We start from the raw sequence: 72,089 nt of genomic DNA, 5'->3' as shown, positions 1-72,089 counted from the left end.
ATATTTCATGCATTTTAAAGTTATGTATTTTATTAATAATAACAATAACAATAATAATAATAATAATTTTAAAGAAGGCAAGAAATATATATGAAATATAAAAAAAATATAAAAAAATAATTTTTAGAAGAACTATAAAAACAAACTTGCTTTGAAAGTCTGCCTAGATATTAAAGATTTTTAGAAAAGTTCATAAATTTTTAAATTTACCCAAAACTCTAAACTCATTTTAAATTTATAAGGATTTGCTTGAAAATCTTTTATGAAGTAATTTGTTTTTGAATACTGCATAGACATTAGGCTATTTAGGAAATTATATCCCATTAAGAATTTTTATACATTTCCGTAACTTAACATAAATTTGTTTTGTTAAAACCATATTATAAATATATAAAATAATAAAAATAATAAGAAGAGATTTTAAATATAAAAGTCACCCAAACTCTGCTTAAATGTTGGAGAGTCCAAGTGGTCTCTTTATATTTGAAAACTTGATTTTTAAATTTGTATTTTATCATCATCTGTATATAAGTCATTTTTAGAATAATGTGTACATTCATAATTCATATATAGGTTTTTGATGATATATTATATTATTCATCTTTTTACTGCATAAAAAATCTTCTTAAAAATTTTTAGTTTTGAACAAGTAACATTAAAATAGCACTACGTGAAATTAGTATTCTACCTAAATGTTGGAGAGTCATCAATGATTATCATTTATAAAAAGTGTTATTTTATTATTTTTGAAGAAATGTTGTGATAAATCTTAAGTGAAAAAAGTTATTTTAAATTTTGCTTAGATGTCAGAGAATTTGGAAGTAATTCTTTAACTTAAAGATTTATTCAATATTCCTAAATAAAAAACTTTAATAAAATTGTTTTTTTAAATAATAAACGAAATTATTATTAAATTTCAAATCAAAACTATTTTATCCAACATCGAAAATAATGCATGATTAATTGGTACCAATTTATTAATGTTGTGGAGTTGTTAATCCTTCCTTAAAAGTAATCGACTCCCAAACCCGATCTATTTTTGTAAAAAAAATTATCTTTTCAATAAAACTTTAAATCCATTTTATTGTTTTATTAAAAGATAATTTTTTTGGATAGCCAATCACTTCCTAAAAAAGATTGGGGATGACTTTTTCGTGTCTTTTCACAATTTTTAAAATTTTTACATTTAGTGATTGATTCTCTGGACTGATTTATTATGACACTTGGTCACTCCTGGCCGACAAGCCATGGAAAGGCAACCAAGCTGTGAAAAGGTATAAGCCTCTTCAACCTCTAGGGAAGAAAAACATGATATTCTAGCCGTTCACCACTACCCAAGTCATAACTCAACAAATGCCTCAACCCAAAAATGAAAACAAATCAACTTGGAACCCCAGCCAAACAAAGACCTGAAAGCTTGGATGCAAGCCATTGAGAAAAAGCTAAAAACGAAGAAGATAGCTTTTGAGGATAAACTTAAATTTTTGGAAACCTCACCCTTCCCTAGAGAAATTGACAGAGCCATACCTCCAAAAGGGTTCAAAATACTGACCTTAGAAACTTATGATAATACTTTTGATCCCTTTGATCATCTAAAACTTTATAAGACTAATATGATGATGTAAAATGTAGATGAAGCTCTAACGTGTAAAGGCCTTGCTACATCCTAAAAGGTGTAGTTTGGTCCTAGTATAACAGCCTAAAATTAAGATCAATTACGATGCTTAAAGAGCTTAGCCATTCTTTTTTGTTTCGATTTGTGAATAGCCAAAGAATGAAGAAGACAACATTAAGCCTGATGCTGATTTATCAAGGCCAAAATGAATCTTTGAAAAATTACATAGCACGTTTTAACGCGAAAGCCATGCAGGTTAAAAACTTGGAACAAATGGTTGTGGTAGCTACCCTAATAAATGGACTTAATAACAGAGAATACCACTTTAAGCTGACCTTATCTTTAGAGTTGTCCAAGACTTAAGCCACCATCTTACTTGTAGCTAAAAAATATATAAATGCTCAAGCTATAATGAGAAATAACTAAGGTGAAAGAGGCCCATCCCTCCTCTTTGATTGTTAAAAGAGTAAGAATTTCTACGATCCTCCCCTAAGAGGGAGAAAACATATGGCTAAGAGAACGGAGAAAGAAACCACACTGCAATGAATACCTCTCGAGAGAGGATTTTGATGCAAATTGAAAGAATTTTAGAGCTCAGATGACCGAAGCCACTAAGGTAAAACATAAGGAGAAATCTAACAAAAAAATGTACCTTTCATAGAGACATAGGTTAAAACATTAAAAACTGTGGATAATAAAAGATCCTACAAAGGATAGGAAAAGCAATCTAGAGAAAAATAAAAAAAGAGAAGTTCAGAAGGATAAACAATGATAGGAAAATGGTCAAGCTGTGGATAATAAACCAATTGCTAGGATAATGAATGTGATCACCAGGGGAAGTTCTACTTCAACCAAAATAAATTTTGACTAAGGTATGATCATGGCTATTAGTTTCTTAGTTTCTTAACAAAATAAGAGAAAGACTGAAGGGATGAACCAATCTCATTCAATTTTGAGGACTTGAAAAGAATCCAATACCCTCACGATAATGCTATAATGGTCATGGCCAAGGATCTTATTCGATAATGGAATCTCAATCGATGTCTTGTATCACGCCACCATGAAAAAGATGAGAATTAAGGAAGACTAGCTATAGCTGATCACCATAACTTTGATCAGATTTGAAAATGAATAGGTAATAGTTAAAGGGACTATCAAATTATTAATCTCTTTGGGGATAAAACTAAGGACGGTCATGTCAGCCATAGAATTTATAGTTGTAGATTTCCATCTACTTATAACATAATATTAGGTCGACCTAGTCAATTTGTTATATAGCTTATAGGCTTAGCTCACTATTTGAAAGTAAAGTTTTCAATGCCTCATAAGATTGGAAAAGTAAAGGGAGACCAGTCCATGGCACCGCAATGCTATGTTACAATAATGAAAAGAAGGACTGAGAAGCAAACTGGTAGTTTGATTGAGGTTGAGAAAGTTAAAGAAGAGAAGCAAGCAACAGAAATAAAAAAAAAGTAAAAAAAATAGAAGTAAGCAACTGACATGATAAAAGCACGTCTTAAGCTACTTTAAGCTCTTAAGCTCTATTCTAATAAAAGATACACTCAATAATTTTTTGCCATTTTTGAATAGATCTTGAAAGTGACCCAGCTCTTAAGCTGACATGAACATTCATGTGTTAATGGGACCAAGCTAACGTGTTTGCCAAAAAAAATTTAAAAATTTAAAATAAAATATTAATACATTTTGTTCGGTTATACATTTTGATCATTTTATCAATAATATATTAATTGTCATATTGGAATTTGTCTCTACAAGAAGCAATCCTAACCTAGCTGAACAGAAAAAAAAATTGATCAAAGACCCAAGGTAGATAGGAACCAACTTGAATCAGCAGAATACCTTGTATCCATCATATTTTGAGAGAACACCCGTAAAAAATATATGTAAATTGGAATTAAACATAAACATAAAGAACAGTTAATCTAACTTTTGAAGAATAATGTCAAACTATTCACCTAGACACTGTCTAACATGCTTGGTATTAACACCAAGGTAATGTTCCATAGGTTGTGCACCAACCCGGTTATGAAACTAGTTTAGTCAAAGAAGAAGATCTTTGCCCTAAAAAGGTAAAAGGCTATTAAAAAAAAAGTTGGTAAACTACTACAAGCAAGTTTCATTAAGGAGGTCTACTACCTCAAATGGATAGCCAATGTGGTTATGATCAAGAAACACATCAAAAAATGAAAGATGTGCATTGACTTTATCGACTTCAATAAAGAATACCCAAAAAAATATTTTTCTCTCCCTAGCATAGATTGACTAGCGGACAATAGTGTCGAGCATGGCCTTTTTAGTTTTATGGATGCCTACTCTGGCTATAACTAAATTAAAATGTTGAAAGAACATAAGGAAAAAATCAATTTTATCACTTAAAAGGGTCTTTACTCTTACAAAGTGATGCCTTTTGGTTTAAAAAATGTAGAAGCGACCTACCATAGATTAGTCAACAAGGTTTTCAAAAATTAGATTGACCTGAATATAGAGGTATATGTGAATTACATGAAAGTAAAAAGCAAGATCTTGGTTAAGCCCTTGAAAGACCTAGAAGAGACCTTTAACACTTTGAAAAAATACAACATGAATTTTAACCTGAGCAAGTGAGCCTTTAGAGTCACGTCAGGTAAATTCCTCATATATATGACCAACAAGGAAGGAATAAAGGCAAACTTAAAGAAAGTTCAGGCAATCTTGGACATGAAAGCATCGACTTAGGTAAAAAAAAAACAAAGGTTAACTACAATAATAGTCACACTAAATAGGTTTATGTTCAGGTTGACAGAACAATATCTAGCATTTTTCAAAATCTTTAAAAACATATCTAATTTTAAATAGACCCCTCAATGTAAAAAAGCATTTGATGAACTTAAAAAGTTTCTATCCTCTCCACCTATCATTTCCAATTCAAGGTCCAATGAGACTTTGTACCTATATCTAGCCATCACTGATCAAGACATCAACTCGATCTTAATCCATGCAAAAGAAAAAAGGCAAAGGCTAGTTTACTTTGTGAGCAAGGTATTGACAGGGTCTGAGATAAACTACACCAAGAGAGAAAAGTTAGCCTATGCAATTGTTATGTCGACCAAAAAACTCAAGCCATATTTTCAAACTCACACAATTCATATATTTATTGACTAACCACTTAGGTAGGTCTTACAAAAGCCAAAACTATCAGGAAGACTAATCAAATGGGTGGTAAAGCTTAGTGAATTTGACCTATATATACTATCACATTGGTTTTGAGATCCCAAGTGTTGATAGATTTCATTGTAGAGCTCACATCGACTCATCCTAATAAATAACTAAGAAAAATGAGAAAGTTACAAAAAAAGAAAAGTGAAAACTTTTTATTGATGGATCAGCCAATAACCACAATAGTAGAGCTGGCCTCATTTTGATCAGTTTAAAATGCTTGTAATATTAGTATGCCTTGAAATATAGATTCAAGACATATAACAATGAAGCCGAGTATGAAGCATCGATAATCAGTATAAGATAAGTAACCAAACTAAATGTTAAGTATATAATCACATATAACAAATCTCAATTAGTAGTCGGTTAGATAAATGGTGAGTTTGGAGTTCGAGATGAAGAAATTCAAAGATATTTACACAAAATGCTGAACCTTGTCACTGTTTCTAAAAAGTCAAGGTAAAACAAATACTTAGCTCCAAAAACTCACTAGCAGACTCCTTATTCAAACTGGCTTCAAAGATAATAATAAAAAACTCGAGCCAAGTTCTAGTGGAAGAATTGACATAAAAGCATTGAGGAGAAACTGGTTGGACAAATCAAGAAAAAAGAAACTTGGATGTCCTCAATCAGGACATACCTTATTATGGAAGAGTTGCCTAAAGATAAGGTTCGAACCAAAACCTTAATGAAGAAGGGTCCTTGGTATATTATGATCAATGAAAAATTGCATTCCTTAACTAAGATGTGTGGATGACAAAAAAGTGAATCATATCCTGAGGAAAATTCATGAAAGGATATCTGAAAATCACTTCGAACCTCGACGTTTGCTAACAAAGTACTTAGGCAGGGCTATTATTGGCCATCATTAGAAGAGTAGAAGATATGCGATTGACCTAATGAAAATATATGACAAATGCCAGAGGTTCACCCATTTATAGCATTTCATATCAACCGAGCTCATCCTATCATAAATCTTTAGCCCTTCATACAGTGAGAGATGGATGTCCTCAGATCGTTCACCTTAACCACAGGTTAAAAAAGATTTGTCTAAATAGCGGTAGACTACTTCATGAAGTGGCTTGAAGTTGATGAGGCCCAAGTTAATAAATTTGTTTGAAAAAACATAGTCTGCAGGTTCAACTTACCTCTGTCCATAGTAACAGATAATGACAAACAATTTAAAAATCCAAGATTCAAAAAATAATGTTCAAACCTCTACATTGATCTAAGATTCATGTCGGTTGCCTACCCTTAATCCAATAGACAAACAAAGGTTGCATATAAGATAATATTGAAGGTCCTAAAAAAGAGGTCAAATGAGGCAAAGGGAAAGTGGGTCAATGAACTCCTCAGAGTACTATAAGCCCTGAGGATAACCACAAAGGTCCCCACAAGAGAAACCTCTTTTCCACCTAGCATTTGGAATAAATGCCATAATGCTTATTGAGATTGATCTCTCGAGCTTAAGAGTCAAACTAGGGTTAGAAGAAAGAAATAAAAAGGCCCTAAAGGTCGAGCTAGATTTACTTAAAGAGAAAAGAGACATGGCCTTAACCAAAATAGCAATTTATCAACAAAGGGTATCCAACTATTACAATAAGAGAGTCTAATGTAAAAATATTAAGAAGGGTGACTTAGTACTTAAGAAGATTGAAGCCTTAAGAATTAACGGCCAAAGTGGCAAACTAGCTCCAACTTAGGAATGACCTTATGTGGTTGAAGACATTGTCCATGACACTACTTATAAATTACAAGACATGAATGGTAATATCTTGCCAAGGGCATGGAAGGCTAACAATTTAAAAGTGTATTATTAATAGCTCAAACTAAGCCAAGCTCATACTTGTAATCCAAAAATCAATAAAGCAATAATGATTATGTTCACTTGATAATGATCATATTCACTACTAGTCCTAAAACAGTGTCGTCGACCTGATATTTTTTACCTAAAACTTAAAGTCAAAATATGATAATGTTTGTTTTAATCTTTGGTCTCAGTCTTCAACCAACCTAATGCAATCCCACCTAAGATTTAACTTTGGATTATTTTGAATCAAATCAAATATGGATTTTCAAGTTAATTTGAGATATTCTTGAACACTTAAGTGAATTTTAAGTTCACTTGAACCGAGCAAAAACTTAATTTTGGATTATTTTAATCAAATCAACTATTAGCTAAGTAATTTTGAATCATCTAAGCTAAGTCCACAAAACTTAAGCCACAAGGTTATCCTATGAATAGTTAACTAAGCTTAAACTTGAAATTTAAATTAAACAAGCAAAGGGAAAGCAAAACAAGACTAAAACTTGAAATAAACAATTCAATTTTCCATTAGTATCAATAGGTCAATACAAAAATTATCAATTGATAGAAGTTTTGTAAAGTGACTTAATCCAAGGTCATAATAAAAAACCTGCACTCATCTTTAAGCAGAAATTTACAAAAATTAACAAAAAAAAAAAAAAAGCTTTAAGCATTAGTAACCCCAATAGCAGTAGCAACATCAGCTGGTCTTTTCTTATCTTTAGGGGCTAGCGTAACTTTGAGCTTGGCATCTAGTGCTTCATCTTTTTCCTCTTATTTTCTTTCTTTTTCATTGGAATGGTATAGAAATGGCCTCGATATGATGTTGTTTAGGTCAATATCAGAAAGGTTGAAGTTGAGGTTGGTAAATTTAAACTACACCTCATTTTTTGCTAACTCAAATGTATTGAGGACATTATCTCTAGAGAATTCCACTTAGAGCCTAAAGAATTTTGCAAAGGCTTTAAACTCTTCGATGACTTTTTTTTAGCTCTTTTTTCTCTTTTTTTCTAGCCTCGAGCTCGGACCTCAACTTTGAAATTTTAGCTTAAGCATCACCAAGTTTTGGCTCAGCCTATTCCCTGATGGACTCTGCTAAGGCTTTCTTAATATGCATGCTCTCTCTTGGTTATTAGCTCATCAATTTTTTTTCTTTGCTCAACTTTTTTTTTGTGGGAAGCATTGAGGCTAGACTTCACACTATTCAAAACATCTAAGCTTTTCTTACATTCTGCAGCCAAGACAGTCATATCTTTTTTAACTTTAAACAAGTGAACCATAGCTAAATAGGCATGGTGGAAAACTTGGTTGGTGTTGTCAATGAGCTTAACATGGAGTTTTTGGTAAACTACATAAGATGACCTTAGACTTCGCAAAATAAAAAGCAAAGAGTAAAGGGAAAGCTAAGCTAAAGTTAAATAATACATACTGTTTGGAGAGACCACGACCTTGTAGAACCTTATGGCTACATCGAGTTTTTTTAGTAGGTTGTCACTAGAAATGTACTTTAAGCTAGTACAAACTTTCTCCAAACTAGGTCTTAAAACCCTGGACTTAAGATTTTTCAAGGTAGACGAAAAGGCTTCGATCTTCAATTTTTTTATGGAAAGGGAGCTGTTAAAGAGAACTCTCGGTATACAGTTGTTTTATATTCTTTGGTGGTAAGAGAATGTTGAGCTAAGTAGCTTGGTTGCTTATTTATTGTTGGATTGATGACTTTATTCCTTCTCAAAATGGGGTAACAAGTTGAATATTTTTACTTTAGACCTTCTTAAGTTTGGGCTCACGTTGAAAAAGAAAGAAGTCAAAGTTTTTGTTGGTAGACATCTCTATAAAACTGAGCTAAAAGTTAAAAAAAAAATTAGACAAAACAAAGATCCTATGAGGTTACCTCATACTTATCCTAGTACTTTTGTCTCATTTATTACTTTAAGAGATATCAGCTCATAGACATTTATGACGAGCTCCCTTTATAGATGTACTCCATTATTTTATCCTGATCTAAACGGTCCAAAAAAAAAATAGTAAACATATCTACAAAATTGCCAGGCTCATTTAGTACCTTTCAAGCCTCAACCTCAACCTTGATCTCATTATCTTTATTTTTTTTTTGTTTTTACAGACAGAGGAAAAGTAACTTTCAATTCTTGATTGAGCTCGGATAGTCGATGAATAGCTTTTCATTAGGTTGAGCTGTGATGTAAAACCACCTCTTATCACTAGGGTGCTTTTTAATATAAAAGAATTTCTTGAACAAATAAAGGTTGGAAATAATATATAAATGTTGACAAAGGATAATAAAACCTACTATGTACTGTATAAAGTTATGGGTGAGCCAAGTGATTGTTAAATTATAAGAATTGAAAATTGAAACAAATAAATAAAAAAGTGAGAACTTAAAATCGTGCACAAATAAATCTCAATATACCAAAGTCGATGTCATTCCAATTTATCTATGACATGATCTGAGGAGTTCGATATTAGTACACTATACCCTTCCTCAAAAAAGTGAAAGTTCATTCCCAGAGCACGGATATGATGAGTTGAACACATATTGGGGTAGTCCTCAGGATTGGCCTTGCCTTTTAGTTCTTTCATCATATCATTGGGGATCATACCTAGGTTGTAAAAGGTATATATAGGAACCTCGAGCAATTCATCTTGCTTCGAGAAACTCCATTCCTCGTCATCACCTTTTTCGGTAAAAGTATTCCCTTCATCCTATTCTTCCTCAAAACCATTCCCATCATCAGAGCCTTTACTGTCAGAAGACTCAAACTCCTGAGCAAGAGTAAGATTCTGAATTGGAGAATGACAAAAAGCACCATGACCTCATAAGAAGAAGAGGGAAGAAGAGACTCTTTAAGAGAATAGGTGATGTCAACAAAGGTTGACCGAAGAGGAATAAAAGAAATTATAAGAGCATTTGTTAGAAAGGGAGTAAAAGAAGAAAAAGCTTGATGAGGTTGGACCCTAAAAAGAGGGAACAACTGAAAATGAGAGAAGGTTAGTTATAAAAGACATACCAACCTAAGAAATAAGGAAATGGGGTGGATTTTCTAAATCAAAATCTATCTTAGCATAGTTTTTTCATGTTTAAAACTCACTTTTCTCTTATCTAAGCATTCTCATCAATCTATCATTACCCTTCTTTGGACATAAGGTTGAGCTAATAGGCTATCTTGTGATAGTCTCGACCTCCAATGATTGGTTGGACTAAATCATCCTCATCTTGCCTGAGTTGGCCTTTTTAGGCTCTACCGTGAAACTCTTAACTTTCCTAAAGCTAAAACTAGAAGACATGATAAAGAGAGAACGTACCAAAGAAAATAAAGAGAATGGATGAAAAGAAAAGAACAGTAAGGTCAAAAAAGATAGAAAGCTTTTGAAGTAAAAAAATTCAAGTTGAATAGAAAGTAAAAAAGCAAAATCATGAAAAATGAAGGCCCCAATAGCCCTTTATATAGCCACACTTGATATAAGATAAACAATCCAGATTGTGCCATATGTCAGAACATCATTAGAGGGTATCTTTCGCCTTTTTTGCTTTAAATTTTGTCATATAAACTATCTTTTTCCTCATATAATGCAACCTCAACCATTTAACCTGATTAGATTGGCTAGACCAAACAAGTCTCTAGGTCAAACTGATCTAATGATTTGGTACTCAATTCATCACCAAAGTTTAAACAAAGATTCAAGTTTAAGTTTTTGAAAAAACATTTAAGTCTCAAATCAACTAGACGAAATTTTTAACCCTTCTAAACCTCTCTTTCTAACCTCGAATCTTCCTAAATAAAAAAAAAAAAAAAACATCTCAACAACTTTCAAACCAGCCATACATTTAACCCAAAGCACACGCACAAGATCATAGTCACATCAGGTACATACATCATAGCACCTAAAGTCAAAGTAAACAATAAATAGTCACTTGATGCTGGCCTCCATACCGACCTCAACCATGGGAGATTGGATTCTTTGTGGCCCCCCTTTAAGCTGGCCAACCTGTGCAAAATGAATTAACCACACCCAATCGTCTGATACTCGGACTGCTTAGTGAAGGGACAGAATGTTGAGAGTATTTAGTGGTCTAAAGTGCATGAGTCTTTTTTCTCATTAGAGACTCCTAGCAGACAACTAAGGGCATTTTAAACATTTAAGCCAACCTAACATGTCAAGTTGGCCTGTTCAGTGCCATATCAGCTCGACCACATCATTATTATCCCTTATTGGTCCCATCTCTCATGTATAAATATAAATATCTAAGTATTATCATCCCAGGTTCCGTCTTGTCTCAATCATTTATTCTTCTCTCCTTCCGACCTCTTTCATTCTGATCTCTGACTTGCGCATCGAAGTGCAAACGCAGTGAACACTCCCTGCCTTTGCACCTAACCGCTCTATTCTCTTTCTTATCATTCTAGGAGTATCCTCACGTCGGAGCTCGGCATCAACAAGATTCATGCCTAATTAGAATTTTCATTCTCTTACCTTTACTTTTTTAAAAAAAATCTTTTTTATGTATTTTTTTATAATTTTTAATTAAAATTTTCTTTTTCTTTTTCTTTTAGGTTTTTAAAAAAATTTGAGACAAAATCCAAAGGTTAACCCCATATTTAGGAAGTTTTGAAAATATATATTAAACTTTTTATTCAAGTTTGAAAAAATAAAGCTTGTTTAAAATATGGATTGAATCTGAGGTCCAACATGACTGGAGCTTAACTTGATCTAATCTCTTTTTTATTATATAATATATATTATTATTTATATTTATATATTATATGTTACATAATTTATAATATATAGAAAGGATAAATGTGTAATATTAAATTATTCATATTTTTAATTTCAATAAAAAAGATAAAATTACTAAAAATTAAATAAAAAATTATAATTTTATTTTTTATTTAAAAAATTATTTGGATGAACATGAAGAAGTCTAAATTGTATCATTTAATAATTTGGGAGGAACTTAGATAAAATTTGAGACTCTAATTTTTTAGATCGGAATGTTGATCCCACTCAATGACTTCTTTACTAGGAATAACATGTTGACAACAATCAATTTGGTTATACATAAAATTTATAAAAGGCAAGTAAGATTATGTGATGCCATAAAACTATCCATGAATTCGGTAAGGCCTGGTTCACCCATGAAAATTTAAACTACGTTTATTATATTAAAATATTAAACAATATTTTCGTATTAATATTTTAATATTGTAAAATATATTTTATAATTAAATTTAAATAAAATATATTTAATTTCATATAATAATATCTTTGTCAGAGATCCCAACTTCACAATTTATGTTGAAAAATATATGTTCTAATTGAGTTTGTCCCGCATATTTGGCAAGTAGCTGGACCTATAAACATTTCTATATAACGTTAACAATTGTTATGTTTAAATAATTTGATCTTTAATTTCTATATATATATATATATATATATATATTAAACATTAAAAAAACTTAATTGGCTTTAATAACAACCAAAAAAAACCTAATACCGTATACAAGTTTAGTTATTAATAAATAAATAAATAAATAAATCTGCTCTTACGAATCAATCCCACCCTTTTAACCTAGAGCGTATAGCTCTTGGGACGTTCGGCAAGCCCCAAACAACTCCACATATGAGCCACAAAATGGGAAAGCTTTTGTTGATTTTGCCAACTCTCCCACTGTGTCGCCATACCGAATTTGCCATATTTACTCTAGATTTAGCTTTACGTGAAACATTTTGGAAAACTGCTTTCTTCAATTCTATTGGTTAAAGAAAATATAAAAATAAATTTACAAATAATTACACCAATAAAAAAATTATGAATTAATATATATTAAATATAGTATATATAGAGTCATGTCTATTTTATTTTTTTATTTAAAATTATTAGAGATTAAATTTTTGTTGTTAAAATGAATAATCTTTCTATCAAGACAAAATTTTTTTTAATAATGGGATTTGAACACTTTACCTCTTATAATTAGATTAATGAAAAATGATTCTAGCCTTGTAATTTTAACATTAAATTGGATTTTCTTGTATCGACCTACAACCATATTTTACCGTTCCTTTAGATATATTGAAATTAATTACTCAAAACCAAGTCAGTATTTCAAGGTTGGGCGCCCCAAGTCATAGCTCTTTCCCGGCCCTCTGAAACTATAAGGAGTACTTTCGTGTATAGGTTCATAAACAAATTATTTTTTAGAGAACTCATAAAGAAATTTTAAATTAAATTCTATGGTTTGGTTTGGGAACCCGTTGTCTACTATATAGGTCCAGCGTTAAAAAAGAAAAAATTGAGTCGGAGTTATGAATTAGTTCTTTTTCTTTTTTTTTTCTAATTTCTATCGAAATCAAACTAATGGATCTAGCTCTCATTTGTTAATTATACTTCCTTTCAATTAATTTGCAATAATACTTTATTAATTATACTTCTTGCTTAATTACTTTATAATAATTAAATTTGATAATTTGTATATACATATTATATCTCATATTGTATCTGACACATGTATATGTGTCATGTCTAGTGTTGTATCTGACACATATAATGACACCAATAATTAAAATACGATTACGATATGAATTATAAAACATATTTAAATATTAAATACGAAGATAATATATTTATTAAATATGTTATACGTAATACGATACATTAACATGTATATAATTAAAACCTTTTAAATATATCACAAATAACACAACATGACACGTATAAATACAATTAATACGAATATTTCATGTATTACATACGTTTAATCGTGTCAATAAGTGTAAGACATAAATAATGTCATGTCAAAATTTGAGTCAACATGAATAAATACGACACATTTATTTTAAAAAAATTTATATATAATTTTTTATGTTATTTTTATAAAAATATTATCATATCATATTTAAAATGATCAAATATAGCAATAATACTTTTAATCATCATTTAAATTTATTAGTTTCACAATTTATGATTACCTACGTTGATGATTGATATACTAAAAGGTAATGAACAAAAAAGTTCTTAGAGGAGGGGAGCTCAACCCATAATAGAAAATTTGAAATGAACTCCACAAAATGCGTAGAGCATAAACCCAACATTACCGAACTAACCTTTTGGTAATAGATTTGAGTCAAATTAATTTCACATAGTTTACTATATGGTGTTTCAAATGTGAGAATGAATTAATAAAATTAAAGTAATTGTATAGAAAATACAATCCACATTCAACATGGTACAAAAGAGGTTTTAATTTGAAAATAAAAAATTGAGATTTGAATTTTTAAACTTACTAAATGTTATTTATTAAAAATATATAGTGAGATTAAAAATATTGGTGGAGGTGAGATTGATTATTGTAACAGTGATATTTAAATTAGTGATAAGATATATATTTAGATAAAAAAACAATTGTGACGATAAGATAAATTATAATGAAAAAAATAACTATTCAACGTATTAGAATAAATTAATAAATAATTTAAAATAATAATAATAAATGTTATTTATTAATTTATTGTTTAATAAAAAATAAAAATAAAGTTTATTTATTATTTTATTATATAAAATAAATTTTATTTATTAATATTATTTAATAATAAAAAACAAAATAAAGAAATAAGTTTATTGTTTAAGGGATATTTTGGGGTTTTAGCTAAAAGTTGAGGGACAAAATTGGGAATAAAAAAATAAACTTGCGATCAACCACTAGACTAAAAAGATCCCATGGCTAATTACCATCCACCGCACCGCACCGGAGATCCATTTGGATCTTAATTGGTCGATCGACACTGAAAATGATGGTAACCAGATTCTTAACGAGGTTTGATTGCGTTCAATTGCATCCAATTGTAGTTTAAAAATAATTATATAAATTAATTAAGTTAAATTTCAAAAATTTTATCTAACACCTTTTAAACAAGGTTAAGTTCCCTCTCCCCTCTCCCTTGTATATTATTTTTTATATGTACATTTTTATCTCCATTTTATATGTGTAGAATTTTCAATTCACACGTATAAACAAAAAAATAATTGTAATGTGTTACCTCAATCTCATATTAGAATATTTTAAAGTTTTATTATAATATATAAATTAAAATTAAAATTTATATTTGTGAGATGCTTTTTGTAATACAAAATTATGAGATTTTTTATCAAAGTAAATAATATCTCATAAATTGAGTGTGAATTTTCATAAATTATAGTAAAGTAATCACCTGTAGAAATAAGTTAAGTGTTATATCATGATAATTAAGTGTTATATGATATAAGTTATTTTTAGAATCTCAATATTTGATGTAATCTTTTTTTTTTTTGTGATTTTAAATATTTTGTAATCTCCGTCAAACTTTAACAAAGGAAATTTGTAATTTTCTAATTCTATATCAAAATATTACAAAGATTTATTATGATATATAAATTAAAACTTAAATTTTTACTTGTGATCCCTTTTTATAAGATAAAATTGTGAAATTTTTACATGAAAACGGATAATATTTTATAAGTTGAATCCAAATCTTCACATATAAATATATTAAAAAATATTAGAAAAAAGAGTGATGGAGTTGATCTTAGTTAAAAGGTAAATTAAGAGTTGAAGTTGGAAGCAGTGCATAGCCACCTAGCATTAAGGTCTCCCTCTTAATTTTATTTATAGTTACCAAATGGTAGACTGGATCTCCATAATCTCTTCCATACAAATCAAAGCTATAGGAGGAGCTGGACTTTGACTTACAAATTCTGTTTCCATAACTAACTCATGATTTTCCCGAATAAAATATCTGGCACATGTTCCTTACAACTCAATTTGTTTTTCTTTCACCCCTATATAAAGTCCTTTTTGGTCTGTATCCTCCAAGCCATCTCCCCTCCTCCTTCTCACCTTTTTCTTTTTAAAATTCTCCTATTTCTTCAATGGGGTTTGATAGGCTTCTTCAGTCATGGTGGCTGCTGTCTATATCATTATTGGTACCCTTAAACTTGCAAAACTGGGCGAATGCAGAATCCCAACTGCCCTGCTACTTTATTTTTGGGGACTCATTATCCGATAATGGGAACAATAATAACCTCTTAACGTTGGCCAAAGTGAACTATCCGCCATACGGGATTGACTTCCCGAAAGGACCAACGGGAAGGTTTAGCAATGGCCGAAATATGCAGGATGTTATTGGTTTGCCTCTCTTCCCATCTGCATTCAAACTCTTTTTATTTTCAAGCTTAATTAAATATTTTTCTCTTTGGAAAGATGAATGGACTAAGAAAGAATTATATATATATATATATATATTCATCACACTGCATGCCTTTATTCTTTGTAAGGTGGATATGTAACATTGTCCACTAATATTCTTTGAATAATGTTTTTTTTTTTTTTTATATACATGATAAAAGTTGAACTTCTGGGTTTCAAAGATTCTATGCCTCCCTTTGTCAAAGCGAAAGGGGTAAACATTCTCAAAGGTGTGAATTATGCCTCTGGTTCCGCAGGAATTCGTGATGAAAGTGGAAGGCAACTGGTAAATTTCATAAGCAATATTCATCGTTGCCATAATGTTTATCTATTCTTTTCATTGACTTTGAGAAAAAACAAACCTTAGTAGCACTATGGGTTCCTTGTTGAGCTAACGTGTCAGCTATAGGCAGATCCATGCACCCTCAAAAATTGGAAAATAAAAAAAATTAAAGGAAAATTTTTCCATGATTACTGTTAAATTTTTTTACAGACATCTTTTTTTTTTAATAAAATTAATATCGTCATAGTTTTATATATATTATAAGTAGATATTTTCAAAAAAAAAAAAAAAAAACTTGAATCTGCTGGTGACATCAGCCCAGATATTTGCCTCCTTGTAAGGATGGGTGACTTTGAAATCTTCAAACCTCCCAGCAGCATCCTGCACTCCATAACAATGGGAGAAAGAAAACGGTTACTATTGTTTTTCCAACAAATAAGGGACTTAACAGCTGATGCATCAACTTCAAGTTCCATTTTCTGATAGCCTAATTGAACTGCTAGATTTCGCTCAAAGAATAAATTTGCCAATTGCATATCTCAATAATTTATTTAGACCGTATCGAGCCTCCTGACTCAAAATTGGCCGATTGATAGAAAATTATAAGATTATTTGAAAAATTCTCTTCATTTTTGGCCATAAATTAAATTAGTTTATCTTTTCAATAATTTGGCTTCACGTTGCTTCATATATATTCATACAAGAATTACAATATCCATGATATTTAAAATATTATTATATTCCTCTGATCATTTGCAGGGTGCTCGAATATCCCTGAACGAGCAGATAAAAAATCACGGAATTATAATCAAAAGAATCACTAGGATATTAGGGAATGATTCATCAACAAAGAAGCTTCTAAGTCGATGCATTTATTCGGTTCAAATTGGCAGCAATGACTACATTAACAATTATTTCAAGCCGGAGTTCTACAACACCAGCCGCCAGTACACTCCTGAGCAATTTGCTGCGGTGCTCGTTCAACAATACTCACAGCAAATAAAGGTTAGTATTTATTTTCTACCATATGAAACCATTAATCATTCCCTTAAGAAAAGAAAATAAGAGTTTTGTTAACTGATGTTTACTACCAGATTTTGTACGACAATGGAGGAAGGAAGTTTGGCTTGTATGGACTGGGGCTGCTTGGTTGCACTCCAAATGCAATTGCAACGTACGGAACCAATGGCTCTCTCTGCGTAGACAAGTTAAACAATGCTGCCACCCTTTTCAATGACAGACTTTTGCCACTTGTTAAGGAACTTAATACGAATCTAACCGATGCTAAATTTAGCTATCTAAATCCTGCTCCAGATCCAGTTGTTCTTACAAAATTTGGTAAATAACTTGATAACATTATTATAATGTTGCTTTTCTTTTTTATTGAATGATCAAGAAACTTAAAGGGCTCTTCCTTAATTATTTTTTCTTATGTTTCACAGTGACGAATGGTTCATGCTGCACAGCTGGGGGCGGTGGCGGAGAGCTCTGTATTCCTCATTCAAAGCCATGTAATGATCGAAACCGATTTGTGTTTTGGGACGGAGTCCATCCTACTGATGCTTTTAATGAGGCCTTAGCCAAAAGTGCTTACGGGACTAATTCCTCCACCCAAGCTTACCCATTTAACATTCAGAAATTGACAGAGCACTAAGCCTATATCAAATCATGGTCTATAAGATCATGTTCTTAATGAGATTTAGGAGATGGGAAAAATAAACACACGCACACAACTAGTGCATGTACCTTTTACTTTGTTTTATCCAAAATTTAAAAAAAAAATAAAACAAAAACAAAAACGAATGTTAAAAGATACAAAGGAAGTCTCTAATAATGAAAAAAGATGTTTTCTTGTGTATCATGACCAGTTGATAGCCTACCCACTGAGCAAAGTTGTCCTAACGTCGTGTTAACTCAAATAATTGATGGCCCAGTCGCAAAGCTATTATCTGCTTGGCTGCCCCAGCAATAATTTAGGAGTAAAATTTAAGAGTAAAAATTTAAATACAAAGGGGACATATATATATATATATAAATATATAAGGTTTAAAATTTTAATAATTATATATATTTAATAAAATTAAAAATATTTATTTATTTTTATATTAATATAAATTATAATATATAATATAAATATATAAATTTTAATATTTATATAAAAAAATATATGAATTGTCAAATCCCATCGGCCTTCACTTGACGTTGACACCTTCTCATTCTACACCTATCAATGATCCGTACGTCTCATATCATATCACTCTTGCCCTATTTGCCCAAGGTTGGGCATAATCCATTCTGAAAGCTTTTGTGGTTGCAAGTTATTGAAGTTCTAACGCTAAAATTTCGATAAAGTTTTTGGGTTTAGGATGTAGTTTTACATGATGAAAAAGAATTATTTTTTATCAAAAGTAAAAATGAATTAAATATTTAACAAATTAGTTATAAATAAATTATTTATTTATTAAATTTAATAAATAATTACGAATAATTTTTAAATTTTATTAATTAAATAAATAAATTACAAATATACAATAACGTAATAAAAAAATTTTAATGGATTAATATTATTTGTATAATAATTTATATTAACACAATGAATCTAATAAAAAAAACCCACATTTATTTAAATTGATTTAGGATTTATTTGGATAGATAGTGAGATTATTTTTAATGAAATTAAAAATAACGATAATAATAAATTTAATTATTATGATGATAAAATTAAAATTTGTAATAAAATATATATTTAAATGTAAACGTAATGATGATATTAAAGTAAATTATAATGAGAAAAAAATTATCATTAAAAATATTAGATTAAAATTTATATATAATAAAAATTTAAATTATTTGATATTTATAAAATTAATAAATGATTAAAAATTATTTTTATGTCAAATAATATATTTTTTAAAAATTGATAATAATATATTTATATAAATTAAAACTGAATAAAATAATATTAAACAGGTAAAATATAAAAATTAATTACTTTAAATATAAATAAAAAAACGATGGTATTATAGTAAATAGTCCAGTTCAGTCGCTCAGTAGACTATTTTTTACCGGTAGAGAATTATTGCTCGATTGCAGTGGAGGATCTTAATCACACTGCACTGATGGACATCCAAACGGAGTACAATGGTACGATTACACCAAAAAGACAAAAATTTTCCTCGCACCGATGCTGCACGTGAATTTAAATGGAGCCTTGGTCTCTATCATTCGATAGTGAAAATGGGCAATAAGTGGGTTTCTCGATGAGCGGGTGTTTAGGGGCACTTGTGTATGCGATTAAGGATATAAATAATATATTAATGTTTATAATATATTTAAATTTATTTAATCATTGTTGAGTTAAATTAAAATTTAAATAATTTAATTTATTAAACGAATTAAATTTAAATATTATAATACATATTTTAAGTAACTTATAAATTTAATCAAATTTTTATATTTTAATTATTTTAATTAAAATTATTATTTTATCATATTATATATATATCAATTCAAGTTTGAGTTAAAACACAGATAATCGAGTTTAAAGTCAAGCATAGGAATCAAGCTTTTTTCTTATTTGATAAATGAGTATAATCAAGTAAATCAATTTTTATCTCAAGTATAATTCAAACTTAAAAATTAAAATTTGATCGAGCTTGAATCAAATTTCGAGTAATAAATTTTGAATTGAGTTTTTTATTGTATCGATTGCACCTCTATATATGACTACCTATAGTATTACTCTTGATCTTTTATTAGATATAATAATTCGTATATTTATGTCATGTAAAATATTAATAATTCATGTATTCATATAGTGTTTTACATTAAAATTATATATCACAATTCATATCAACATGAAAATATGAAATATATTTTTTTAATTTTATTAAATTTATTATGATTTTTATTAAAATTTTAAATCGTGTTACTTCATGTCTTTTATTCATATTATTTTTGTATTGTATTATATTTTAAATTATTAGATCTACTTTTTAGATATAGTATTTTAGTCCTACTTCAGTGCAGGGTTTTATGTTTTTATATTTATTTTCTTAGCAAAACTTAAAAAATTAAAATACATGGAACTCTTTTATATTAATTGAAAACGAATTCTAATGTATTTATTAATTTTGTTAACGGGAATGATAATTAGGGTAAATTTTCGAGATATGAAAAAAAAATTTTAATTTTCATATTTTTTAATCTTTGGAGATATCTATAAAGACCTTGGTTTAACATAATCCGCCTTTGATTGATAGTAGATATATCTAATACTAATATTTTAATAGTACAATGTACAGATTATTTTTACTTATTTAAATGTATTTAGATATGTAATTAATGCTATTTAATCACTTAGATGTTCAATATATATATAAACTACAAATAATATAATTAAGATATCAAAACATAATAAAATTAAAATTTTTAATTAAAGAATTAAAAAATTAAAAATATATAATAATATTTGAAGAAAAAATATCTAAAAAATTTATATATAAACAGTGTTATTGAGTACCCCCAATAAAATGTTAGATTGAAAACTAAGAGTTGGACCACTTTAAATTAATTTTCTTCTATTTGTGTCATTTTCATGTTATGCAAACATTTGTATACACTTGCAAATTTATATAATTTTAAGATAAGTTTTATTTATTTGGAAAAAATAATAATTTTAAATGTTTAAATAACATGCATTATAATTTCTTGCATGTATTTTTTTTGCATGAATTTTAATAATTTCTTGATTTTTAACATTTATAAGATTTATCAAATTAATTTTTTTACTTGTTTTAAACTTTACATTTGATACAAAATTGTTTTACTGTAAAAACTAAAATAAAATAGTTTTAAAATTTTAAACAATTATTTTAAAAATTTGTTGTAAAAAAATTTTAATGAGAAAGTGTTAATTTCCATTCATAGAATTTTATAATCAATGTCAAAAGTTTTAAAAAACTTTCTTTTTGCTTTTGCTAATTATGTTTCACTTCGACGAAAAAAAACCAACAATACTATAAAATAATTAAATTATAAAAACTTAATTTCAAATAAATAAACATGATTTTACTTTTATATAAAATAATTATGTTAAAATTAGTACTACATTTTAATAATTTGGCTTTACTTATATATTTAAATAAATAAATAAAAGAAAAACACAACAAAATTAACGATTAAAATAAATTTTTACAATCTTTTCTAAATAAATAAATAAATAAAATCAACAAACAATGCCTCAATAATTAAATCAATATTTTTTTACCTTCAATCATCAAAATACTTCAAAATAATTGTTATTGTGTTAAATCGATCTTCTTCCTCCACTCCAACATCCATGAATTATCAAAGAATTTCTATAAGATCCATGTATACACTTTGAAACAAATAAAATATTTAAAGTTTTCATAAAAATTAAAAAGACAAAAAAAAAACATTAATTTTAACTTTTTAATATATGAATGCATATATTACAAAAAAATAATAATAAAAATTTTACATCTCATATATAAAATGGTTATAAAAATATAATAAAAAATTTTGTATATCTCATAGGTTAAAAAACCATTTCTTTTTAAGTATGAAGGCTGGAAAAAAGCTAGTACGTCTATAGTTTAACACATTTCCTTCTGGCTAAAGCTTATGTACGTTGTTTCTGCCCTGTTCCTTGCCTCAACTAACTTTCTTCCTTGTTCCTACCTTTCATCTCTCTCACCTCTTTATATTTCCTTTATCTTCTGCTTCATTGTTGATCTATCTTTCAAGTTTCGTCTCCTCAATGGCTAATTTGGCATCTAAGTGTCAGCCATGGTTGCTTCTGCTCGTTTCCTTCTTGTTAGTCTCAAATATTCAGAACTGTTCCGATGCAGAACCTCAGGTGCCCTGCTACTTCATCTTCGGGGACTCATTGTCGGATGACGGAAACAACAACAACCTTGCGACGACAGCCAAAGTAAATTATTCGCCTTAGGGGATCGATTTTCCTAAAGGACCCACCGGAAGGTTTACTAATGGCCGAACCATGCAGGATATCATTGGTTTGCCCTTTCTTCCCTCTGTATGCAAAATATACAGCAATTATTTGGTATCGCATTACTATTTACTATCTATATATTAATATGTATAATGACAGTTCAACTAGTGGATTTACAAGAATTTATTCCTCCTTTTGCCACTTCAAGAGGCAAAGAGATTCTCAAAGGTGTGAATTATGCATCTGGTTCGGCAGGAATTCTCAATGAAACTGGAGAACAACTGGTAATTATCCTGCATCGCAGCATTTATATTTCACACTTCACAACAAATAACAATAAAATTGCACCTGTTCATGTGTCAACAGTGTGTTTATCACTATATTATAAAAGCAAAAATGAAAAAACAAAAAGTCGGCAGCTAAATGGAGTATTATTTCAACGTTTAAAAATTGAAAATTCTTTTCCTATATTTATACTGGGCAGGGTGATAGAATAAGCATGAACATGCAGTTAAGCAACCACCAAATTATAATCTCAACAATTGCTGAGATACTGGGAAAATGTTCAGCTTCAAGGCTTCTAAGCAAATGCATATATGCGGTTCAAATCGGCAGCAATGACTACATTAACAACTATTTCATGCCAGAGTTCTACAACACCAGCCGCCTATACACTCCAGAGCAATATGCTGCATATCTCATTGAACAATATGCAATGCAAATAAAGGTTGAAATAATAGGGAAAAAATGGGCTTAGATTGTGATATTGAGAAAAGAAATCCCAGGCTTGACAGTGTTTTTTTTTTTTTTTTCTTATCACCAGACTCTATACAATAATGGAGCAAGGATGCTTGCCCTGTTCGGAATTGGTTCGATAGGTTGTACTCCAAATGCAATAGCTGTGTACGGAACAAATGGCTCGGCTTGCGTAGAAAAATTGAACAATGCTGCTCAACTTTTCAATGAGAGGCTTATATCACTTGTTGATGAACTCAATAGCAATCTAACCAATGCTAAATTTACCTATTTAAATCCTTCTGGAACTAGCTTTGCAAACTCACTCGGTAATGTTACTGCTTTTCTTTAAAAAGATAATATTGGAACTTCATTAATATATAGAATGAAAAACTTAAAAAGGTTTATTCCTTTATTTCTTTTTCGTGTTTCCAGGTTTTAAAGTGACAAATGCTAGCTGCTGCGAAATAGCGAGTGATGGAGAGCTTTGCGTCCCTGATTCAGATCCTTGTGCTGACCGAAGTCAGTACGTGTTTTGGGACGCTGTCCATACTACGGAAGCATGGAATTTGGTCATCGCAACAGAGGCTTACAGTACTCAATCTAGTACCGAAGCTTATCCCCTTAATATTCAGAATATGGCACAGCTGCAGAGCAACAATGAAGGAGATACAATTTGTCAATGGAGTGTCCTGCGAGAAAATTCTCGTAAGACAACGTAATCTGATTCAGTCTAATCTGTTAGTTTGAATCATTGTAACATGTCTAATCCCAGTCCCCCGTCTTAGAAATAAAGAACCATGTTTCAATAATTGCTTCATTTTATCTGAATGAATCTGAAAGTCAAGGATAAACAAAGTTTACAAGATGTGCATGAGAATGAGAAATGATAGAGTAGAGAGCCCATCTGAAACTGTGGCGCATTCTGAATATAGGAGGGCAGATTTCCTGGTGAAGCAACAGGGAAGTCTCCCGAGTGGTCCTGCAGTAATTGTAAAAACAAAAAAAAAAAAAAAAAATTCATGACCAGAAGCTTCTCTCAGCATAGAAGGGAAGTTGCAACTTTTCCCAAACTTGAATAATTTATCGTCTAAAGCGACAAGGAATAACACTGTTATGAGTTCATTTTTCACCTAGTTCTTGAGAGGAAAGGTAGAGAACTTCTTAAATAGATAATGAGAATTAAAAGCCAATTCCCCCAACTTGAGCTAACCATTAAATCCAAATACAAACCATACATGCCGTTAATTCACTGATTTTATAAAATGCCCTGTCAGATAATTAAGCATCTTTAAATAAAACAAATATGGAACCTGCTTTTCTCAAAACTACCACATAGATGTTACAACCAAGTATCTAGCACAAGAGTGTTCTATATGGTAAGTTTTCTACAACCCATACATGATGAGAAAGCTCATGTATACGACTAGTCTTCTAAATCACATACAGGATGAGAAAGCTCGTTGCTACCCTCACAGATCAAGTATCAAAACCAGAATAGATGCCACTGTCCCGGAGCAACCTCTTCTCTTCTTCAACATAATTCTTCCCCCTACTACCCTGACCAAGTTCTCTTTTCCGCTTCTCCTTCTGTGAAAAAGAAACATTCTGTTTCTCTTTCCGTGTTTGTACATTAGCCAGCTCCTCAGCATCCAATATTGCAGCTCTTGTTTTCTGTCTGTCTTCAAAAGATTCTTTAACCTCCCTGGTTTCACGACTTTCTTTGCCAGTTGACCACGACCAGTCTGGCTTCTCTTTTGGAGGAGGTACATTTAGGACAGATAACCCTCCCTTATAGCCATGTTGCTTCAATGCTTCAAAATCCAAAGCAGCACTCTTTTTTTTACCAGACTTTGCTGCACATATGTATTTAAAGAAGGTAAACCAGGAATGCCTTTTCTTTGGTCAGAAATACAAAGAAATATATTTCAAGAGAAAGAACACTAAGGAATATTCTGCAATCAATAATCATATTTCAGTTGATATGACTCAAACCTCACCAGGACACTGTTCATGCCAATTTTAGAGAAAAAAAAGTTTATAATGCTCAGACTCAGGTGTTATTGCCGGGTGTGGATATGTATTGAAGCATTCAGTGAGATTTTTGTTTAGTAGGCACAAGAGAGAACGTCAAGTAAACAAGCAGTATTTCCTTCTCTTATGATAAAATCAATATGGCTAGAGGCATCCTATTGTACCTTTGTTGCACAAACTTTTAATGGAAACAGCAGCAGTACCCTCTAGCAAGCAAAATTCATGATTCTGCTATTTCCAACAACCACGCTTTCTATTCTGGCAAAAAGTACATGCATACATACATACATACATTATCATAATAAATATAAGCATTCTTCAACTTCATGATGCCACTACTAATAAACACAATCATTCTTCTTTTTAATCCTGATTTCAGTATCTACAAGTGAAGGCAGATATCCATTCCATTCAATTCAATAAAGTTTTCGATAGAATAAAAAGTACTACCTTGGAATGATTTCTTAGACTTGGTGTTGGGAGGTCCATCTTCAGCTTCAGCTTCGGAGTCGGAATTTGAACATGAAGATTCATCAGAAGATGATGCCTCGTCATCATTCCATGGCATTGCCCTCTTCATCGCATCAAACTTTCAGAATCCAAAAAAGAAAATTGCCTAAATTGGGACGTAATTATTGAGATTAAGAATTCATAACTAATACCAACAAACAAAATAATGAAAAAAATTCATAATAACAAATTAAAAAATTAAAGGAAAAGAAAGAAGACAGAGAATTAGCAAAACCTGATTATTATGATTGGGGGGACTGTCGACTGTTTAGGGTTTTGAGGGGCAGAGGGATAATACAAGTTTGAGATCATTTAATCGTTTTCCGCTCGAGGTGAAGCGCCTTCACGTGGAAAACGACGCCGGTTGGAACATAACACATTCATTCCGAAATATGAGTCTCGCGCGCAAGAGCATTACTAACAACATTTTTCACAACCAGATATTGTACAGCATGATGACGCAGTTGAAAATGACAAAAAGAAAATTATGTTTTGTATAAAAGAAAAAAAAGAAGTTATTTGATGTGTGAGAAGTTTACCAAGTCTTTTTAAAACTAAAAGATATAAATATTTTTAATTATACTTTATTATTGTAACTATAATTTTATTTTTAAGTAAATTTATGAATTAAATCGACGCTTGATTAATTCGTGATACCAGCACGATCAATCATCTTAGTATTAGTATAAACTATAGATACAATAATTTGACATAACCACCATAAAAAATGTTCACTTATAATGGTATCTGCTAATAGATACTAATATTTTGACACCAACGACGGACAACCATTATGCGGGTAAACGAAAAAAATAAATAAATAATGAAATAAAAATAGATAAAAAAATATATATATGTGAGAAAAAATATGTTTAAAAGAAAGTAGTTGCCTTAGTACAAGTGTGTTAAAATTTTCCAAGTAAAATTAATTAAGAAATATTTAAATTTTATGTTAAAGAAAATTTGTATCTTTTATTATATTTTTGTAAAATCTAATTTGAATTTTGCATCGATTCATAAACTCGTAAGAAAGTTATTTATAAGTTGAATGGTAGGCTAGTCAATGGAGTGGGTCGCTCGACCATTTAAATTGTTATTTTTATTAATAAAAATATTTTTATTAAAATAAAATTTTAAAATATATTTTAAAATATTTTAATATTTTAATATTATTTTAAAAAGGCTTCATTGAGAATAAATGTATGGAATGGGCAAAGTCTTGGACAAAACCTTTAAAATATAAACGGGTTTAGTTCGAATCATAAACACATTTATTAAATGGATAGTTATTTTTAATATATGTAAAACAAAAAGATAAAATCATAAATATCCTTACTTACATATTTTATTATTATTTTATTTTAATCTTTATGCAAAATTTTAATTAAGTTTGTGTTACTTAACTTGTAAGACCAATTTAATTAGGGATTTTATTTGTTTGAAATTTCATCCACAAGTTTCGCACTTGGTTATGATATCAATGGTTAGGATTAGAATAGTTCTTATAGTTATTAGATAAAAAATCTCAATTAACTAAATATCCAAATAAATAAAATCAAATAATCAATCCAATGCAAATAAGAGTTTAGGTAAAATATGATGATTTTTTTTCTCTCTTTACATTGAAAGCATCTCTCTCTAAGTTAGAATTCTCTTTGAGTTTTTTTCGATCTTGGTTGCTAGGGTATTAGGTGCTTCTACCCAACCGTTTGGAGTCTTTTACTATTTTCGTGTTGTTTTCGAGTCAATTTTCTTAGATTTTATTTTCTTGATTTCTTGTTCCGTTCTTTTCTTAAGCTGATAGCAATGGATCATAAGTGAATGACTAGGGTCTCTTATTAGGATTTGCATGTTTCGTTGTTTGGTAATCTTAGTAGAGTTTAAGGACAAATGGATATCATAATCACTCCACTGACGAACCTCAGGCCATAATCCAAAACCTAATTATCATTTAAAGTTAGGTTTAAACTTGTATGGAGGAAACAGAGGAATTGGAAATCATGCTGGAAGCGAAAAAGGATGAAATCAAGAACACTACAAATTAATAAATCATGAAAGCAAATTAAATTCATGCAAAATAAAAAATAAAAAATATCATGCAAAAAAATCAACTAAGAGCATGCAAATAAAATCATACAAATAAAACAATAAAAATCTTACTAAAGGTTTTTTTCTTTTTTCTTTTCCTCATCATAATTAACTCAATCTCAATTAAATAAAATAAAATAAGAAAATAAAAAAACAAAAACAAAAAATATAAGAAAATCAAATCAAATTAAAATTGAAAAATAATAAAAAAAACCTATAATCGGGTAGAATCTGGAGTGGGTCAACACATAGATCCTATAGGTTCTAAAACAATGTTGTTTTTTGTTCTAATAAAAGGAAAAAATCTTAGATTTTCTTTAAAACAGCTTCCCCCATCTCTTTCTAGATTTCTTTCATTTGCCCTTTCTCCAAAACTCCACCAGAAAATCCCACTGTCCAACCAAAAAAATAGCAAAATCCGACACTAAAAAACTCAAATGGTGTCAGAAAAATTCAACCAAAACCTATAACCCAGAAAATCTCAAAATCCGACAGTCATGAAAATCTTTTAACCCCCATAAATCCATTAAAAAATTAAAAAAAAATCTAAATTTTTTTTGAAAAAACCAATAAATCAAAACAAACCCAAAACCTAGAATTCCAAACAGAAACCCAGCCAAAAATTTCAAAAATTTAGATAAATTCCTCAAAGCCTAGAAATTCAAAATAATCCTAAAATTTCACAAAAAACTAAAAACTCAAATCCATAAACTCAAAATCAAACTGGAAATCAAAATTAACCCTAAAATCCCAAAATTGCAAGAAGATCATAGAATCAAAAACCAAAGAAACTTGAAACTTTCTCAAATCCCAAAACAAAATCCTAGAGCCTTTTAAGACCAAAAACTTTAAATTTAAAGACCTAAACCCTAAAAATTTAGCCTTAGTTGATTGTTTGAGATTACTAATTACTTGCTGCTTATTATTTGCCTTATATTCACATATCGAGGATTTTTTTTATAGGGGTTCAATCCCTTTTGGTTTGGAAAGTTTTAAATACAACCAAATCTAGGAGAATTTTTTAAGATTCACTTGTTTATGTTCTTCCTTTTTCAGTTGATTAAAGTTTAAGTTCTTAGATTTCCATGACTGAATCTATTAAACCTTTCTTTTCACAAAATCACCACATTTTCTGTTTGCTGACCATTTTTTTAGCAAAAAAAAAAATCGTAAATAATAAAAAATAAAATTAAAAATAAAACCAAAAACCAAAAACAATAACATAAAAATACATTAAAAGCATTTTTGGGCTTTTAATTTTAAGCTTTAAATTCAACTTTGAGTTTTTGATATTTTTAGGCTTACAATTTAATTTGACCATTAAGGCCCAATTTTAATTTTGTAATCCATCTTTATGGTAAAATTCAAAGCATATTTATTGTATGAAAAAATTCTTAGACAAAATAAGATGTTTACAATATCAATCTATAGAAATAGAAAATGGAGAAAATAATGGAAGAGACGTGTTTTTCTAAAGTCATGTATTGGATTCAAATCCATAACCTGCCATTAAAAATGCAAACCAAAGGAAATGCAAGAAGATTATAAGTGTATTAAGAAGGTGATTGACATAAATGAGCTTTTTTTTATAGGAGATAAGGGTTAGGAAGTGTTTCTTAAGAGTCAGAGTTGAGATTTATGTAAAGAAACCTATTAAGCCAAGGTTTTAAGTAAGGCTGAAGTATGAGAGATTATCTTACTTTTGTTTTAGGTGCGAGAAGTTGAGGCATGCAAAAAAGATATGTGAAAAGCATAATGCAAATGATGGAAACAATGGAGGATGGAAAAGGTATAGATCATGGATGAAGGCATCACCTATAAGAAAAGGAATGAAAGCAAGAACAAAATTTGGATGTGATATGAGAAATGAAGGATATATTGAAAAAGAGGGGAAATGATGATGCATGGGGAAAAATGGAACACGAAGCACATGATAGAGGAAATGGATGAGAAAAATGAGAGATGGTTAGAAAATTAGCTACAAAATGACAAGTTAACATATAGTCAACAAATAAAAGATTATGAGAAAGGTTAAAGGGCTAATCAAGAAAAAAGGTGAAAAAAAGAGAAACAGGGGAATAAAGGTGATCAAAGCCAAGGAGATCAGAGCAGTCATCTAATTCCAATCCTCGAATATTCTTAAGTAAAAGTATGAGTCAAGGGCTAAATGAAAATGTAGACTATGGAGCCAGAGATTCTCATAAAGGATGAAAGCATAAAGAGTAAAAATGAAAAATGGATTGCATATGTTGGAAAGAAAAATTGCAGTAATAGATGAAGAACTAAGGAGATTAGAAAGGAATGAAATGGGTTAGAATAAGGAATATAGGTTAGTAAACGTTGAGAAAATGATAAAATGAAGCATAAGAAGTGATCGAAGATAGAGAAAATATTTGAGTGTATAGTAAAATTCTTACTTGAAAAAGAAAGAGATAAGAATAGGAAAGATGAAAAAAAATGAAGGGATTGAATGATCAGATTGAATAAAGAATATTAGCAAAAAAAATTAAAAGTCTTAAAATTAAGAGGATGATGAATGATGTTGTGGGAAAATAATATAAGTACCAAAAGAAAATATGGATAAAAAATGCTAAAGGGTGGAGATTAACCTATAATAGGTTCATAGGGGAAAAGTCATATCAGAACAATGAAGAACAAACTAGAAGTGTGTTGGGTGGCATGAAAGAAAGGATAAGGGATAAGAAAGTGTTAAAAAAAAGGTTAAAGAATAAAAAGGGAATGGAGCTGAGGTGATATTTGAAAAAAAATAGGTTAGTGAAGGTGGTTGTGAAAGGGGATAAACATTATGAAAAAATGTTAAAAGAAAAAAAAAACTATAGGGTTGGGTAGCTGTCTTATTATAGCCATTAAAAAATCGTGATTCTAATATCCTAGATCTGTCAAGGGATAGGATCACCCTCGACAATTCAAGCTTTCTATGAGCTAAAGAATAAACATGATCCAAAACTTTTCTTTTTAATAAAAACCAAAAACAAAGAAGAGAAGTTAGAAAAGTTAGAAAAGTTAATAAGAAAACTAGAGTTTGATATTGGGTGAAAGTAAAAGAGTTGAGTGGTGGATTGGCGTTATGGTGGAATGAGCTTGTATAAGTGAATATTCATAGAAGTTACAAGAATTTGATAAATTCGAAAGTAAAGATGAGGCCAGTGGGACTTGCTTATCAAATTTTTTAGGTGTATGGACCAACAAACTTAGAGGAAAGGCAAGAATTATGAAAACTTATCCAAAGAAAAAAAATGGAAAGAGAAAGCCCTTGGATGTGCATTGGTGACTTCAACAATACTTTACATGTGCATAAAAAAAAAAGGGAATGTAAAAGTAAAAAAAAATATAAATGGCTTTAGGTAAATGATAGAGGAATGCAATTTGATTGTTATGGGATACCAAGAGTATAAGTTTACTTAGATCAGTAATCAAGCTAATAGGGCCATTAAGGAAAGGATAGATAAAGTATTAGTTAATGCAAAATAGATGGAAGTATTTCCTAAAACACAAGTTTTCAATCTCCTTATGGTAAGGTTTGACTATTTTCCTATAGTGGTAAACATTAACTACTATGATAATAATGTGCCTAAAATGTTTAAGTTTGAAGTTATATAGACTGAAAAAGAATAATGTAGGCTAGTAATAAAAGAAAGATAGGAACTCGATTTTAGGGAACTAAAGCTTTTCAATTGGTGCAAAGTTAATGAAATGCAAAAGGATACTAATTGAATAGAGCAAAAAAGTTTTTACAAACAAAAACAAATGACAGATGGGATGATGAAAAAGATTGTAGAGATTTAAGAAAAAGACATGACTATTAATGGATGTGAAAAAATGAACAATATTATTAAATGCTTAAATAAAGTTTGAGAAAGGGAAGAAAAATATTGGTACCAAGATCAAGAATAAAGTGGTTAAGGTTTGATGATTAAAATATAAAATTTTTCCATCAAACTACATTATAAAAGAGATAGTATAACAAGATCCTAACTATAAATGATGAGAATGAAAAAAGGGAGGATGGTGAAGAAACAATTATTGGAAAGTTTGTTGAGTTCTATAAAGAGCTATTTTTGTCCAACAAAGGTAGGACGTGGAATAATATCCATGAGAAAGTTTCCAAGGTGTCACGAAAAATATGAACAAAGACTTGACAGTTTAGGTTAGTGAAGAAGAAATGGTGAATATAATTTTTTAATTATGAAGAATGAAAGCACCAAGGCCTAATAGATTTAATGGCATCTTTCTTAAAAAATAATGGAATATAATCAAAGCCATGGTGATAAACTTTGTCAAAAAAACTTTGGAGAATGGGTACCTATTAAAAGGGATGAATAAAACTAATATAATGTTTTTGCTAAAAGCAAAAAGGCTTAATATGATTGCGCCATATATGTCAATTAGCTTGTGCAATTTTGCTTACAAAATCATTGCTAAGATGATGATGAACAGGTTGAAACTTATTATGGGATAGTTGATATCTCAGAACTAAGGGACATTTGTGAAAAGAAAGCAATTACAGGACAACATTTTGGTGGTAAATAAGGTATTTTATTACCTAAAATTGAAAAAGAAAGGGAAAAATATGAATTAAGCCTAAAAGTATATATGAATAAAAGCCTATGATAGAGTGAAATGAAATTTCTTGAAGGCTACATTGCTGAAACTAGGCTTTGATAAGAAATGAGTAAGTTAGGCTATGAAATGTGTTTCTTCAGTATATTATTTCTTAGTGATCAATGGTAAGTCCACTGATAATATTCTCTATAATAAAAGGTTGAGGGAAAGGGACCTTTTGCCAACATACCTTTTTATTTTTGTTAATGAAGTTTTGTTTAGAATGATTCATGATATTATTTTTTTGAACAAGCTTACTGGTATTAAACTGAGTAAGTTATGTTTGTCTATTTTTCATTTACTTTTTATAGATGACTCATTATTTTTCTTGGAAGCTAACAAGAACAAATGCAAATACATGTTTAATATGTTAGAAGGTTATTGTAATGCATCAAGTCAAGAGATTTTATTTGTTAGGAATTCCATTCATTAGTTTTGAATATAGTTCTGATACCAATTGTTAGGATTATAATAGTTTTGATTCTAGTTATTAGGTAAAAAACCTCCCAATCAATTAAACATTCAAATCAATGAAAGTAAAAGCAAATAATCAATCATGTAAGAGAAAGTAATTTAATTTGGTTCAGCCCAACTAATTTTTATCTATGGATGAGAAAAAAAATTCACTAATTATAGAGAATTACAAACACATTAAACAGTCAATCTCTAACAAATCAACACCCATTGACCATTTCATTCTTTTCTAACCTTATGGGGTATTATTAATTCAAACAAACACATACCAATATAGCTTACCATACATATGCGGATCCTTTTATTGTTCTATAGTTTACTTTAAACATATACACCTATAAGGACCAACTCAATATCTTTTAATTCTATGAAGTGTCTACCTAATAAAACCCTATAACTTTTTACATTTTTCTCTCATAGCTAGCCCTATAGAAACTTTACTATTTATAATCATATTAACTTGTTTATCAATAATTTTTTACCTTAAAATTTTTTTCTTAGAAATTTTCTTACCTATCAAGTAATATCTAATCTATTTCAAAAAAATTTCAACCAAGCTTTTTATAAAATTTAAATCACTATTGCCAACATTATTATTAATATAAATAAAGCAAATTTCAATTATTGTCTCAAAAGCTTTATTTTGTTTTTTACTTAAAAATGAAGGATTCGAATTCTATGTTTTAAATAGATATTTACATATGAACGACTCAACCAAATGCTTAAGTACAAAATATATTAAAATTTAGATATACATCTAACTCAAAATCAATTCACACCTTAAAAGTTTTAATCATCTAAACATGCATCCAACTTTAACATGTGATAACCCTGACACAAGAATGATACTTTTAATTTCTTTGATTTTGTAGATTGATTTTCTTTTAAGCGTACTTAAATAAATTCTCTAACTTTGATCAAAATTAAAAATCAATCTTTTATCTTTTATTCTATGAAATTAAAATTATAAACTTTTAACTATGTTATAGTAATTGTAATCATTAAATTTGAGGATAAATAAAATTGAGTCCAATAGAAATAACATGGATTGATTCATGTTATTTCTTTTTAAAAAAAAAAATTATCCAAACAACAAAAATAAAAGGTAGAATAAAAAAGATAGATTTTTTAATTTTTTAACTTGAAAAAATCTTTAAAACATTTTTTACAATAAAAAACTCAAAAAATTATAATATAGTTCATTCCTATCACATCAATGATATGCACAACTAATAATATTATTGCACATTAATTTTTATCACATTCAATTTATTTACATTACATATGGGTTAGACTTCATCATTTCGTTAACTTAATTTCATCAAGCTGTTAACTTGCTAACAAATGGCTAAAATGAAAAAAAAATTGGGTTCAATTGAAGAAGTAATTACAATAGCAAATTTGATTCAATGGATTCAATTCAATGAGCTGCCAAGAAGTTTCAAGTCTTTGGATCATAATCAACTATATGATTCGATCATGTGTTCTTTAAAAGTTTGATGGATCAGACATTGAAAGAGATAGTATTTTGTTATTGTAGTGCTCTAATAATTTTTTATTTTGGGGGTTTGTTAATAAGTTTCATGTTAGTTTTAGTTTTTTTTTTTTGTGTCATCTTTTTAGTTTTACGATACTTTTTTATTTTAGATCTTGGAGTAAATTTCACAATTTATCACTTAACTATTACAAATTTTAAATTTTAAATTTATCCTATAAGTTAGTGATCACTATTAGGGAAATGTCAAATACCTAAACTCTTTTTCTTATGCCTTTCAAATGATTTCATTCAACAGCTATGACCCTTCAAAAGCCATAAAGTTGAATTCGTGAACATTGCTTTCACTTGATAACGTTATCATATCAAAAGGTGATATTTTTTTCCAAGGCAATGAATAATGAAATATCTAATTAAAAAGGAAGAAAGAAATTTAGATTCCTAAAAGATTAGGCAAATAAGATATTTTTCTTAAGAATTCAGTTGTGATAATTTGATGTGTCAATACTATGTTGTAGTTCCAAAAATTGTCAAAACAAAACTAACCCAAGTCCTGTAAAAATACCTCAGATTTATCAACCTTTTTAGCTTTTTATCCTAAAATTGGCTTGGCTCATGTGTCTTGGGGGCATGTTGATAAGAAGAAAAAGATCTCATTACCTTTAAGACAACATAAGTTATGATCAACCTTTTTATTATTTTTTTTGTAGAGTAACTTAGATCATCTGATACCTTAAATGAGTTTATTCCACATGATTTTTTTTTCATTCATTCACATGACCCTTTTCGTGTAACAACTTTTATCAAGAGTGATTTGTTAAAATGGGGCATCTTCCATAAAATGCATTACTGATAAAATGAATTTAGGTATGAGTTATAAGGACATGCCAAAAAAAAGAGAAAAAAAAAATGAAAAGAAAAGAAAAGTGGTTATGATATCATGCATTTAGGAAATTTGAACAAATTTCAATAAAGTCCTACAAATTCAAAGTTTTGAAAAAAGGACAAAGAAAAAAAGCCCTATATAGAAAATACCCAAAAAAAAAACTATTAAAATGAAAACCATTATTCGAATCATTTTTCTAAAAGGAATTGCTCTTCAATTTAAGTGTTTATACTTGAAATGACAAATCATCATCTTTCATTATCCTTTCACAAATGTAAAAATTTATCCCTTATTACCCATTTCAGCCTGATTAAATTTTTTTAAAATAAACCCTAACTAAGGATCACCTTCTACATTGAGGGACAAAAAAAGAAACACATTTAAGGGTTAAGAATTGGGATGTCCGAATGGAATCTCGTATGTTAGGGCAAAGGCTTAATATAAAAGTTCATAATAAGTTTTAAATTCACTTAGTGAAAGAATACAAAAGAAAAGAAAAGAAAAAAAATGAAAGGAAAGGAAAGGAAGAATAAAAGAAAGAAAAAGACAAAAAAATGAATGGGTGAAAGTAAAAAGGAATAGACCTCAGAGTGTATCTTTCAAACGAAAAAATTATTGTTGATTTTAAATACCTTTAAATACTTGTTTTGGGCCTTTCCATCTTTTTCTTTGACAACTTTGAACCTTAACCTATGTTACAATCTTTGAAAAGTCTATATTAGATCAAGCATGAAGGCTTAAAATTGAAAGTTTCTCTTGAAAAAATGATTATGAATCTTTTGAGTCCTCATTTATTATATAATTTTTTATTTGGACCGTTAACCTTTTTCAGATTAGTTTTGAACTTTTTTTTAAAGTACATGGTGTATTAATAATAAAATAAAAAAAGAAATAAAATAGAAATAAAATTGGCTTTAGGGTGAAAATCCTAAAAAATAAAGTCTAGAGCAAATCTTGAAGGCCACTCCTAATGCTAAATGTGGTAGATATTGAACAAAGATAAGCCAAACCTTATTGAAAGATCTAAAGTATCAAAGTCCCAAAATTTTGAGATGAGTTAATTTTAAAAATCTCAACTTTTGTCCATTCCAAATAACCTTTCAAAATCTAAAACCCTTACAACTAACCTTGACATCTATCAAAATATAGCTTTTAAAGACTAAAGAAAATGTTGAAAATGTTTGGTTTTCAAGGAATTCATGTTTTTAGAAAAGCTTATGTTTCATTTGTGAGCTTGCATGAAAAATTTTATGCCTTTTTTATTCCCTTTAAGTGTTGAAGCCTTTTTAAATAAACATGAATTTATGCCTACAGAACCATTCAATCAATTTAGAAAAAAATTCTTACATCTTTCATTTCTGATAGGGAATGCCAAATTCTAAAAAAATTTCAAGCCCAATTTAGTTGGTGCCCTAGTCTTAAGCTCAAATTATTTGGCAACAATGAAGTTTTAAACTTGGCTCATATGTCTTGAGGGCATGTTGATCAAAAGAAAAAAATCTCATTGCCTTTAAGACAACATAAGTTATAATCAACCCTTTTGTTTTCTTTTTGTAAAGTAAAGATCATCTAATACTTAAAATGAGTTTATTATCCATGGTTTTTTCCTTGTTCATTCACATGACCCTTTTCGTATAACAACTTTCATTAAGGGTGATTTGTTAAAATGGGGCATCTTCCATGAAATGCATTATTGGAAAAATGAATTTAGGTATGAGTTATGGGGACGTAAAAAAAAAGAAAGAAAAGAAAAGAAAAATGGTTATGACATCACGCATTTAGGAAATTTGAACAAATTCTAATAAAGTACTGACAAATTCAAAGTTTTGGAAAAAAGATAAAGAAAAAAAAGCCCAAAATAGAAAATGCCAAAAAAAAAACTATTAAAATGAAAACCTTTCTTCGAGATCATTTTTCTAAAGGGAATTGCTCTTCAATTTAAGTGTTTGTACTTGAAATGACAAATGACCATATTTCATTATCCTTTCATAAATATAAAAATTTATCTCTTATTACCCCTTTGAGCCTGATTGAATTCTTTCAAAATAAACCCTAACTAAGGATCACTTTCTATACTAAAGGGCAAAAAAGAACACATTTAAGGGTTAAAAATTGGGATGTCCGAATAGAATCCTGTATGATAGGGCAAATGCTCAATATAAAAGTTCACAATAAGTTTTAAATCCACTCAATTAAAGAATACAAAAGAAAAGAAAAGAAAAAAAATGAAAGGAAAGGAAAGGAAGAATAAAAGAATGAAAAAGAGAAAAAGTGAATAAGTGGAAAGCAAAAAGGAATAGACCTCAGAGTGTATCTATCGAACAAAAAAATTATCCTTGGTTTTAAATACCCTTAAATATTTGTTTTGGGCCTTTCTATCCTTTTCTTTGATAACCCTGAATCTTAACCTATGTTACAACCTTTGAAAAATCTATATTGGATCAAGCATGAAGGCTTAAAATTGAAGAGTTTCTCCAAAAAAAAATGATTATGAATATTTTAAGTCTTCATTTATTGTAAAATTTTCTATTTGGACCATTGAACCCTTTCATAATAGTTTTGAATTTTCTTTTAAAGTACATGGTGTATTAATAATAAAAATAAAAATAAAGCAACTCTAGAGTGAAAATCTTAGAAAGGGTAGCTAGAGCAAACCTTGAAGGCCACTTCTAATGCTAAATATGGTAGATACTGAACAAAGATAAACCAAACCTTATTGAAAGATCTGAAATATCAAAGTCCCAAAATTTTAAGATAAGTTGATTTCGAAAATCTCAACTTTTATCCATTTCCAAATAACCTTTCAAAATCTGAAGTCCTTATAACTAACCTTGACATATATCAAAATGTAGCTTTTCGAGACTAAGGAAAATGTTGAATATGTTTGGTTTTCAAGGAATTCATGTTTTTAAAAAAGCTTATGTTTCATTTGTGAGCTTGCATGGAAAATTATATGCCTTTTTTATTCCCTTTAAGTGTTGAAAACTTTTTGAATAAACAGGAATCTATGTCTATATAACCATTCAATCTATTTAAAAAAAAAATTCTCATCTTTTTCATTTCTAATAAGGATTGCCAAATTCTAAAAAATTTCAAGCTCAATTTAACTGGTGCCCAAGTCTTAAGCCCAGATTATTTGGCAAAAATGAAGTTTTAAGCCTAGATTATCTAGCACCAATAAAGTCTTAAACCCAGTATAACTGGCACGTAAGCCTAGATTATCCGATATCGATGAAGTCTTAAGCCCAAATTATCTAGCATCAATGAGATTTAAGCCTAAATTAACTAGCATATAAGCTCAGTTTAGTTGGCACATAAGCCTAAATTAGTTGGCACATAAGCTTGGATTAGCTAAAAAAGTATACACCCCTTTTATCTCTTTTAAGTGGTAAAGTTTTTTTGAATCAATAGGTATCCCTGGGTGCACAATCATTCAATCTATAGAGAGAGAGATTGTTCACTTCTTTCATTTCTACTAGAAATTGTCAGTTCTTCATAAAAATTTAAGTTTACACAAAAAGTCAAGCTCAGTTTACCTGGCATCCTTGAAAGTTTAAGCCTAGCTTAGCTAGCACCTAATGAAATTTTAAGCCTAGTTTATCTGGCACCAAAAAAAGATTTTAAGCTCAGTTTACTTGGCACCAATGAAAGTTTAAGCATGGTTTAGCTGCCACTTGATGAAAATTTAAAGCCTAGTTTACCTAGTACCAATGAAAGTTTAAGCTTAACTTAGTTATTACCCAATGAAATTTTAAGCTCAATTTATATTGCACCAAAGAAAGGTTTCAAGCATAGTTTACCTAGCATCAGTGAAAGTTTAAGCCCAGTTTACCTAGCACCCAATAAGGATTTTAAGTACAATTTATTTAGCACCAAAAAATAATTTTAAGCCCAGTTTACCTGACACCCAACGAAGATTTTAAAACCTTGCTTAGCTGCCTCTTAGTGAAAATTTAAGCCCAGTTGATCTGGCATGCCATGAAAAGATTTTAAACCCGGTTTAGCTGTCACTTAATTTTAAGCCCAGTTTATCTGACCTTCGATGAAATTTTAAGCCTAGTTTATCTAGTCCCTAATGAAAATTGTAAGCTTAGTTTATCTAGCCTAATGAATTTTTAAGCCTATCATAGCAAAGACCCAAAGTTAAGCCCAGTTTATTTGGCACTAAAAATTTTTTTTAAGCCTAGTTTATTTGGCCTCCAGTGAATTTTTAAGCTCAGCTTTGTGAAACCTAATTTTAAGCCTAGTTTATCTAGCACACAATTTTAAACCCAATTTAGCTAGCCCCCAATGAAATTTTAAACCCAGTTTAACTGGCACATAAGCCTAAGATTAGTTGGCACAAAAACCTAGATTAATGGTTACTTTATCCAACTTACGGTGTTGTCTCAGTTCATTTCATATTTTTTGACTTACGATCAATATTTTTTGACTTACAGTGTCATACTGATCATTTAATAGCACTTGAGTCGTGATTCAATCCCAAACCAAAAAAAAAAAAAAAAACATAAACAAACAAACAAAAATAACAATAACAATAAAAAGATAACAAAAACACAAAAAAAAGGAAAGAAGGGAACAAGGGTTCTCTCTCTCGGAAGCATCATCCGGACAAAATTATCATTTATGTCATTACAATTTTTTTATTCTTAGAAATATGCAAAAAGAGGTAGCTGTAGACATCAAATTTTATTCAAAATATTTTTAACATAATTAACCCAAGCTCATTTGCAAACATGGGCCAGAACCATTTTGAAAGACCATTTACAACCATAAAGAGCCCACAAATTAGCCTATTTGAAGACCCAAAGTTAACTTAGTTCAAATTCGGTCAAATTTGGTCAATAAAGTTAAAATTAGTCAAACAAAGTCAAAATTATGTAAAAACTTGATCAAAATGGATAGAACCCGAGTTAATTCTCAAAATTCGCAACCTAATTAGAATCAATGTGATTTAAAATTAAATTTGATAATTTTTAAAACACTTAAAATTTTTATTGCGTTAAGGGAAGTACAAAATTATTAAAATGTCTTTTAGGTGGCATTTTCATAAATTGGTCTTCCTGAGCTTGAATTTTCATGAAACTTTTTAGATCTTAATTTCATAATATTTCATGATTTTTCATGTATTTAAAAATCATAGTAATACCTTGAGAAGTGTGAAATTATCAAAATACCTTTATAAGAGTATTTTCGTAATTTGGCCTTGGCCTTCTCGAGCTAGGACTTTTATGAAACTTTTCATATATTAATTTCATAATATTTTATGATTTTTTATGTATTTGAAATCAAGGTAGTATCCCAAGAGGTGTGAAATTACTAAAATACCTTTTAGAGGTATTTTGTAATTTGACTTTTTCGAGCTCATATTTTTATGAAATTTTTCAGATCTTAATTTTATAATATTTCATATTTTTGGTGTTTTAAATCCTAAAAATGAGTATAGGAATATTGATTTCTAAGAAAATGACTTAAATACTGAAAATTTTGTACTAAATGTAAAATAGTCTTTTCATTTAGTTTAGGGGCTATAAAAATTGAACCTTTGTGGTGAATAATGTAGACTATTGAATCTCTCATTGAATCTTAATCTAATAGCTAAAGTTTGTTTGTTAAAAAAAAAAGAGTAACTTTGGCCCTTGGATGAAATTTGATCCAATGGTCTATATACATAAAAAAGAGATTTTTTTAAGGGTCTTCTTCTTCTTTACAAAAGGGGGTTTACCAAAAAAAGAAAAAAAAATAATGCATTTTTTTAAAAGAAAAAAGGAGAGGAAAAAGTAGCCTTCTATTTTTTTTTTTTAGTTTGCTTTCATGCATGTGGATGTTGTCATTTCCATGAATAAAGCTCCATTTTCTTTTATGTTCGCTAACTTTTTTAGGCATGTAACATGTAAGTAAAAATAAAAATTTACCTTTTTCACACTCATCTCTTTTGCATGGTGGTTATTAATCAAATATCAAGCTAGATTACTATTGTTATAAACCCTCTACCATGAATTCTCTGAAAAGTTTAAAGCTTTCAAAGCATTTTCTTGTCTTGTTTTCTATGTATTTACTCCAAGCCTATTATTACAAGTTCCTAGGTGATCATTCATGAGAGAGAAAGTCTAAAGGCTAAACCTTTATCCTAAGGCCCTACCATGCATTTTTTTTTATTTTAAATTTAATAAAGGTTGTATAAAAAACCATTATCTATAATGACAGCGATAGTTTGATATTGATAGAGGGTCCATCCATCATCATCTTTTTTATTGAAGATAGTGCTCTAGTTCCATTTGGCTACTTCTCCTCTTTAAAAAAATAATAATAGAAAATAAACTTTTATTATCCCTTTCGGTTCACAGTTGTACACATAAAAAAATGGTTTCTTTTGTTTTTAAAAAAGAAATGGAAGTGTTATTTTGTTAGTAAGAGCACAGCCATGGTATAGGTAGCAAAAAAGTCATGGCGTGGGGCCATGATGGTTAGATTGTTACATGGTATTTACTCCCTTGTCTTTCTTATTTGTGCATGATAAGACTAGAAGAGAACATTAAAGACAAAGGCATGGGACCATGTCCTTGTATTCCTTTTGCTTATTGGAGTAAGTCTAGACTTGTAGTTGAAGCTTAATAGCATTTTATCATGATTAAAGCTTTAAAACATGGGGGAAGGGAGACCATATATATATATATTATTGACTTTGAATAGGTTAGGTTGTTTTAGTTGAAATTCTCTAAACGAATTTTTTAATATAAGGCATAAAATTGGACCCTAATAAAGGTTTTATTTTCATGCATATTTCAATTTAATTATGCCTATATGAATATTTTCATGATGTTTTAGTTTAATTAAGTCTAATTTCTTTATTGTTTGGATTTTCATATTCGTTTTAATTTAAGCTTTCGTACTTAAATCTATGTTTGATATATATATATATATATTTTCATGCATTTTAAAGTTATGTATTTTATTAATAATAACAATAATAATAATAATAATAATAATAATTTTAAAGAAGGCAAGAAATATATATGAAATATATAAAAATATAAAAAAATAATTTTTAAAAGAACTATAAAAACGAACTTGCTTTGAAAGTCTGCTTATATATTAAAGATTTTTAGAGAAGTTCATAAATTTTTAAATTTACCCAAAACTCTAAACTCATTTTAAATTTATAAGGATTTGCTTGAAAATCTTTTATGAAATAATTTGTTTTTGAATACCGCATAGACATTGGGGTATTTAGGAAATTATATCCCACTAAGAATTTTTATACATTTTCGTAACTTAACATAAATTTATTTTGTTAAAACCATGATTATAAATATATAAAATAATAAAAATAATAGGAAGAGATTTTAAATATAAAAGTCACCCAAACTCTGCCTAGATGTTGGAGAGTCCAAGTGGTCTCTTTATATTTGAAAACTTGATTTTTAAATTTGTATTTTATCATCATCTGTATATAAGTCATTTTTAGAATAATGTGTACATTTATAATTCATATATAGGTTTTTGATGATATATTATATTATTCATCTTTTTACTGCATAAAAAATCTTCTTAAAAATTTTTAGTTTTGAACAAATAACATTAAAATAGCACTACTTGAAATTGGTATTCTACCTAAATGTTGGAGAGTCGTCAATGATTATCATTTATAAAAAGTGTTATTTTATTATTTTTGAAGAAATGTTGTGATAAATCTTAAGTGAAAAAAGTTATTTTAAATTTTGCCTAGATGTCAGAGAATTTGGAAGTAATTCTTTAACTTAAAGATTTATTCAATATTCCTAAATAAAAAACTTTAATAAAATTATTTTTTTAAATAATAAACGAAATTATTATTAAATTTCAAATCAAAACTATTTTATCCAACATCGAAAATAATGCATGATTAATTGGTACCAATTTATTGATGTTGTGGAATTGTTAATCCTTCCCTAAAAGTAATCGACTCCCAAACCCGATCTATTTTTGTAAAAAAAATTATCTTTTCAATAAAGCTTTAAATCCATTTTATTGTTTTATTAAAAGATAATTTTTTTTATAGTCAATCACTCCCTAAAAAAGATTGAGGGCAACTTTTTCGTGTCTTTTCACAATTTTTAAAATTTTTACATTTAGTGATTGATTCTCTGGACCGATTTATTATGACACTTGGTCACTCCTGGCCAACAAGCCATGGAAAGGCAACCAAGTTGTGAAAAGGTATAAGCCTTTTCAACCTCCAAGGAAGAAGAACATGATATTCTAGCCGTTCACCACTACCCAAGTCATAACTCAACAAATGCCTCAACCCAAAAATGAAAACAAATCAACTTGGAACCCCAGCCAAACAAAGACCTGGAAGTTTGGATGCAAGCCATTGAGAAAAAGCTAAAAACGAAGGAGATAGCTTTTGAGGATAAACTTAAATTTTTGGAGACCTCACCTTTCCCTAGAGAAATTAACAGAGCCGTACCTCCAAAAAGGTTCAAAATACTGACCTTAAAAACTTATGATGATACTTTTGATTCTTTTGATCATCTAAAACTTTATAGAACTAATATGATGATGTAAGATGTAGATGAAGCTCTAGCGTGTAAAGGCCTTGCTACATCCTTAAAGGTGTAGTTTGGTTCTAGTATAACAGCCTAAAATTAAGATCAATTACGATGCTTAAAGAGCTTAGCCATTCTTTTTTGTTTCGATTTGTGAATAGCCAAAGAATGAAGAAGACAACATTAAGCCTGATGTTGATTTATCAAGGCCAAAATGAATCTTTGAAAAATTACATAGCACGTTTTAACGCGAAAGCCATGCAGGTTAAAAACTTGGAACAAATGACTGTGGTAGCTACCCTAATAAGTGGACTTAATAACAAAGAATACCATTTTATGCTGACCTTGTCTTTACAGTTGTCCAAGACTTTAGCCACCATCTTACTTGTAGCTAAAAAATATATAAATGCTCAAGCTATAATGAGAAATAACTAACGTGAAAGAGGCCCATCCCTCCTCTTTGATTGTTAAAAAAGTAAGAATTTCTACGATCCTCCCCTAAGAGGGAGAAAACATATGGCTAAGAAAGCGGAGAAAGAAACCACACTACAATGAATACCTCTCGAGAGAGGATTTTGATGTAAATTGAAAGAATTTTAGAGCTCGGATGACCGAAGCCACTAAGGCAAAACATAAGGAGAAATCCAACCAAAAAATGTACCTTTCATAGAGACATAGGTTAAAACATTGAAAACTGTGGATAATAAAAGAGCCTACAAGGGATAGGAAAAGCAATCTAGAGGAAAATAAAAGAGGAGAAGTTCAGAAGGATAACCAATGATAGGAAAATGGTCAAGCTGTGGATAATAAACCAATTGCCGGGATAATGAATGTGATCACTAGGGAAAGTTCTACTTTGACCAAAATAAATTTTGACTAAGGTATGATCATGGCTATTAGTTTCATAACAAAGTAAGAGAAAGTCTAAAGGGATGAACCAATCTCATTCAGTTTTGAGGACTTGAAAAGAATCCAATACCCTTACGATAATGCTATAATGGTCATGGCCAAGGATCTTATTCGATAATGGAATCTCAATCAATGTCTTGTATCACGCCACCATGAAAAAGATGAGAATTAAGGAAGACCAGCTATAGCTGATCACCATAACTTTGATCAGATTTGAAAATGAATAGGTAATAGTTAAAGGGACTATCAAATTATTGATCTCTTTAGGGATAAAACTAAAGACGATCATGTCAGCCATAGAATTTATAGTTGTAGATTTCCATCTACTTATAACATAATATTAGGTCGACCTAGTCAATTTGTTATATAGCTTATAGGCTTAGCTCACTATTTGAAAGTAAAGTTTTCAATGCCTCATAAGATTGGAAAAGTAAAGGGAGACCAGTCCATGGCACAACAATGCTATGTTACAATAATGAAAAGAAGGACTGAGAAGTAAACTTGTAGTTTGATTGAGGTTGAGAAAGTTAAAGAAGAGAAGCAAGCAACAGAAACCAAAGAAAAGTAGAAAAATAGAAGTAAGCAACTGACATGATAAAAGCACGTCTTAAGCTACTTTAAGCTCTTAAGCTCTATTCTAATAAAAGATACACTCAATAATTTTTTACCATTTTTGAATAGATCTTGAAAGTGATCCAGCTCTTAAGCCGACATGAACATTCATGTGTTAATGGGACCAAGCTAACATGCTTGCCAAAAAAATTTTAAAAATTAAAAAAATATATTCATACATTTTGTTCGATTATACATTTTGATCATTTTATCAATAATATATTAATTGTCATATTGGAATTTGTCTCTACAAGAAGTAATCCTAACCTAGCTTAACAGAAAAAAAATTGATCAAAGACCCAAGGTAGATGGGAACCAACTTGAATAAGTAGAATACCTTGTATCCATCATATTTTGAGAGAACAACCTTAAAAAAGATATGTAGATTGGAATTAAACATAAACATAAAGAGCAGTTAATCTAACTTTTGAAGAATAATGTCAAACTATTCACCTAGACACTATCTGACATGCTTGGTATTAACATCAAGGTAATGTTCCATAGGTTGCGCACCAACCGGGCTATGAAACTAGTTTAGTAAAAGAAGAAGATTTTTGCCCTAAAAAGGCAAAAGGCTATCAAAGAAAAGGTTGGTAAACTACTACAAGCAAGTTTCATTAAGGAGGTCTACTACCTCAAATGGATAGCCAATGTGGTTATGATCAAGAAACGCATCGAAAAATGAAAGATGTGCATTGACTTTACCGACTTCAATAAAGCATACCCAAAAAAGGATTTTTCTCTCCCTATCATAGATTGACTAGCGGACAAGAGTGTCGAGCATGGCCTTTTTAATTTTATAGATGCCTACTCTGGCTATAACTAAATTAAAATGTTGAAAGAACATAAGGAAAAAATCACTTTTATCACTGAAAAGGGTCTTTACTCTTACAAAGTGATGCCTTTTAGCTTAAAAAATGTAGAGGCGACCTACCATAGATTAGTCAACAAGGTTTTCAAAAATTAGATTAACCTGAATATAGAGGTATATGTGAATTACATGAAAGTAAAAAGCAAGATCTTGGTTGAGCCCTTGAAAGACCTAGAAGAGACCTTTAACACTTTGAAAAAATACAACATGAAGCTTAACCTGAGCAAGTGAGCCTTTAGAGTCACGTTAAGTAAATTCCTCATATATATGACCAACAAGAAAGGAATAAATGAAAACTTAAAGAAAGTTCAGGCAATCTTGGACATGAAAGCATCGACTTAGGTAAAAAAATACAAAGGTTAACTACAATAATAGTCACCCTGAATAGGTTTATGTTCAGGTTGACAGAACAATATCTAGCATTTTTCAAAATCTTTAAAAACATATCCAATTTTAAATAGACCCCTCAATGTCAAAAAGCATTTGATGAACTTAAAAAGTTTCTATCCTCTCCACCTATCATTTCCAATTCAAAGTCCAATGAGACTTTGTACCTATATCTAGCCATCATTGATCAAGACATCAACTCGATCTTAATCCACGCAAAGGAAAAAAAGCAAAGGCTAGTTTACTTTGTGAGCAAGGTATTGACAGGGTCTGAGATAAACTACACCAAGAGAGAAAAGTTAGCCTATGCAATTGTTATATCGACCAAAAAACTCAGGCCATATTTTCAAACTCACACAATTCATATATTTATTGACTAACAACTTAGGTAGGTCTTACAAAAGCTAAAACTATCAGGAAGACCAATCAAATGGGTGGTAAAGCTTAGTGAATTCGACCTATATATACTATCACATTGGTTTTGAGATCCTAAGTGTTGATAGATTTCATTGTAGAGCTCACATCGACTCATCCTAATAAACAACCTGAGAAAAATGAGAAAGTTACAAAAAAAGAGAGGTGAAAACTTTTTATTGATGGATCAGCCAACAACCACAATAGTAGAGCTGGTCTCATTTTGATCAGTTTAGAATGCTTGTAATATTAGTATGCCTTGAAATTTAGATTCAAGATATATAATAATGAAGCCGAGTATAAAGCACTGATAATCAGTATAAGATAAGTAGTCGAACTAAATGTTAAGTATATAATCACATACAACAAATCTCAATTAGTAATCAGTTAGATAAATGGTGAGTTTGGAGTTTGAGATGAAGAAATTCAAAAATATTTACACAAAATGCTGAACCTTGTCACTGTTTTCAAAAAGTCAAGGTAAAAAAATACTTAGCTCCAAAAACTCACTAGCAGACTCCTTATTCAAACTGGCTTTAAAGATAATAATAGAGAACTTGAGCCAAGTTCTAGTAGAAGAATTGACACAAAAGCTTTGAGGAGAAACTGGTTAAACAAATCAAGAAAAAAGAAACTTGGATGTCCTCAATCAGGACATACCTTATTACGGAAGAGTTGCCTAAAGATAGGGTTCAAACCAAAACCTTAATGAAGAAAGGTCCTTGGTATATTATGATCAATGAAAAATTGCATTCTTTACCTAAGATGTGTGGATGACAAAGAAGCGAACCATGTCCTGAGGAAAATTCATGAAAGGATATCTAGAAATCACTTCGAACCTCGACGTTTGCTAACAAAGTACTTAGGCAGGGCTATTATTGGCCATCATTAGAAAAGATGCGATTGACCTAATAAAAATATGTGACAAATGTCAGAGGTTCACCCATTTATAGCATTTCATATCAACCGAGCTCATCCCTATCATAAATCTTTAGCCTTTCATATAGTGAGAGATGGATGTCCTCAGATCATTCACCTTAACCACAGGTTAAAACAGATTTGTCTAAATAGCAGTAGACTACTTCATGAAGTGGCTTGAAGTCGATGAGGCCCAAGTTAATAAATTTGTTTGAAAAAACATAGTCTGCAGGTTCAACTTACCTCAGTCCATAGTAACAGATAATGACAAACAATTTAAAAATCTAAGATTCAAAAAATAGTGTTCAAACCTCCACATCGATCTAAGATTCATGTTGGTTGCCTACTCTTAATCCAATAGACAAACAAAGGTTGCATATAAAATAATATTGAAGGTCATAAAAAAGAGGTCAAATGAGGCAAAGGGAAAATGGGCCAACGAACTCCTCAATGTACTATAAGCCCTGAAAATAACCACAAAGGTCCTCACAAGAGAAACCTCTTTTCCACCTAGCATTTGGAATAAATGCCATGGTGCTTATTGAGATTGATCTCTTGAGCTTGAGAATCAAACTAGGGTTAGAAGAAAGAAATAAAAAGGCCCTAAAGGTCGAGCTAGATTTAGTTAAAGAGAAAAGAGACATGGCCTTAACCAAAATAGTAGTTTATCAACAAAAAGGTATCTAACTATTACAATAAGAGGGTCTAATGTAAAAATATTAAGAAGGGTGACCTAATACTTAAGAAGATTGAAGCCTTAAGAATTAATGGCCAAAGTGGCAAACTAGCTCCAACTTAGGAATGACCTTATGTGGTTGAAGAGATTGTCCATGACACTACTTATAAATTACAAGACATGAATGGCAATATCTTGCCAAGGGCATGGAAGGCTGACAATTTAAAAGTGTATTATTAATAGCTCAAACTAAGCCAAGCTCATACTTGTAATCCAAAAATCAATAAAGTAATAATGATTATGTTCACTTGATAATGATCATATTCACTACTAGTCCTAAAACAGTGTCTTCAACCTGATATTTTTTACCTAAAACTTAAAGTCAAAATATGATAATGTTTGTTTAAAACTTTGGTCTCAGGCCTCAACCAACCTAATGCAATCCCACCTAAAATTTAACTTTGGATTATTTTGAATCAAATCAAATATGGATTCTCAAGTTAATTTGAGATATTCTTGAACACTTAGGTGAATTTTAAGTTCACTTGAATCGAGCAAAAACTTAATTTTGGATTATTTTTAATCAAATCAACTATTAGCTAAGTAATTTTGAATCATCTAAGCTAAGTCCACAAAACTTAAGCCACAAGGTTATCCTATGAATAGTTAACTAAGCTTAAACTTGAAATTTAAATTAAACAAGCAAAGGGAAAACAAAACAAGACTAAAACTTGAAATAAACAATTCAATTTTCCATTAGTATCAATAGATCAGTACAAAAATTATCAATTGATAGAAGTTTTGTAAAGTGACTTAATCCAAGGTCATAATAAAAAACCTGACCTCATCTTTAAGTAAAAATTTACAAAAATTAACAAAAACAAGAAAAAAAAAGCTTTAAGCATTAGTAACCCCAATAGCAGTAGCAACATCAACTGGTCCTTTCTTATCCTTAGGGCCCAGCGTAGCCTTGAGCTTGGCATCTAGTGCTTCATCTTCTTTCTCTTATTTTCTTTCCTTCTCATTGGAATGGTATAGAAAGGGCCTCGATATGATGTTGTTTAGGTCAATATCAGAAAGGTTGAAGTTGAGGTTGGTAAATTTAAACTACACCTCATTTTTTGCTAACTCAAATGCATCGAGGACATTATCTCTAGAGAATTCCACTTAGAGCTTAAAGAATTTTGCAAAGGCTTTAAACTCTTCAATGACTTTTTTTTAGCTCTTTTTTCTCTTTTTCTCTAGCCTCGAGCTCGGACCTCAACTTTGAAATTTTAGCCTAAGCATTACCAAGTTTTGGCTCAGCCTATTCCCTGACGGACTCTGCTAAGGCTTTCTTGATATGCATGCTTTCTAGCTTGGTTATCAGCTAATCAATTTTTTTTCTTTGCTCGACCTTTTTTTTGTGGGAAGCATTGAGGCTAGACTTCACACTACTCAAAACATCTAAGCTTTTCTTGCATTCTTCAACCAAGACAGTCATATCTTTCTTAGCCTTAAACAGGTGAACCGTAGCTAAATAGGCATGGTGAAAAACTTGGTCGGTGTTGTCAATGAGCTTAACATGGAGTTTTTGGTAAACTACATAAGATGAACTTAGACTTAGCAAAATAAAAAGCAAAGAGTAAAGGGAAAGCTAAGCTAAAGTTAAATAATACATACTGTTTGGAGGGACCACGATCTTGTAGAACTTTATGGCTACATCAGGGTTTTTTAGTAGGTTGTCACTTGAAGTGTACTCTAAGCTAGTATAAACCTTCTCCGAACTAGGTCTTAAAACCTTGGACTTAAGATTTTCCAAGGTAGACGAAAAGGCTTCGATCTTCAATTTCTTTGTGGGAAGGAGAACTGTTAAAGAGAGCTCCCGATATATAGTTGTTTTATATTCTTTGGTGGTAAGAGAATGTTGAGTTAAAAAGCTCGGTTGCTTATATATTGTTGGATTGATGACTTTATTCCTTCTCAAAATGGGGCAACGAGTTGAATATTTTTACTTTAGACCTTCTTAGGTTTGGGCTCATGATGAAAAAGAGAGAAGTCAAAGTTTTTGTTGGTAGACATCTCTGTAAAACTGAGCTAAAAGTTAAAAAAAAAATTAGACAAAACAAAGATCCTATGAGGTTACTTCATACTTATCCTAGTATTTTGTCTCATTTATTACTTCAAGAGATATCAACTTATAGACATCAATGACGAGCTCCCTTTATAGATGTGCTCCATTATTTTATCCTGATTTAAACGGTCCAAAAAAAAAGTAGTAAACATATCTACAAAATTGCCAGGCTCATTTAGTACCTTTCAGGCCTTAACCTCAACCTTGATCTCATTATCTTTATTTTTTTTTTTTTGTTTTTACAGGCAGAGGAAAAGTAACTTTCAATTCTTGATTGAGCTCGGATAGTCGATGAATAGCTTTTCATTAAGTTGAGCTGTGACGTAAAATCACCTCTTATCACTAGGGTGCTTTTTAATATAAAAGAATTTCTTGAACAAATAAAGGTTGGAAAGAATATATAAATGTTGACAAAGGATAATAAAACCTACTATGTACTGTATAAAGTTATGGGTGAGCCAAGTGATTGGTAAATTATAAGAATTAAAAATTGAAACAAATAAATAAAAAAGTGAGAACTTAAAATCGTGCACAAATAAATCTCAATATACCAAAGTCGATGTCACTCCAATTTATCTATGATCTGATCTGAGGAGTTCGATATTAGTACACTATACCCTTCATAAAAAAAATGAAAGTTCATTCCCAGAGCACGGATATGATGAGTTGAACACATATTGGGGTAGTCCTCAGGATTGGCCTTGCCTTTTAGTTCTTTCATCATATCATTGGGGATCATACCTAGGTTGTAAAAGGTATATATAGGAATCCCGAGCAATTCATCTTGCTTCAAGAAACTCCATTCCTCGTCATCACCTTTTTCGATAAAAGTATTCCTTTCATCCTATTCTTCCTCAAAACCATTCCCATCATCAGAGCCTTTAGTGTCAGAAGACTCAAACTCCTGAGCAAGAGTAGGATTCTGAATTAGAGAATGGCAAAGAGCACCATGACCTCATAAGAAGAAGGGGGAAGAAGAGACTCTTTAAGAGAATAGGTGATGTCAACAAGGGTTGACCGAAGAAGAAGAAAAGAAATTATAGGAGCATTTGTTAGAAGGGGAACAAAAGAAGAAAAAGGTTGATGAGGTTGGACCCTAAAAAGAGGGAACAGCTGAAGATGAGAGAAGATCAGCTATAAAAGACATACCAACCTAAGAAATAAGGAAAATGGGGTGGATTTTCTAAATCAAAATCTATCTTAGCATAGTTTTTTCATGTTTAAAACCCATTTTTCTCTTATCTAAGCATTCTCATCAATCTGTCATTACCCTTCTTTGGACATAAGGTTAAGCTAATAGGCTATCTTGTGATAGTCCCGACCTTCAATGATTGGTTGGACTAGATCATCCACATCTTGCCTGAGTTGGCCCTTTTAGGCTCTACCGTGAAACTCTTAACTTCCCTAAAGCTAAAACTAGAAGACATGATAAAGAGAGAACGTACCAAAGAAAATAAAGAGAATGGATGAAAAGAAAAGAACAGTAAGGTCAAAAAAGATAGAAAGCTTTTGAGGTAAAAAAATTTAAGTTGAATAGAAAGTAAAAAATCAAAATCATGAAAAATGAAGGCCCCAATAGCCCTTTATATAGCCACACCTCATATAAGATAAACAATCCAGATTGTGCCATATGTCAGAGCATCATTGGAGGGTATCTTTCACCTTTCTTGCTCTAAATTTTATCATATAAACTATCTTTTTCCTCATTTAATGCAACCTCAACCATTTAACCTGATTAGATTGGCTAGACCAAACAAGTCTCTAGGTCAAACTGATCTAATGATTTGGTACTCAATTCATCACCAAAGTTTAAACAAAGATTCAAGTTCAAGCTTTTGAAAAAAACATTTAAGTCTCAAATCAACTAGATGAAATTTTTAACCCTTCCAAACCTCTCTTTCTAACCTCGAATCCTCCTAAAAAAAAAAACAAAATACCTCAACAACTTTCAAACCAGCCATATATTTAACCCAAAGCACACGCACAAGATCATAGTCACATCAGGTACATACATCATAGCACCTCAAGTCAAAGTAAACAATAAATAGTCACTTGATGCTGGCCTCCATACCGACCTCAACCATGGGAGATTGGATTCTTTGTGGCCCCCCTTTAAATTGGCCAACCTGTGCAAAATGAATTAACCACACCCAATCGTCTGATACTCGGACTGCTTAGTGAAGGGACAGAATGTTGGAAGTATTTAGTGGTCTAAAGTGCATGATAGTCTTTTTTCTCATTAGAGACTCCTAGTAGACAACTAAGGGCATTTTAAACATTTAAGCCAACCTAACATGTCAAGTTGGCCTAATATGTTCAGTGCCATATCAACTCGACCACATCATTATTATCCTCTATTGGTCCCGTCTCTCATCTATAAAAATAAATATCTAAGTATTATCATCCCAGGTTCCATCTTGTCTCAATCATTTATTCTTTTCTCCTTCCGACCTCTTTCATTCTGATCTCTGACTTGTGCATCGGAGTACAAACGCAATGAACACTCCCTGCCTTTGCACCTAACCGCTCTCTTCTCTTTCTTATCATTCTAGGAGTATCCTCACATCGGAGCTCGGCATCAACAAGATTCATGCCTAATTAGAATTTTCATTCTCTTACCTTTACTTTTTTAAAAAAAAATCTTTTTTATGTATTTTTCCATAATTTTTAATTAGAATTTGCTTTTTCTTTTTCTTTTAGGTTTTCAAAAAAATTTGAGACAAAATCCAAAGGTTAACCCAATATTTAGGAAGTTTTAAAAATATATATTAAACTTTTTATTCAAGTTTGAAAAAATAAAGCTTGTTTAAAATATGGATTGAATCTGAGGTCCATGGCTGGAGCTTAACTTGATTTAACTTTTTTATTATTATATAATATATATTATTATTTATATTTATATATTATATGTTACATAATTTATAATATATAGAAAGGATAAATGTGTAATATTAAATATTTAAAATATATTAAATTATTCATATTTTTAATTTTAATAAAAAAGATAAAATTACTAAAAATTAAATAAAAAATTATAATTTTATTTTTTATTTAAAAAATTATTTGGATGAACATGAAGAAGTCTAAATTGTATCATTTAATAATTTGGGAGGAACTTAGATAAAATTTGAGACTCTAATTTTTTAGATCGGAATGTTGATCCCACTCAATGACTTCTTTACTAGGAACAACATGTTGACAACAATCAATTTGGTTATACATAAAATTTATAAAAGGCAAGTAAGATTATGTGATGCCATAAAACCATCCATGAATTCGGTAAGGCCTGGTTCACCCATGAAAATTTAAACTACGTTTATTATATTAAAATATTAAACAATATTTTCGTATTAATATTTTAATATTGTAAAATATATTTTATAATTAAATTTAAATAAAATATATTTAATTTCATATAATAATATCTTTGTCAGAGATCCCAACTTCACAATTTATGTTGAAAACTATATGTTCTAATTGAGTTTGTCCCGCATATTTGGCAAGTAGCTTGACCTATAAACATTTCTATATAACGTTAACAATTGTTATGTTTAAATAATTTGATCTTTAATTTCTATATATATATATATATATATATATATTAAACATTAAAAAAACTTAATTGGCTTTAATAACAACCAAAAAAAACCTAATACCGTATACAAGTTTAGTTATTAATAAATAAATAAATCTGCTCTTACGAATCAATCCCACCCTTTTAACCTAGAGCGTATAGCTCTTGGGACGTTCGGCAAGCCAACTCTCCCACTGTGTCGCCATACCGAATTTGCCATATTTACTCTAGATTTAGCTTTACGTGAAACATTTTGGAAAACTGCTTTCTTCAATTCTATTGGTTAAAGAAAATATAAAAATAAATTTACAAATAATTACACCAATAAAAAAATTATGAATTAATATATATTAAATATAGTATATATAGAGTCATGTCTATCTTATTTTTTTTATTTAAAATTATTAGAGATTAAATTTTTGTTGTTAAAATGAATAATCTTTCTATCAAGACAAAATTTTTTTTAATAATGGGATTTGAACACTTTACCTCTTATAATTAGATTAATGAAAAATGATTCTAGCCTTGTAATTTTAACATTAAATTGGATTTTCTTGTATCGACCTACAACCATATTTTACCGTTCCTTTAGATATATTGAAATTAATTACTCAAAACCAAGTCAGTATTTCAAGGCTGGGCGCCCCAAGTCATAGCTCTTTCCCGGCCCTCTGAAACTATAAGGAGTACTTTCGTGTATAGGTTCATAAACAAATTATTTTTTAGAGAACTCATAAAGAAATTTTAAATTAAATTCTATGGTTTGGTTTGGGAACCCGTTGTCTACTATATAGGTCCAGCGTTAAAAAAGAAAAAATTGAGTCGGAGTTATGAATTAGTTCTTTTTCTTTTTTTTTTTCTAATTTCTATCGAAATCAAACTAATGGATCTAGCTCTCATTTGTTAATTATACTTCCTTTCAATTAATTTGCAATAATACTTTATTAATTATACTTCTTGCTTAATTATTTTATAATAATTAAACTTGATAATTTGTATATACATATTATGTCTCATATTGTATCTGATACATGTATATGTGTCATGTCTAGTATTGTATCTGACACATATAATGACATCAATAATTAAAATACCATTACGATATGAATTATAAAATATATTTAAATATTAATTATGAACATGATATATTTATTAAACATATTATACGTAATACGATACATTAACATGTGTATAATTAATACGTTTAAATACATCACAAATAACACAACATGACACAAATAAATACAATTAATACGAATATTTCATGTATTACATATGTTTAATCATATCAATAAGTGTAAGACATAAATAATGTCATATCAAAATTTGAGTTAACATAAATAAATACGACACATTTTTAAAAATATATATATATATATATAATTTTTTATGTTATTTTTTTATAATATTATCATATCATATTTAAAATGATCAAATACAACAATAATACTTTTAATCATCATTTAAATTTATTAGTTTCACAATTTATGATTACCTACGTTGATGATTGATATACTAAAAGGTAATGAACAAAAAAGTTCTTAGAGGAGGGGAGCTAACTCATAATAGAAAAATTGAAATGAACTCCACAAAATGCGTAGAGCATAAACCCAACATTACCGAACTAACCTTTTTGTAATAGATTTGAGTCAAATTAATTTCATATAGTTTACCATATGGTGTTTCAAATGTGAGAATGCATTAATAAAATTAAAGTAATTGTATAGAAAATACAATCTACATTCAACATGGTACAAAAGAGGTTCTAATTTGAAAATAGAAAATTGAGATTTGAATATTTAAACTTACTAAATGTTATTTATTAAAAATATGTAGTGAGATTGAAAATATTGGTGAAGGTGAGATTGACTATTGTAATAATGATATTTAAATTAATGATAAGATATATATTTAGATAAAAAAACAACTGTGACAATAAGATAAGTTATAGTGAAAAAAATAACTATTCAAGGAATTAGAATAAATTAATAAATAATTTAAAATAATAATAATAAATGTTATTTATTAATTTATTGTTTAATAAAAAATAAAAATAAAGTTTATTTATTATTTTATTATATAAAATAAATTTTATTTATTAATATTATTTAATAATAAAAAAACAAAATAAAGAAATAAGTTTATTGTTTAAGGGATATTTTGGGGTTTTAATTAAAAGTTGAGGGACAAAATTGGGAATAAAAAAATAAACTTGCGATCAACCACTAGACTAAAAAGATCCCATGGCTAATTACCATCTACTGCACCGCACCGGAGATCCATTTGGATCTTAATTGGTCGATCGACACTGAAAATGATGGTAACTAGATTCTTAATGAGGTCTGATTGGGTTGAATTGTATCCGATTGTAATTTAAAAATAATTGTATAAATTAATTGAGTTAAATTATCAAAAATTTTATCTAACACCTTTTAAACAAGACTAACTTCCCTCTCTCTTCTCCCTTGTATATTATTTTTTATATGTACATTTTTATCTCCATTTTATAAGTGTAGAATTTTCAATTCACACGTATAAATAAAAAAATAATTATAATGTGTTACCTCAATCTCATATTAGAATATTTTAAAAATTTATTATAATATATAAATTAAAATTAAAATTTATATTTGTGAGATGCTTTTTGTAATACAAAATTATGAGATTTTTTATCAAAACAAATAATATCTCATAAATTGAGTGTGAATTTTCATAAATTATAGTAAAGTAATCACCTGTAGAAATAAGTTAAGTGTTATATCATGATAATTAAGTGTTATATGATGTAAGTTACTTTTAGAATCTCAATATTTGATGTAATCTCTTTTTTTTTTTTTTGTGATTTTAAATATTTTGTAATCTCCGTCAAACTTTAACAAAAGAAATTTGTAATTTTTTAATTCTATATCAGAATATTACAAAGATTTATTATGATATATAAATTGAAACTTAAATTTTTACTTGTGATCTTTTTTTATAAGATAAAATTATGAAATTTTTACATGAAAACGGATAATATTTTGTAAGTTGAATCCAAATCTTCACATATAAATATATTAAAAAATATTAGAAAAAAGAGTGATGGAGTTGATCTTAGTTAAAAGGTAAATTAAGAGTTGAAGTTGGAAGCAGTGCATAGCCACCTAGCATTAAGGTCTCCCTCTTAATTTTATTTATAGTTACCAAATGGTAGACTGGATCTCCATAATCTCTTCCATACAAATCAAAGCTATAGGAGGAGCTGGACTTTGACTTACAAATTCTGTTTCCATAACTAACTCATGATTTTCCCGAATAAAATATCTGGCACATGTTCCTTACAACTCAATTTGTTTTTCTTTCACCCCTATATAAAGTCCTTTTTGGTCTGTATCCTCCAAGCCATCTCCCCTCCTCCTTCTCACCTTTTTCTTTTTAAAATTTTCTCCTATTTCTTCAATGGGGTTTGATAGGCTTCTTCAGTCATGGTGGCTGCTGTCTATATCATTATTGGTACCCTTAAACTTGCAAAACTGGGCTAATGCAGAATCCCAACTGCCCTGCTACTTTATTTTTGGGGACTCATTATCCGATAATGGGAACAATAATAACCTCGTAACGTTGGCCAAAGTGAACTATCCGCCATACGGGATTGACTTCCCGAAAGGACCAACGGGAAGGTTTAGCAATGGCCGAAATATGCAGGATATTATTGGTTTGCCTTCTCTTCCCATCTGCATTCAAACTCTTTTTATTTTCAAGCTTAATTAAATATTTTTCTCTTTGGAAAGATGAATGGACTAAGAAAGAATTATATATATATATATATATATATTCATCACACTGCATGCCTTTATTCTTTGTAAGGTGGATATGTAACATTGTCCACCAATATTCTTTGATTAATGTAATTTTTTTTTTTATATACATGATAAAAGTTGAACTTCTGGGTTTCAAAGATTCTATGCCTCCCTTTGTCAAAGCGAAAGGGATAAACATTCTCAAAGGTGTGAATTATGCCTCTGGTTCCGCAGGAATTCGTGATGAAAGTGGAAGGCAACTGGTAAATTTCATAAGCAATATTCATCATTGCCATAATGTTTATCTATTCTTTTCATTGACTTTGAGAAAAAACAAACCTTAGTAGCACTATGGGTTCCTTGTTGAGCTAACGTGTCAGCTATAGGCAGATCCATGCACCCTCAAAAATTGGAAAATAAAAAAAATTAAAGGAAAATTTTTCCATGATTACTGTTAAATTTTTTTACAGACATCTTTTTTTTTTATAAAATTAATATCGTCATAGTTTTATATATATTATAAGTAGATATTTTCAAAAAAAAAAAAAAAACTTGAATCTGCTGGTGACATCAGCCCAGATATTTGCCTCCTTGTGAGGATGGGTGACTTTGAAATCTTCAAACCTCCCAGCAGCATCCTGCACTCCATAACAATGGGAGAAAGAAAACGGTTACTATTGTTTTTCCAACAAATAAGGGACTTAACAGCTGATGCATCAACTTCAAGTTCCATTTTCTGATAGCCTAATTGAACTGCTAGATTTCGCTTAAAGAATAAATTTGCCAATTGCATATCTCAATAATTTATTTAGACCGTATCGAGCCTCCTGACTCAAAATAGGCCGATTGATAGAAAATTATAAGATTCTTTGAAAAATTCTCTTCATTTTTGGCCATAAATTAAATTAGTTTATCTTTTCGATAATTTGGCTTCACGTTGCTTCATATATATTCACACAAGAATTACAATATCCATGATATTTAAAATATTATTATATTCCTCTGATCATTTGCAGGGTGCTCGAATATCCCTGAACGAGCAGATAAAAAATCACGGAATTATAATCAAAAGAATCACTAGGATATTAGGGAATGATTCATCAACAAAGAAGCTTCTAAGTCGATGCATTTATTCGGTTCAAATCGGCAGCAATGACTACATTAACAATTATTTCAAGCCAGAGTTCTACAACACCAGCCGCCAATACACTCCTGAGCAATTTGCTGCGGTGCTCGTTCAACAATACTCACAGCAAATAAAGGTTAGTATTTATTTTCTACCATATAAAACCATTAATCATTCCCTTAAGAAAAGAAAATAAGAGTTTTGTTAACTGATGTTTACTACCAGATTTTGTACGACAATGGAGGAAGGAAGTTTGGCTTGTATGGACTGGGGCTGCTTGGTTGCACTCCGAATGCAATTGCAACGTACGGAACCAATGGCTCTCTCTGCGTAGACAAGTTAAACAATGCTGCCACCCTTTTCAATGACAGACTTTTGCCACTTGTTAAGGAACTTAATACGAATCTAACCGATGCTAAATTTAGCTATCTAAATCCTGCTCCAGATCCAGTTGTTCTTACAAAATTTGGTAAATAACTTGATAATATTATTATATATGTTGCTTTTCTTTTTTATTGAATGATCAAGAAACTTAAAGGGCTCTTCCTTAATTATTTTTTCTCATGTTTCACAGTGACGAATGGTTCATGCTGCACAGCTGGGGGCGGTGGCGGAGAGCTCTGTATTCCTCATTCAAAGCCATGTAATGATCGAAACCGATTTGTGTTTTGGGACGGAGTCCATCCTACTGATGCTTTTAATGAGGCCTTAGCCAAAAGTGCTTACGGGACTAATTCCTCCACCCAAGCTTACCCATTTAACATTCAGAAATTGGCAGAGCACTAAGCCTATATCAAATCATGGTCTATAAGATCATGTTCTTAATGAGATTTAGAAGATGGGAAAAATAAACACACGCACACAACTAGTGCATGTACCTTTTACTTTGTTTTATCCAAAATTTAAAAAAAAAATAAAACAAAAACAAAAACGAATGTTAAAAGATACAAAGGAAGTCTCTAATAATGAAAAAAGATGTTTTCTTGTGTATCATGACCAGTTGATAGCCTACCCACTGAGCAAAGTTGTCCTAACGTCGTGTTAACTCAAATAATTGATGGCCCAGTCGCAAAGCTATTATCTGCTTGGCTGCCCCAGCAATAATTTAGGAGTAAAATTTAAGAGTAAAAATTTAAATACAAAGGGTACATATATATATATATATATATATGATTTAAAATTTTAACAATTATATATATTTAATAAAATTAAAAATATATATTTATTTTTATATTAATATAAATTATAATATATAATATAAATATATAAAATTTAATATTTATATAAAAAAATATATGAATTGTCAAATCCCATCGGCCTTCACTTGACGTTGACACCTTCTCATTCTACACCTATCAATGATCCGTACGTCTCATATCGTATCACTCTTGCCCTATTTGCCCAAGGTTGGGCATAATCCATTCTGAAAGCTTTATGTGGTTGCAAGTTATTGAAGTTCTTCTAACGCTAAAATTTCGATAAAGTTTTTGGGTTTAGGACGTAGTTTTACATGATGAAAAAGAATTATTTTTTATCAAAAGTAAAAATGAATTAAATATTTAACAAATTAGTTATAAATAAATTATTTATTTATTAAATTTAATAAATAATTAAGAATAATTTTTAAATTTTATTAATTAAATAAATAAATTACAAATATACAATAACGTAATAAAAAAATTTTAATGGATTAATATTATTTGTATAATAATTTATATTAACACAATGAATCTAATAAAAAAAACCCACATTTATTTAAGTTGATTTAGGATTTATTTGGATAAATAGTAAGATTATTTTCAATGAGATTAAAAATAACGGTAATAATAAATTTAATTATTATAATAATAAAATTAAAATTTATAATAAAATATGTATTTAAATGTAAACGTAATGATGACATTAAAGTAAATTATAATGAAAAAAAATTATCATTAAAAATATTAGATTAAAATTTATATATAATAAAAATTTTAAATTATTTGATATTTATAAAATTAATAAATGATTAAAAATTATTTTTATGTCAAATAATATATTTTTTAAAAATTGATAATAATATATTTATATAAATTAAAACTTAATAAAATAATATTAAACAGGTAAAATATAAAAATTAATTACTTTAAATATAAATAAAAAAACGATGGTATTATAGTAAATAGTCCAGTTCAGTCGCTCAGTAGACTATTTTTTACCGGTAGAGAATTATTGCTCGATTGCAGTGGAGGATCTTAATCACACTGCACTGATGGACATCCAAACGGAGTACAATGGTACGATTACACCAAAAAGACAAAAATTTTCCTCGCACCGATGCTGCACGTGAATTTAAATGGAGCCTTGGTCTCTATCATTCAATAGTGAAAATGGGCAATAAGTGGGTTTCTCGATGAGCGGGTGTTTAGGGGCACTGGGATATAAATGATATATTAATATTTATAATATATTTAAATTTAATTTAAATAAAATTTAAATTTATTTGTTCATTGTTGAATTAAATTAAAATTTAAATAATTTAATTTATCAAACGAATTAAATTCAAATATTATAATACATATTTTAAGTAATTTATAAATTTAATTAAATTTTTATATTTTAATTATTTTAATTAAAATTATTATTTTATCATATTATATATATATTAATTCAAGTTTGAGTTAAAACACAGATAATCGAGTTTAAAGTCAAGTATAGGAATCAAGCTTTTTTCTTATTTGATAAATGAGTATAATCAAGTAAATCAATTTTTATCTCAAGTATAATTCAAACTTAAAAATTAAAATTTGATCGAGCTTGAATCGAATTTCGAGTAACAAATTTTGAGTCGAGTTTTTCATTGTATCGATTGCACCTCTATATATGACTACCTATAGTATTACTCTTGATCTTTTATTAGATATAATAATTCGTATATTTATGTCATGTAAAATATTAATAATTCATGTATTCATATAATATTTTACATGAAAATTATATATCACAATTCATATCAACATAAAAATATGAAATATATTTTTTTAGTTTTATTAAATTTATTATGATTTTTATTAAATTTTTAAATCGTGTTACTTCATGTCTTTTATTCATATTATTTTTGTATTGTATTATATTTTAAATTATTAGATCTACCTTTTAGATATAGTATTTTAGTCCTACTTCAGTGCAGGGTTTTATGTTTTTATATTTATTTTTTTAGCAAAACTTAAAAAATTAAAATACATGGAACTCTTTAATATTAATTGAAAACGAATTCTATTGTATTTATTAATTTTGTTAACAGGAATGATAATTAGGGTAAATTTTCGAGATATGAAAAAAAAATTTTAATTTTTATATTTTTTAATCTTTGGAGATATCTATAAAGACCTTGGTTTAACATAATCCGCCGTTGATTGATAGTATATATATCTAATACTAATATTTTAATAGTACAATGTACAGATTATTTTTGCTTATTTAAAAGGTTAAAAAACCATTTCTTTTTAAGTATGAAGGCTGGAAAAAAGCTAGTACGTCTATAGTTTAACACATTTCCTTCTGGCTAAAGCTTATGTACGTTGTTTCTGCCCTGTTCCTTGCCTCAACTAACTTTCTTCCTTGTTCCTACCTTTCATCTCTCTCACCTCTTTATATTTCCTTTATCTTCTGCTTCATTGTTGATCTATCTTTCAAGTTTCGTCTCCTCAATGGCTAATTTGGCATCTAAGTGTCAGCCATGGTTGCTTCTGCTCGTTTCCTTCTTGTTAGTCTCAAATATTCAGAACTGTTCCGATGCAGAACCTCAGGTGCCCTGCTACTTCATCTTCGGGGACTCATTGTCGGATGACGGAAACAACAACAACCTTGCGACGACAGCCAAAGTAAATTATTCGCCTTACGGGATCGATTTTCCTAAAGGACCCACCGGAAGGTTTACTAATGGCCGAACCATGCAGGATATCATTGGTATGCCTTTTCTTCCCTCTGTATGCAAAATATACAGCAATTATTTGGTATCGCATTACTATTTACTATCTATATATTAATATGTATAATGACAGTTCAACTACTGGATACTATTTACTATCTATATATTAATATGTATAATGACAGTTCAACTACTGGATTTACAAGAATTTATTCCTCCTTTTGCCACTTCAAGAGGCAAAGAGATTCTCAAAGGTGTGAATTATGCATCTGGTTCGGCAGGAATTCTCAATGAAACCGGAGAACAACTGGTAATTATCCTGCATCGCAGCATTTATATTTCACACTTCACAACAAATAACAATAAAATTGCACCTGTTCATGTTGCAACAGTATGTTTATCACTATATTATAAAAGCAAAAATGAAAAAACAAAAAGTCGGCAGCTAAATGGAGTATTATTTCAACTTTTAAAAATTGAAAATTCTTTTCCTATATTTATACTGGGCAGGGTGATAGAATAAGCATGAACATGCAGTTAAGCAACCACCAAATTATAATCTCAACAATTGCTGAGATACTGGGAAAATGTTCAGCTTCAAAGCTTCTAAGCAAATGCATATATGCGGTTCAAATCGGCAGCAATGACTACATTAACAACTATTTCATGCCAGAGTTCTACAACACCAGCCGCCTATACACTCCAGAGCAATATGCTGCATATCTCATTGAACAATATGCAAAGCAAATAAAGGTTGAAATAATAGGGAAAAAATGGGCTTAGATTGTGATATTGAGAAAAGAAATCCCAGGCTTGACAGTGTTTTTTTTTTTTTTTTTTCTTATCACCAGAATCTATACAATAATGGAGCAAGGATGCTTGCCCTGTTCGGAATTGGTTCGATAGGTTGTACTCCAAATGCAATAGCTGTGTACGGAACAAATGGCTCGGCTTGCGTAGAAAAATTGAACAATGCTGCTCAACTTTTCAATGAGAGGCTTATATCACTTGTTGATGAACTCAATAGCAATCTAACCAATGCTAAATTTACCTATTTAAATCCTTCTGGAACTAGCTTTGCAAACTCACTCGGTAATGTTACTGCTTTTCTTTAAAAAGATAATATTGGAACTTCATTAATATATAGAATGAAAAACTTAAAAAGGTTTATTCCTTTATTTCTTTTTCGTGTTTCCAGGTTTTACAGTGACAAATGCTAGCTGCTGCGAAATAGCGAGTGATGGAGAGCTTTGCGTCCCTGATTCAGATCCTTGTGCTGACCGAAGTCAGTACGTGTTTTGGGACGCTGTCCATACTACGGAAGCATGGAATTTGGTCATCGCAACAGAGGCTTACAGTACTCAATCTAGTACCGAAGCTTATCCCCTTAATATTCAGAATATGGCACAGCTGCAGAGCAACAACGAAGGAGATACAATTTGTCAATGGAGTGTCCTGCGAGAAAATTCTCGTAAGACAACGAAATCTGATTCAGTCTAATCTGTTAGCTTGAATCATTGTAACATGTCTAATCCCAGTCCCCCGCCTTAAAAATAAAGAACCATGTTTCAATAATTGCTTCATTTTATCTGAATGAATCTGAAAGTCAAGGATAAACAAAGTTTACAAGATGTGCATGAGAATGAGAAATGATAGAGTGGAGAGCCCATCTGAAACTGTGGCGCATTCTGAATATAGGAGGGCAGATTTCCTGGTGAAGCAACACGGAAATCTCCCGAGTGGTCCTGCAGTAATTGTAAAAACAAAATAATAAAAAAAAAATTCATGACCAGAAGCTTCTCTCAGCATAGAAGGGAAGTTGCAACTTTTCCCAACCTTGAATAATTTATCGTCTAAAGCGACAAGGAATAACACTGTTATGAGTTCATTTTTCACCTAGTTCTTGAGAGGAAAGGTAGAGAACTTCTTATATAGATAATGAGAATTAAAAGCCAATTCCCCAACTTGAGCTAACCATTAAATCCAAATACAAACCATACATGCCGTTAATTCACTGATTTTATAAAATGCCCTGTCAGATAATTAAGCATCTTTAAGTAAAACAAATATGGAACCTGCTTTTCTCAAAACTACCACATAGATGTTACAACCAAGTATCTAGCACAAGAGTGTTCTATATGGTAAGTTTTCTACAACCCATACATGATGAGAAAGCTCATGTATACGACTAGTCTTCTAAATCACATACAGGATGAGAAAGCTCGTTGCTACCCTCACAGATCAAGTATCAAAACCAGAATAGATGCCACTGTCCCGGAGCAACCTCTTCTCTTCTTCAACATAATTCTTCCCCCTACTAGCCTGACCAAGTTCTCTTTTCCGCTTCTCCTTCTGTGAAAAAGAAACATTCTGTTTCTCTTTCCGTGTTTGTACATTAGCCAGCTCCTCAGCATCCAATATTGCAGCTCTTGTTTTCTGTCTGTCTTCAAAAGATTCTTTAACCTCCCTGGCTTCACGACTTTCTTTGCCAGTTGACCACGACCAGTCTGGCTTCTCTTTTGGAGGAGGCACATTTAGGACAGATAACCCTCCCTTATAGCCATGTTGCTTCAATGCTTCAAAATCCAAAGCAGCACTCTTTTTTTTACCAGACTTTGCTGCACATATGTATTTAAAGAAGGTAAACCAGGTATGGCTTTTCTTTGGTCAGAAATACAAAGAAATATATTTCAAGAGAAAGAACACTAAGGAATATTCTGCAATCAATAATCATATTTCAGTTGATATGACTCAAACCTCACCAGTACACTGTTCATGCCAATTTTAGAGAAAAAAAAGCTTATAATGCTCAGACTCAGGTGTTATTGCCGGGTGTGGATATGTATTGAAGCATTCAGTGAGATTTTTGTTTAGTAGGCACAAGAGAGAACGTCAAGTAAACAAGCAGTATTTCCTTCTCTTATGATAAAATCAATATGGCTAGAGGCATCCTATTGTACCTTTGTTGCACAAACTTTTAATGGAAACGGCAGCAGTACCCTCTAGCAAGCAAAATTCATGATTCTGCTATTTCCAACAACCACGCTTTCTATTCTGGCAAAAAGTACATGCATACATACATACATACATTATCATAATAAATATAAGCATTCTTCAACTTCATGATGCCACTACTAATAAACACAATCATTCTTCTTTTTAATCCTGATTTCAGTATCTACAAGTGAAGGCAGATATCCATTCCATTCAATTCAATAACGTTTTCGATAGAATAAAAAGTACTACCTTGGAATGATTTCTTAGACTTGGTGTTGGGAGGTCCATCTTCAGCTTCAGCTTCGGAGTCCGAATTTGAACATGAAGATTCATCAGAAGATGATGCCTCGTCATCATTCCATGGCATTGCCCTCTTCATCGCATCAAACTTTCAGAATCCAAAAAAGAAAATTGCCTAAATTGGGACGTAATTATTGAGATTAAGAATTCATAACTAATACCAACAAAAAATATAATGAAAAAAATCCATATTAAAAAATTAAAGGAAAAGAAAGAAGACAGAGAATTAGCAAAACCTGATTATTATGATTGGGGGGACTGTCGACTGTTTAGGGTTTTGAGGGGCAGAGGGATAATACAAGTTTGAGATTATTTAATCGTTTTCCGCTCTAGGTAAAGCGCCTTCACGTGGAAAACGACGCCGGTTGGAACATAACACATTCATTCCGAAATATGAGTCTCGCGCGCAAGAGCATTACTAACAACATTTTTCACAACTAGATATTGTACAGCATGATGACGCAGTTGAAAATGAAAAAAAGAAAATTATGTTTTGTATAAAAGAAAAAAAAGAAGTTATTTGATGTGTGAGAAGTTTACCAAGTCTTTTTAAAACTAAAAGATATAAATATTTTTAATTATACTTTATTATTGTAACTATAATTTTATTTTAAGTAAATTTATCAATTAAATCGACGCTTGATTAATTAGTGATACCAGCAGGATCAATCATCTTAGTATTAGTATAAATTATAGATACAATATTTTGACATACCCACCATAAAAATGTTCACTTATAATGGTATCTGCTAATAGATACTAATATTTTGACACCAACGACGACAACCATTATGTGGGTAAACCAAAAAAATAAATAAATAATGAAATAAAAATAGATAAAAAATAAAAAATATATATGTGAGAAAAAATATGTTTAAAAGAAAGTAGTTGCCTTAGTACAAGTGTGTTAAAATTTTCCAAGTAAAATTAATTAAGAAATATTTAAATTTTATGTTAAAGAAAATTTGTATCTTTTATTATATTTTAGTATAATCTAATTTGAATTTGCATCGATTCATAAACTCGTAAGAAAGTTATTTATAAGTTGAATGGTCATTTAAATTATTATTTTATTAATAAAAATATTTTTATTAAAATAAAATTTTAAAATATTTTAATATTTTAATATTATTTTAATTAATGAAAAAGGTTTCATTGAGCATAAATATATGGAATGGGCAAAGTCTTGGACAAAACCTTTAAAATATAAATGGGTTCAGTTCGAATCATAAACACATTTATTAAATAGATAGTTATTTTTAATATATGTAAAACAAAAAGATAAAATCATAAATATCCTTATTTACATATTTTATTATTATTTTATTTTAATCTTTATGCAAATTTTTTAATTAAGTTTGTGTTACTTAACTTGTAAGACCAACTAACTATTTGTTTGAAATTTCATCCACCATTTCGCATATGGTTATGATATCAATGGTTAGGATTAGAATAGTTCTAATTATAGTTATTAGATAAAAAATCTCAATTAACTAAATATCTAAATAAGCAAAATCAAATAATCAATCAAATGTAGATAAGAGTTTAAGTAAAATATGATGATTTTTTCTCTCTCTACATTGAAAGCATCTCTCTCTAAGTTAGAATTCTCTCTGAGTTTTTTTTCGATCTTCGTTGCTAGGGTATTAGGTGCTTCTACCTAACCGTTTGGAGTCTTTTACTATTTTCGTGTTGTTTTCGAGTCAATTTTCTTAGATTTTGTTTTCTTGATTTCTTGTTTCGTTGTTTTCTTGAGCTGATAGCAATGGATCATAAATGAATGACTAGGGTCTCTTATTAGGATTTGCATGTTTCGTTGTTTGGTAATTTTAGTAGAGTTTAGGGAAAAATGGATATGGTAATCACTCGACTAATGTACCTCAGGCCATAATCCAAAACCTAATTATCATTTAAAGTCAAGTTTAAGCTTGTATGGAGGAAATGGAGGAATTGAAAATCATGCTGGAAGCAGAAAAGGATGAAATCAAGAACGCTACAAGATTCACATTGTTAGGAAAGATCATAGCAGATAAAGCATTGAATCATAAAGGCGTGATAAGTGTATTGAAGAGTGTTTGATCAAGAAAAGAGGTAGTAGAGATAAAAGAAACTATGATGAACTTGTATGTAGTGAATTTACGTTAAAAAAGAAGATATTGCAAGCCATGGAAGAGGGGCCATGGACGGTTATCAGGCATTGTCTTTGTCATAATTTTCAAGTCCAAAAAATTGCTCATTAGACACAAAAATCATAGAGTCACCATCAATCTTTTTTTTACCTAAGTGTGATTGGTTACCAATATAAATGTATTTTTTTCAAGATTATCTTAAGTATAAACTAAGTGTCTCTAAAAAGAATATGTTTTGATTTACATCAACAAAACTAAGCTCGAGAGTTAATTACATATAGAGAATGTATTAGCACCCCATTTTGTCCAAAATTGGTATCAAATTAATCACATGTTATCTTGTTTAAGCCTTAATCAAATATGATTTTTTATTATGCAAATAAATCAATTTTAATCCTCTTATTTATTTACACAACATTGCTATATAAAAATTTTATAAAAAATATTGTAGAAAATATCAAATAATCATGCAAACAATATATAATAAATCATATATAAAAATACCATGCAATAAAAACATCATGCAATAATATAAAATATCATGCAACATGCCAATAATAAGCCATGCAAATTAATAAATCATGAAAGAAAATTAAATTGATACAAAATAAAAAATAAAAAATAACACGCAAAAAAATCAACTAAAAGCATGCAAATAAAATCATACAAATAAAATTATAAAAATCTTACTAAAGGTTTTTTTCTTTTTTCTTTTCCTCATCATAATTAACTCAATCTCAATTAAATAAAATAAAATAAAAAAACAAAAACAAAAAATATAAGAAAATCAAATCAAATCAAATCAAAATTGAAAAAAAAAAAAAAACCTATAACCAGGTAGAGTCTGGAGTGGGTCAACACGCAACTCTTGATGGGTCAACACACAAATCTTATAGGTTTTAAAACGATGTTGTTTTTTGTTCTAATAAAAGACAAAAATCTTAGATTTTTTTTAAAATAGCTCCCCCCATCTCTTTCTAGGTTTCTCTCATTTGCCTTTTCTCCAAAACTCCACCAGGAAATTCCACTGTCCAACCAAAAAAAAACCAAAAACCAACACTAAAAAACTCAAATGCTGTTAGAAAATTCAACCAAAACCCATAACCCAGAAAATCTTAAAATCCGACAGTCATGAAAATCTTTTAACCACCATAAATCCATTAAAAAATTTTAAAAAAATCTAAATTTTTTTTGAAAAAACCAATAAATCAAAACAAACCCAAAAACTAGAATTCCAAATAGAAACCCAGCCAAAAATTCCAAAAATTCAAATAAATTCCCCAAAGCCTAAAAATTCAAAATAATCCCAAAATTTCACAAAAAACTAAAAACTCAAATCCATAAACTCAAAATCAAACTGGAAATCAAAATTAACCCTAAAATCCTAAAATTGCAAAAAGATCATAGAATCAAAAACCAAAGAAACTTGAAACTTTCTTAAATCCCAAAACAAAATACTAGAACCTTTTAAGACCAAAAACTTTAAATTTAAATACCTAAACCCCAAAAATTTAGCCTTAGTTGATTGTTTGAGATTACTAATTACTTGCTACTTATTATTTGCCTTATATTCACATATCTGGGGTTCTTTTTATAGGGGTTCAATCCCTTTTGGTTTGGAAAGTTTTAAATACAAACAAATCTAGGAGAATTTTCTAAGATCCACTTGTTTATGATCTTTCTTTTTCAGTTGATTAAAGTTTAAGTTCTTAGATTTTCATGACTGAATCTATCAAACCTTTCTTTTCACAAAATCACCACATTTTCTGTTTGCTGACCATTTTTTTAGCAAAAAAAAAAATCATAAATAATAAAAAATAAAATTAAAAATAAAACCTAAAACCAAAAACCAAAAACTATAACATAAAAATACATAAAAAGCATTTTTGGGCTTTTAATTTTAGGCTTTAAATTCAACTTTGGGTTTTTGATATTTTTGGACTTATAATTCAATTTGACCATTAAGGCCCAATTTTAATTTTGTAATCCATCTTTATGGTAAAATTCAAAGCATATTTATTATATGAAAAAGTTCTTAGACAAAATAAGATGTCTACAATATCAATCTATAAAAATGGAAAGTGGAGAAAATAATGGAAGAACCGTGTTTTTCTAAAGTCGTGTATTAGATTCAAATCCATAACCTGCCATTACAAATGCAAACCAAAGGAAATACAAAAAGATTATAAGTGTATTAAGAAGGTGATTGACATAAAAGAGCTTTTTTTATAGGAGATAAGGGTTAGGAAGTGTTTCTTAAGAGTCAAGGTTAAGATTTATGTAGAGAAACCTATGAAGCCAAGGTTTTAAGTAAGGTTAAAATATGAGAGATTATCTTACTTTTGTTTTAGGTGCGAGAAGCTGGGGCATACAAAAAGGATATGTGAAGAGCATAATGCAAGTGATGGAAACAATGGAGGGTGAGAAAGGTATGGATCATGGATGAAGGCATCACCTATAAGAAAAGGAATGAAAGCAAAGGCAAAATTTGGATATGATACGAAAAATGAAAGACATATTGAAAAAGATGGGAAAATGATGATGCATGGGGAAAAATGAAACACGAGGCACATGATAGAGGAAATGGATGGAGAAATGGATGAAAAAAATGAAAGACGGTTAGAAACTTAGCTACAAAATGACAAGTCAGCATATAATCAACAAATAAAAGATTATGAGAGAGGTTAAAGGGCTAATTAAGAAATAAGGTGAAAAAAGAAGAAACAGAGAAATAAAAGTGATCAAAGCCAAAGAGATCAGAGTAGTCATCTAATTTCAATCTTCGAATATTTTTAAGTAAAAGTATGAATCAATGGCTAAGTGGAGATGTAGACTATAGAGCTAGAGATTCACATAAAGGATGAAAGCATAAAGAGTAAAAATGGAAAATAGACTAGATATGTTGGAAAGAAAAATTGCAGTGATAGATGAAGAACTAAAGAGGTTAGAAAAGAATGAAATTGGTTAGAATATGGAATATAGGTTAGTAAAGGTTGAAAAAATGATAAGGGGGAGCATAAGAAGTGATAGAAGATAGAGAAAATATTTGAGTGTATAGTAAAATTTTTACTTGAAAAAGAAAGAGATAAGAATAAGAAAGAGGGAAAAATGAAAGGATTGAATGATCAGATTGAATAAATAAGATTAACAAAAAAATTTTAAAGTCTTAAAATTAAGATGATGATGAATGGTGTGGTGGGAAAAGAATATAGATACTAAAGAAAAGATAGATAAAAAATCTAAAAGGTGGAGATTAACCTATAATAGGTTCATAAAGGAAAAGTCATATTAGAACAATGAAGAACAAACTAGAAGTGTGTGGGGTGGCATGAGAGAAAGGATAGGGGAAAATAAAGTGTTAAAAAGAAGGTTAAAGAATAAAAAGGAAATGAAGCTGAAGGGATATTTGGAAAAAAACAGGTTAGTGGAGGTGGTTATGGGATAAGCATTATGAAAGAATGTTAAAAGAAAAAAAAAACTATAGGGTTAGGTAGCTGTCCTATTATAACCATTAAGAAACCATGATTCTAATATCTTAGATTTATCAAGGGATAGGATCACCTTCAACAATTCAAGCTCTCTATGAGCTAAAGAATAAGCATGATCCAAATTTTTTTTTTTAATAGAAACCAATAATAAAGAAGAGAAGTTAGAAAAGTTAGAAAAGTTAATAAGGAAACTAAAGTTTGATATTAGGTGAAAGTAAAAGGGTTGAGTGGTGAATTGACGTTGTGGTGGAATGAGTATGTATAAGTGAATATTCATAGAAGTTGCAAGAATTTGATAAATTTAAAAGTAGAGATGAGGCCAGTGGGACTTGCTTGTCGAATATTTTAGGTGTATGGACCAACAGACTTAAAGGAA

The 72,089-nt window shown here is 29.6% G+C and overlaps 5 protein-coding genes and 1 pseudogene across 7 annotated transcripts; 4 read left to right on the top strand and 2 right to left on the bottom strand.

Annotated features, from left to right (window-relative positions):
• Nucleotides 1-15,502: 15,502 nt before the first annotated feature.
• LOC149518499 (GDSL esterase/lipase At5g45670-like) lies at nucleotides 15,503-18,014 on the top strand. The gene is made up of 5 exons (XM_089762310.1): nucleotides 15,503-15,814; nucleotides 16,036-16,160; nucleotides 16,917-17,162; nucleotides 17,252-17,495; nucleotides 17,600-18,014. The coding sequence occupies exons 1-5, from the start codon at nucleotides 15,559-15,561 to the stop codon at nucleotides 17,809-17,811; spliced, it is 1,083 nt and encodes a 360-aa protein (XP_089618436.1). The 5' UTR covers nucleotides 15,503-15,558; the 3' UTR covers nucleotides 17,812-18,014.
• Nucleotides 18,015-21,744: 3,730 nt separating this feature from the next.
• LOC149518498 (GDSL esterase/lipase At5g45670-like) lies at nucleotides 21,745-24,174 on the top strand (annotated as a pseudogene). The gene is made up of 5 exons (XR_016342900.1): nucleotides 21,745-22,198; nucleotides 22,294-22,418; nucleotides 22,619-22,861; nucleotides 22,958-23,198; nucleotides 23,305-24,174. The product of XR_016342900.1 is annotated as a GDSL esterase/lipase At5g45670-like (transcript).
• On the bottom strand, nucleotides 24,109-25,854 carry LOC111286227 (uncharacterized). Of its 2 annotated transcripts, none has more exons than XM_022876101.2 (3): nucleotides 25,649-25,854; nucleotides 25,354-25,492; nucleotides 24,109-24,725 (listed from the first exon to the last, which is right to left on the bottom strand). In XM_022876101.2, exons 2-3 carry the CDS (start codon nucleotides 25,481-25,483, stop codon nucleotides 24,349-24,351), a joined length of 507 nt encoding a protein of 168 aa, XP_022731836.2. In that variant the 5' UTR covers nucleotides 25,484-25,492; nucleotides 25,649-25,854; the 3' UTR covers nucleotides 24,109-24,348. The 2 variants fall into 2 exon arrangements, with proteins under 2 accessions (XP_022731836.2, XP_022731835.2); XM_022876100.2 differs by having other exon boundaries at nucleotides 25,354-25,519; nucleotides 25,649-25,852.
• A 31,564-nt stretch (nucleotides 25,855-57,418) lies between these two features.
• LOC149518497 (GDSL esterase/lipase At1g29670-like) lies at nucleotides 57,419-59,877 on the top strand. Its single transcript, XM_089762308.1, has 5 exons — nucleotides 57,419-57,678; nucleotides 57,902-58,026; nucleotides 58,780-59,025; nucleotides 59,115-59,358; nucleotides 59,464-59,877. Exons 1-5 carry the CDS (start codon nucleotides 57,423-57,425, stop codon nucleotides 59,673-59,675), a joined length of 1,083 nt encoding a protein of 360 aa, XP_089618434.1. The 5' UTR covers nucleotides 57,419-57,422; the 3' UTR covers nucleotides 59,676-59,877.
• Nucleotides 59,878-62,381: 2,504 nt separating this feature from the next.
• Nucleotides 62,382-64,374, top strand: LOC111284368 (GDSL esterase/lipase At5g45670-like). The gene is made up of 5 exons (XM_022873052.2): nucleotides 62,382-62,837; nucleotides 62,985-63,109; nucleotides 63,310-63,552; nucleotides 63,651-63,891; nucleotides 63,998-64,374. The coding sequence occupies exons 1-5, from the start codon at nucleotides 62,579-62,581 to the stop codon at nucleotides 64,297-64,299; spliced, it is 1,170 nt and encodes a 389-aa protein (XP_022728787.2). The 5' UTR covers nucleotides 62,382-62,578; the 3' UTR covers nucleotides 64,300-64,374.
• A 426-nt stretch (nucleotides 64,375-64,800) lies between these two features.
• LOC149518496 (uncharacterized) lies at nucleotides 64,801-66,497 on the bottom strand. The gene is made up of 3 exons (XM_089762309.1): nucleotides 66,333-66,497; nucleotides 66,046-66,211; nucleotides 64,801-65,417 (listed from the first exon to the last, which is right to left on the bottom strand). Exons 2-3 carry the CDS (start codon nucleotides 66,173-66,175, stop codon nucleotides 65,041-65,043), a joined length of 507 nt encoding a protein of 168 aa, XP_089618435.1. The 5' UTR covers nucleotides 66,176-66,211; nucleotides 66,333-66,497; the 3' UTR covers nucleotides 64,801-65,040.
• Between the last annotated feature and the right edge of the window lie 5,592 nt (nucleotides 66,498-72,089).

The sequence above is a fragment of the Durio zibethinus genome, chromosome 6 (assembly GCF_047325235.1).
Source record: "Durio zibethinus cultivar Kanyao isolate XHJ-2024 chromosome 6, ASM4732523v1, whole genome shotgun sequence".
NCBI lineage: Eukaryota > Viridiplantae > Streptophyta > Magnoliopsida > Malvales > Malvaceae > Durio > Durio zibethinus.
This window is presented reverse-complemented; position numbering and strand designations above follow the sequence as displayed.

Bases quoted from the DNA above. Each gene is read 5' to 3' on its own strand.
- LOC149518496 (XM_089762309.1), bottom strand. From the start codon at position 66,175: ATGAAGAGGGCAATGCCATGGAATGATGACGAGGCATCATCTTCTGAT. The intron at 65,418-66,045 runs GTAGTACTTTTT...ACATATGTGCAG, and splicing joins GTCTAAGAAATCATTCCAAG to CAAAGTCTGGTAAAAAAAAG.
- LOC149518499 (XM_089762310.1), top strand. From the start codon at position 15,559: ATGGGGTTTGATAGGCTTCTTCAGTCATGGTGGCTGCTGTCTATATCA. The intron at 16,161-16,916 runs GTAAATTTCATA...GATCATTTGCAG, and splicing joins ATGAAAGTGGAAGGCAACTG to GGTGCTCGAATATCCCTGAA. The intron at 17,163-17,251 runs GTTAGTATTTAT...GTTTACTACCAG, and splicing joins AATACTCACAGCAAATAAAG to ATTTTGTACGACAATGGAGG.
- LOC149518497 (XM_089762308.1), top strand. From the start codon at position 57,423: ATGGGGTTTGATAGGCTTCTTCAGTCATGGTGGCTGCTGTCTATATCA. The intron at 57,679-57,901 runs GTTTGCCTTCTC...ACATGATAAAAG, and splicing joins AAATATGCAGGATATTATTG to TTGAACTTCTGGGTTTCAAA. The intron at 58,027-58,779 runs GTAAATTTCATA...GATCATTTGCAG, and splicing joins ATGAAAGTGGAAGGCAACTG to GGTGCTCGAATATCCCTGAA.
- LOC111284368 (XM_022873052.2), top strand. From the start codon at position 62,579: ATGGCTAATTTGGCATCTAAGTGTCAGCCATGGTTGCTTCTGCTCGTT. The intron at 62,838-62,984 runs GTATGCCTTTTC...GTATAATGACAG, and splicing joins AACCATGCAGGATATCATTG to TTCAACTACTGGATTTACAA. The intron at 63,110-63,309 runs GTAATTATCCTG...TATACTGGGCAG, and splicing joins ATGAAACCGGAGAACAACTG to GGTGATAGAATAAGCATGAA.
- LOC111286227 (XM_022876101.2), bottom strand. From the start codon at position 25,483: ATGAAGAGGGCAATGCCATGGAATGATGACGAGGCATCATCTTCTGAT. The intron at 24,726-25,353 runs GTAGTACTTTTT...ACATATGTGCAG, and splicing joins GTCTAAGAAATCATTCCAAG to CAAAGTCTGGTAAAAAAAAG.